The following is a 60948-nucleotide window of genomic DNA, read 5'->3' on the forward strand; positions in this document are numbered from 1 at the left end:
CGGGACCCGACTCCGCCGAGACCGTCGACGCCGCCGACGCCGCCTCACCGACGCCGTCGTACAGCAACAACAAACCGCCCTCCCGCCCGCAGTCTCCGGCTCCCTTGCCGACGTCGGCGCTGAGACGGCCGCCGCCCCCGCCGGCGCACCACCGTGAAGAGAACATGGCTCCGTTCAGAGCGCAGCCCCCGCCGCCGCCTCCGGGCTACATCGCGCCACCCGCGCCCGGCCTGTACAGGCTCGAGGTGCGTACACTAGCTACTCACACAGCCTGCATGCAATCATTCACCTGAACAACGTACACAACCAAAGGACTGTGCATGCACTACTGCAGTCGACGGAGTCGTCCTCGGTGCCGCTGCACAAGGTGGAGGGGCGAGCGGTGCACTACCAGATCGGGGACAGCGACGGGGAGGTGAGGCCGGACGAGGAGGCGCAGTACCTGACGTTCAACGGGACGAGCCTGGAGGAGCTGCTGGAGAGGCTCAAGGAGGAGACGGGGCTCCACGACGTCATCATGTGCTCGCGGAGCCCCATCAACGGGAAGCTCCTGCCGCTCCGACTGCAGCTGCCGCCCAACAACGCCGCCGTGCATATCGTGCTTGTGCACCAGTCGTCCAAAGGTACATATATACGGTTTTTTTTCTTCTTCTTCTTCGACATTATTACTACTAGGTTAGTAATTAATTGGTGTCTACGTACATACCATTGCATCGAATCGACATAACATGTACGCCAGTTTTTTTTTTGTCCTTCTTTTATTTACAAACTGAAACACACCATATTTGTATTTCATGCACTAAACCGAAGTGAACTGTTACTGATACCTCATATTGAAGGAAACTTCATCTGTAGTCATTCGTACTATTGATTTGCTCGCTTTCAAAAAAAAAATTAGGGAAAGAGGAGGGGTTGCCCCCTACTTGGATTTATTAAACAAAATATAAACAAAAGGTTACAAGTACAGGTTCATGAAACAATCAAACAATGACACAAAGAAAATGAGGAGAATTACACATAATTGTGTCTAGCCATGAACTAAGTGAAGGCCGAAGTCCTACAAACTCATCCTTGAAAATTTTCTTGCGTCGCCCAAGAGAAACATGTCTATGCTTGAAGATATGGTCATTGCGCACGAACAAAATTGCCCAGGACATGCCGATTAAGATTTTCAGGAAAAAAGGAACTGCAAGCTGCCTCCTTCTAAAACTGTCCAGAATATCAAACCAATCTATCAAACCTCTAGTTTGCAGATATAGTGTGTTCCAACATTGGGCAGCGAAAGGGGCTAGGAACAAATGAGGGAGACTTTCCTCGATGTTATGACTGCAAAGGATACAATTGTAGTCCTCTAGGGCCATATTTTTCCTTCGTAAAAGCCCACTGGTGTTTAATCTGTCCTTGAGAAGTAACCAAAAAAAGACTTTTCTTTTTTCTGATAGGAAGATTTTCAAAGCCACCTAATTAAAAACTGGATGAATTTGTCGGTGGCCTGTTAGATGCTTATAGGCCTTGCAGGAATAGAGAAGAGATGAGTTCTCTCAAAAAAAATAGAGAAGAGATGAACCCCATATAAGTCCAGATATCCACATTCCTATGTGTCCTCAACTGTATAACAGTAGAAGTTAAAGCTTGGTTTTGATCAAAAGCCTCCGCTGAAAGGGGTAGGTGGAAGAGAGATTGAAGCTGTACTGCTAATCTTGCACTTTGAACCGAGATGTTTGGATTCTGGCAAAGGAGAACACTCAGGGAAGATCTGTTGAAGAGAAGGTCCATGCATGCCAGGGATCCAGCCATAAGGAGGAGGGAATGGAGGATGAACCACTGTAGGAGTAACACTGGCTATGCTCTTATAAACTGGCAGGGGCTTAAGAAGGTATATCTCCACCAGAAAGAACCTCATTTTTCTTGGATAGGTAGATGACCATTGCAGTAATGCTTCTGCCAAATCAAATGCACCCAAGGGATATCAAGCTTATTAAAAAGTTTATGAAGGCTCTTGAGTAGTGCAAGGAGCTATTTTTGAATTCCCATTTGGCAGGGATCCTTGCGAGGAGCCGCAAGAAGCCACTGAACGAGGCCAAAAAATTTTAGCTCCACATGCTTCACTCTTTTCATAGTTTATTTGGTGCCTCAGGATCCTGAACATCTTTACGCTATAGTGCAAAACTGATGCTACAGTGACTTGTTGGAGCTTTAATTTTAGAATTCTAATTGCGGTTGTACGTAAGAATAGGGCCTAACCAGGATCCTGAATTCTATGAATTCAGGATCCTGAATTCTAATTGTTGGAGCTTTATTTGTTGGAGCTTTAATTCTAATTGCGGTTGACCTCTTGAGCTGCAGTCGAATGCACTATAGTGAGCTATGGACCCTTGCATGATTAAATCTGTTAGATATACTATATTTACACAATGTTTGTGTGAAGTTCTATCAACTACTACGAATGCTACTCTCTCAATTCTAAATTATAAGATGTTTTGGCATTTTAGATACACTATGTATCTAGACGTTTTGTCTCTAGACATTAATCATAGTGTATCTAAAAGCCATGATAATGATACGATGCATCTACACATAATTATAGTGTAAGACACATTACTATAATTATAGATGGAGTACAGTTACTACTATAATTATAGTGTAGGATAGTGTATTAAAAAAGCCAAAACGTCTAGATACACTATAATTATATAAGATGTTACTATGTATCTAGACGTTTTGCTATTCCAAATTTTTGCTATGCACTTAGACATACACTATGTCTAAATACATTGTAAAATCATTGTATCTAGATCAGAACGTCGTATAATTAGAAATAGAGGGAGTACAGTTACTACTAGCTCCACATAATAATTAGATGATGTTTTGGATAGTAAATTTGACTCATAAGTAGTTACTTTTGATGTTCAAAACATTTCTAATTATTGAACATCAGCATATAGTAGGTAGCAATCGATATATTCCTTTTGATGCAATTTTTTGGGGGGCTGAGGAAGATAATTAGCAGTAATTAATTTGATAGCAATAATATTCCTCCCAAAAATAACCTAACATTAGCATAGTACCAAATCAAACTATTTCAATTTTTTTCACATTTATATAATATCTACAAATCTTTATGGTACTAAATAAAGTATCATTAGATTTATCCTGAAATGTATCTTCATTTTATTTTTGATTAGGGTTAGGGACTTCTAGTTAGTCTCAGTCATGACTGTTTGTGCATATGCACAGCATGGTAATTTTGTTTGCATGTGAATCTCCCTGAATTTTTATTTTACTAGGATCTTGGTCTTGCTTCTAACCGGAATTTTTAACCATTCTGACTTTCAGTGGCAAAAAGTTTTGCTTGATCAATTGACCATCCCGTCACAAAATCATCTGATCGAAGATGGTGGAAGCAACGTCTTGTGTATGAAATGCAGAATTGGTCTCACCTAATGTGTATATATTAACTTTCTGATTAAACCGGTTCCAGTGGCTAACAAAACCAAGTGTACTTCTTCTGCCTCTAGCGGTTCTCATTCATCATCTCGTATTTTCTTTGTCTGTAGATGTGTGCTATCTAATTCTCAAGATTCATAGTGATGTTTGTAGCAAGACCCTTGAAATTTTCCATGCTATTTATTTTCTGAGTTCTTGAAAGGATTCTTGAAAGTTTCTATACATTGTTTCCCTGAAGGCGGTATTGCTGTTGAGAACTCAGATCCAGACAGTGTAGTAAGTGAGGGCTTCATGTAAATGATTGGGAATGAGCGCGGACAGTAAACACGACATGTGAATAGGAATATATATTGTTAAATCATCAATAAATTGATTTTATTCGACAAAATTTAGGCCTTATGTGGTATTTCAATAATAGTACTTTATGCCGAATTGCTTTATTCATCCTAGTTAGTCCATAGTTACATACAGAAATTTATTCTACACATTAATGTAAAGGTTAATATAACATGAAAAAATATAATTTAATCCTCATGTATAAAACATAAACATCATAATTTGTGCAACATTTGGAATAGTGAACATATATATTGGAAGGAAGTGAACACTAATCTGTTCCTTTCAAATTATAAATTTGTTTTAGTTTTGTCCTAAGTTAAAGTTAACTAAATGTGACCCATGTTTATAGAAATGAAAAAATATTAATATCTCTGATATGTAATAAATTCATACTATGCAAATAGTTTTCAATGTTATCTAATGAATGTTTGGTTTTGTGGTTATTTACGCATTTTTCCATTAACTTGACTTCAAACAAAACCAAATGATTTTGCTATATTATGCTTGGGTGAAATCCCTCTTCCACACCTGATTTTTTAGCTTTTCTTTTTTTTATTTCTTCTTAACTCATAGGAATAAAACAAAATTTGGATGAAACAACTCTCTCGCAGACCCAAATTTTAATTACTATGAATTTAAACCGGATTTAACTTATGTTGTACTAGAGTTATGGCGATTTTTTGGTGTGCACTCTAGGTGATTGGCGTAACTAAAAAAATTTAGGTAAGGGCAACCAATATTTCACGTGATTCAGAGTGGAACTACTCATCAATCTAGGTCTGGAACTACATTAAAATACCTGAATTGTTTCTTATCTGGGCGTGGAACTACTTTTTAAAATACCTAATTTTTTTTCTTATGTTCCGCTCTTATAAACTAAAATGATTCATAGTATATATAATGGAGTGAGTTCTGCAGTACTCTTAGTACTAAAGAGTTTGTACCATTGGTTTTGAAACCAGCAGTAACAAAGTGTATACATAAACTAACTGGTTTGGGTAGGAAAAACATGTGTTGCCTCTGTGAACTGCAAAACCAGGTATTCTTAGTCCGTTAACTAACAAAACATGGTCATGTTGAGTGTATGTGACATGAAAAAACACTTAAAAATAAAGAGAAGAGAAAAGAAACTCACTAGGTCAGTCTCACGCCATCTCCTCCTTCCTCGACTTATCTTCTTCCTCCTTCTGCCCACCTATCAACCATGGCTCATGGACATATAGGCTCCCATCCTTCTGCTTGTGCTTCCCCTCATACCTCCATTAGTGCACATCCACACATTGACAACCATCATTGTTCCTCGCCGCCATGCTGGTACTACAGCAATGGCAAGAAGCCACCTTTCTCACGCCCCTGGGCAAGATCTCCTCCTTCTCCTATGGGAGGTGGGGCCGCGCATGGAAGGGGTGGTTGGAGCCCTTGAGGAGACAGGAGCCAATGGTGGTGGAGGACGGTGCGATAATAAAGAGGCAAGGGTCATCAAATGTATTGGGGGACGAAGCTAGTGGGAGGCGGAGGATGTCAAGGGAGAGGGCAGCTTTGGTGTTAGGAGGAGATGAGAGCCAATGACGGTAGGATGAGACATGAGAAACATGACTCAAGTGAAAGGAGAAAAGAGAGAATGTGAGACCAGCTTGTATGCCTCATATTTTCTGCCCTTCTTTTTTTTATTATTTTTTGAGTGATTTGTCACGTCCACATCAACAGTCATATTTTAGGAATGACCATCCATATATACAAAAACAAAACTATTTTTGGACTGGGTCAGTATGGTACCCTATACATAGTTTTTTTTTTGTTGCGACCTCTATACATAGTTTTTTAGTTAATATATAGATAGAGTATATAAAGACTACTAAGAGGAATTTCAGACTTTTTTTAGAGAGAGAGAGAGAGAGGGAGGAATTTCAGACTCGGAAGCTTGAGAGTGGGCCTGGCGATTGACGACAGTGGGCTAGACCATACTAGTCGCCTCGACGCGAGCGATTCGAGCTCTGCGTGCGGCGGGGGACTCTCGCGGCGTACAAAAGCTGCGTGGTGAGCACACGCAAGGCCCACGAAAAAAGCTTGGCTACCTGCGTCCCGCCCTGCTTGCATGCATCCTTCTATCCCAGCCCACCGATCAGCCTATATGGTTATTGGGCTGCTTGGTTCAGCTACGAGTAAAAAAAAAAAGGTTACTATGGATTTGGCAAACCAAATGTGAGATGGTGGCAAGTTTTGATAGCAAACCAAATACTAATTGAAATCATAACATGCCAAAAAACAAAATCTTTGGTTTAGTATGTTTTGGAAGTCTATATATCATGGATCTTCTTGCTCCCAGCAATAGATTCCTTTTCGTTTGGTTTCGTCGTTTAACGATGCATGCGCGCATGCTCATTCTCTATGGAAACGTCGCGAAACAATTATGCATTAATGGTAATACATATAAATCATTCAATCAATGCTGAACCGGTTACGGTACGTCTAGCTTGCACAATATTATTACTATATATATATATACACTCCGTATATACTTCTAATAAAAATGGAGGGCATCACCTCTCAAAATATATATATATATATAGCTCACGCCCAACGCAGATTTCCTCTACATTATTTTGCTCGTGTTCGTAGCCAACCCCCCTACGCATAAAGTTTACTATATATACTGGCAAATTGAAGATCCAACAAACATGAAGCCGGAGGCCAGTAGCAACGTAGTGTTGTTCTTGCTGCTCGCTAGTAGTGCCGCAATGCTTTTTGGGTCTTTTGTGGATGCTGGCAGGAGCTCCATGTCCATCGCCGCCGCCGTCGCTCCTTCCAACGCCTCCATGGCGGCGGCGGCGGCGGCGCCATCAGAAGACACCGGCAAGTTCGAAGTTATTTTCTGCGCGCAGTCGAGGTGCGGCTACTTCGAGCATACCAACGATCCATACTGCTACTGCTGCCCCGACCAGAGCCGGGTCGAGTATTGCCACACCACCATGGCTGACTGTAGGGCACACTGTGCCGTCTGCAATCCCCGATGTCCGACCTAGCTAGCCATCTCTCTCTCTTGCTTCCCCTTTTTTCTCTCTCTTATATTCGATCGGTGATGGAAGGAAGGAGCAGGTTGCAGCAAATGATCCAACTGTTATGTATGCATGTGCGTACGCCGTGGCTTGTTTTCAATCAATTCCGATCCCTTGGAGACAATAATAATAATTTAATTAATTTCTTCGACCGTGCTCCATTGCGGCTTTTTTTTCTCTAATTTACTTATTTCATTCACCTGCGCTGCCTGGTTCATTCTGTCGATCTTGTACTCCGGGCTGATCGTTTGTGCGGTGATACTAATTTATTACGACAGAAAAACATTGTTCCGTGGTTGAAAAATAGTGACCGATAAGATCAAGACCCGTCCACACACCTCTCCAGTCCACACCCCACCTGTGACTCGCTCGCACACCACTCCTCTCTCCCCCTCTCTCTCTCTGGCGACAACCTCACCAGTGAGTCCCTGTGCCACATGCCTCCTCGAATCAGCCATGGCGGATGCAGCGGGGGTGGTGGATGTGCACCCTATTCTTCGTGGATCTACTTTCTAGGATTTCAGTGGGCTCTCCTCTTATCTTCTCTAAGTCTAGGGGGTATAGAAGGGGCTAGTCGGGGCAGGAACGTGGGCCAGACAATGGGAATGACCAGCTGACGATTTAGGGAAGCTAGCGGTGGCAACGGCGATTAGGCTAGGTCGGGGCGGAGGAGCTCCGCCTATGGCAGCGACGGTGGCGGCGTTGGAGCTCCTTCACCGCGGTGCTGGCCATGGACCTCGGATAAAACCCTAGTTTGCGATGGCAGGGTGGCGGCTGGAGCGGGGGCGTGGCTGCCCGAGTCAATGAAGAATAGTGTTGTTGTGGTTTTTTCGACTAAAAACTATGAACTCCAAATCCTGCACGCATATGCTGTAGTAAAGTCTGTTTTGTTTTTGTTTCAATTATTTTCATTTGTCAATTGTCATCCTAGAATGTCGCGTTCGAAAAAAAAAACATATATCATTTATGAGGTCGGTTGGACAGCACATTTCTATTTGTTTTTGCATTCCTTCTTGTTTTAAATTTGAGGACCGGGGCTAGCTGTTTGATATTGAAACAAATTCAAAGCAAATCGATCACTGAAATTTCCAAAAATTCTCCGCGGTAGCCAACTTAGTTCAAGGCAATTATTTGCAGTTTTCCGCGGCCTGATCTTGACTTATCTTTTTATTTATTTCAGTGAAGAGTGACCACCCACTTGTTTTTATATGGACTGCACAACCCACAACACGCAAAGTGCCTTCACCCCCTATGAAACACATCCACGCACCACCTATCCTTGCGAGCCAATCAGCCAATAGATCTTGAGATTAATAAAATCAATACTCGAGATTGATAAAGTCATCACTTCTGTATGAACGTTGCTTACTTAAAGAAAACGTTGTTAGATCCTACAATAATAATAATAGCAGCAAGGAAAAATGGCCATGTTCCAGTACAAAGGACGATATTTAAGAACCTTACACTATTTAAGAACTTTACACTCCGTTTGCAACCAGTACTTGTTCATCTCAACGGTTGGGGACCCTGGCGTGCCATACTAAGTCCTGAAATCTAGATCACCTGGCCACAACATATCTTTTTATTCCCTCTATCCCAAAATAAATAAATTCATAGCAAGTTTCCAACAAATTAGTTTAGCTACCATATGACCATATTACTCTTGATTAATTTAAGTTCCACCATTAAGGCCTTGTTTAGATCTAAAAATTTTTTGGATTTTGATACTGTAGCACTTTCGTTTTTATTTGACAAACATTATCCAATCATGGAGTAACTAGGCTTAAAAGATTCGCATCATGATTTATAGGTAAACTGTGCAATTACTTATTTTTTTTATCTATATTTAATGTTCTATGCAAGTGCCGCAAAATTTGATGTGATAGAGAATCTTGTAAAGTTTTGGGTTGTTTGGATGCATCTAAACAAGGCCTAAGTTACGCACTAATCAGTACTATTTGGTTTATGCGCTGGTCACATAATTAATGTACTACTCATCCGGCCAGCTACAGGGAAATTGGCCAATGAGAGGGGATGCAATAGTAAGGGTCTGTTTAGATTTGAAATTTTTTGGTCTAAAGAGAAAAATTTTTGTGGAATTGGAGCATAAGAACTAAACGGGCCCAACAAATTTTAGGGCCAAAATTTTAGGCTGCAACTGTGCACGTACTCCCATGAAAGCCCACCAATAACAACTAGCTCAAGTTGTTATTGGTGGGCTTCCATGGGAGTGCGTGCACAGTTGCAGCCCAAAATTTTGGCCCCAAAATTTTTTAGCCCCGTTTAGTTCTTAGGCCCCCGATTCCACAAAAAAAATTCTCTTTGGGCAAAAAAAATTGAAATCTAAACAGGCCCTAAATAGGATGGAAATACAAGGAGTATTAAATGGACTGGGTAAACCATGATCATCCAGGAATATAATCGACTTATCCGTGGATAAATTTTTGCTCCAGGAATTGATTCTTTTAGAGAGAGAATATCATTTTTCTTAGAGCAACTCCACTAGTGGCAGTAGCTTCTAAATATTAGAGGCTCAGGACCTGGGGCTCCACCTATTCTATAGGTCTTAAATCATTCTCTTAACTTCGGCAACTACATTTCTTTTTCTTCTATATTTCAATATATATGCTCTATCTTCCCTATTTTGTAGTGAGTCTATATTGTGCTGAGAGGCTAGCTCGGCATAGCCTAACCTTTGTAGGGCCATGCCTGAGCCGTAGGCAGAGCCAGTGGGTGCACGGCATAGCACGAAGAGGTCGACGGGCATGCTTGCCCGACCCTGTCAGGCCATGCCACCATCGGGATCGGGCTTAGAGCAACTCCAGCAGGGCCCCTACTCAAGCCCCAATAGCTAAATATGGGTGTCGAGGCTAAAAACATTACTCCAGCAGGGCCCCTACTCCAGACCCCATATTTGGCTGGGCACCCATATTTCTCCCCCAGACCCCATTCCTGTTGGCCCAACAGGACAGCCCCCATCCTCCATCGCGTGTCCTAGCCCCAGCGCATGCTCCCTCTCTCTCTTCCTTTACATGTGCATGACACCCTACGGTAGCCGGTTTGATGCTCTAATTGTGTCCCTGTCCAAAGGAAGAAGAAAGAGGAAGAAGAAAAAGACAATGACGAGTGGGTCCCTTCTGTCATTCTCTCTGGAATAGGTTTGGAGGCCCAAATTTGGATGCTACTATTGGAGTTGAAGCAAAAAAGTTGAGCCCCAAAAAGTAGGGAGAGCACCCAAATTAAAAATAGGAACCTAGTTTTGGAGGCTACTGCTGGAGTTGCTCTTAGGCCGGGGCGGCACGTTTGACCATCTATATATAGCTGTGCAGGATTTCTTTATGCCTGCACTTTGAATAGGGTTCTATTCTCTGCGCATGCACGCGCATTCAAAAGGGTATTATACAGTTTGTACGAGTTGTCACCGATCCCTACTTTTTTAATTTGCACTAAGAAATCTCCGTGACTTAGAAGTTGAAGCACAACACTTCACGGCACGCATGGACCCATAGACGATGAAGGTTGTTGGTGTGGCTTCGTTCATTCAGCTATGGGCGAGTGGTTTAGGTATATATCCGTCGTGCGTCACCTGCCCCCAAGGCTCCCAACTGCTTCACCATCGATGATGGATGATGGATCCGGCCTGTCAATCTGAAGATAACCAAGAATATCTGGCATCCGTGTAAACAGAACCAAAAATTGCAACTTTGTTCAATTGGCACCAGTGTGCCGATTCCCGGCCGGACGCAGCACACGCAGTTTTACTGAGAATTGATCGAAGAGCACGCGCTGCCACCCACCCATCCAAAGTTGCCAACTAATAACTGTGTGTGAGTGTGACTCTGCACCAGCACACAGCAGCAGCCAGGGCCGGGAATAATCCGTCGACCGTGTGTCGTCGTCCGCGCCGGCGCTGACGCGGCCGGGCGATTCGATCGGCGGTTTCCGCCTCATCGTACGTTCTCACTTTTGCATCGCTCCCGCTCCGTCCGTGTCCTCCTTATAAACGCGCGCAGTGCGATCGAGCATAAGGGCAACAACCAGCAGCAGCCACGCGCTGCGCTCCCGTCGATCGGCTGCCAACAAGTTTCGTCGTCGTTGCACACGTCGCCGTCGCCCGTCGCGGCCCTCCCTCGTCGTCCCTCCTCCTCTTCCTGCCCCAGCCAGCCCTCGAATTAACCAGTTCACCATATATAGCTCGATCGTCCTCTCTAGCTCCCGGCCGGCGGGGCGTCAGGAAGGCAGGCGTCTAGCCAACCAACCAATAATCCCACCAGCTAGCAAAGCAGAGAAGCCGGTTGAGAATATATATAATGAGTGATCCGAGGTACGCCGGCTACCCATATCCGGCGCAGCAAGGTACGCACGTTACGTGGCGCTTGGCTTACTTCCAGTGGTTCTAGGGTTCTATAGAAGCTGATGACGATGATGATATTCTGTCTGTTCTTGCCAAATTCAAGGATACTACAACCAGGGACCGTACCCGTACCAGGGCCCGCCGGTGATGGCGCCGCCACAGTACCAGTACGCGCAGCCGCCGCCGCCTCGGTCGCCTGGATTCCTCGAGGGCTGGTACGTAGCGTACACTACTGCCGGCCGGCCATTTTCACTCCTGACTTTCACCTCTGGGCTTAATTCTTGGACTAGCTAGTTTCCGCGACGGCAAACCATTTCAGCTGTTTTTTGATTTTGTTGTGTTGTGTCGGCTGTTGTTGATTTCGCAGCCTTGCGGCGCTGTGCTGCTGCTGCCTCCTCGACGAGTGCTGCTGCGACCCCTCCATCGTCTTCGTCTCCTGAGTCGACTCCTGAGACACCCTGCGCCAAAGCGCGCGTGCACGCGATTTGCTTTAGTTTTACTTTAATTTCGTCTGTTTATTTCCACGACCATGAGTATGTACGTACCAAACAGTGTGATTAATGTGTGAGAGATATGATTTAATTTGTACCAAACAGTGTTCTTACTGCTCCTGTATGGAAATCAAGTTTGATGAGCTCGTGTACCTGTTTTCTTTTTTTCAGGGAACTTTCCTGGCTAGGATATATCTCTTGTTAGCTTTTAATGAGAGGACTGATATTCGCTATGATTATTTAGAGAATGCCGCTTTAATTCTTTTGTTTTTGTTTTTTTATGTGACCACCAGTGGAACTGCACTGACGACGCTGACGGCTACAACTATTATCGCTTTCCTTTTTCTTTCTTTATTATTAGGAACTAACCATAGCTAGCTAGTTTATGCACTGCAATGAACTATCCCTTCTGAAACCGTGAACGAGCCCAAGATGTGGAATAATCTGTGTGAGAGAATCAAAAGACAGGAATAAAGCGAGTAATAGTGTATGTGTTTTCCATCCTCACCTTTTCCGGGCACTCTCAGAATCAGATTCCCGAATTCAATGATCAGGAATAAACTGTGTTGTCCCAGTACTTTCAGATCGAATCAGATTCCCGAATTCAATGATCGACATAACTGTTTTGGCAAAGCATTCCAAGACAATATCTTGTAAAAGGATCCTTGAAAATATTTGTTGACGTTGTAAGTAATCTGAATGACACACCAGCAGGGGCTGTGGTTCTGCCACCTGTGCTGGCGGGGTTATACGACCTGAGATGGCTTTGGTTCTGCCAGTGGAAGATTGCCTTACTGTTTTTTTTAGTAGTAAAGTTTCATGTTATGATTAGTTGAATATGCACCATGTACAGTTTAATTTGCCATATATTCATAGTTATCATTGACACATATTAATTCAATTGACCACCAGTGTTCATTTAGCATGTGTTTGGATAATGGGATGAATAGGAATAGGATGGGACAAACCCTTCTTTGTTGGTATTTTCATCAGGGTCCAGATTGAGGTGGAGCTCTCTGTTCTCCTTCCAAATTTGGCGAGCATGGCAAGATCCTACTTGAGGAGGTGTGGGCACGAGCTTGCAGCAGCGTAGGGCAACGATAGAGTGAGCACAAGCAGGCAGCAGCATGGGCGTGTAGACAAGTGTCACACAATGCAACTTGTCGCGTGATTTTTTTTCTAGAGAGCACCAGAACATTCTTTAACCAAGAAAGAAGATAAGACCGTGTGCTTGAAAATAGGGGGGGGGGGGGGGGTAAATCAACACCAGATGATAGCTAGGATCATGGCTGGCATGTGGGCTCGCATGGCACTTTCGCTAACAGTAAGAACAAACATCTCATCCATTCTAACTTTTTCGTCCCTCGTACAAAAAAGAAAACTGGAATATGGTTCCATCCCTCACATCCAAACAAGGAATGGGACAATCCCATCATCAGAAATAGTAACCATATCCCATCCCATCCCTTCTTATCTCCAAACTAAATACATGCATAATAGTTCAGTTCTAAAAGACTTCCCTTCGGCTAAGGCTCCTACATGCTCCCTTTTTATTCGGTAATGATACGTATAAGACGTCCGTCCGTCCGGACGTTGTTGTCCACTCATTTCGTTGTTTCTCCACGCCTTCTTATCCACTCATCTTTTTCATCTCCACTGTTCTCTCTCATCTCGCCGCCACTCCCACCGCTTCGCACCATGCGTCCGCACGTTCTGTCGCGCCATCGCCGAGCCACTCCTCCCTCCTTTTCTCCCTCCCTCCCCGCTGCAACCCATACGCCCTCCATGCCGCCGGAGTAGAGCGTGACGGTGGCAGCTTTCAGTGAGCGGCGCAACTCCCTTCCTCCCTGCTCTTTCTCCCCCGCTCTCGTGACCTCCATGCATCTGGAGATGGAGACAACGGCGCAGCTCTGATGAGGTAGGTGGGGAGGGATTTGGATCTGAAGCCTTCCTCTCCCTTTTCCCTCTCTCCTCTTGTGGTTCTGGATCTCAGCCCTCCACTGCTCCTCCTCCACCTCTTGCTTCTCCTCCTCTTTCTCTGGATCTAGATCTATAGGATATTGTGTTGGCTAGGGTTTTGGCGAGCTCTTGGGATTCAGTGCTCGCGCGTGTTGTAATGGTGTTCTCTGGTTTTTTTAAGTATGTTTTTCAGGTGATGTTACAGTAGGATAGGGTTCCGACGAGCTCTCGGGTTCAGATCTTGTCATTGTTGCAATGGTTCTCTCTAGATGTTGCAGCAGGTTTTAGTCGTTGTTGCAGTATTTGTGTTTTGAGATGTTGTTTCAGTTGCTTCAATCTGCATGTTGTAGTAGTTTGTTTTATGTTATTACAACAGTTGTTCGGTGTTGTTGTAGTACTATATCCATGGTATTTTAGTTGCTCCACCCAATGCTTCAATCTGCACTGTTGTATTAGTTGTTGCATGTTGTTGCAACAGTTGGTCGATGTTATTGTAATACTATGTCTATGGTGTTTTGATTGCTCCATCCAATGCTTCAACCTATGCTGTTGTATTAGTTGTTACATGTTATTGCAACAGCCATTCGTTGTTGTTGTAATACTATATTCATGGTGTTTCAGCTGTTCTATCCAATACTTCAATCTGTATGTTGCAGCAGTTGTTCGTTGTTTGTTGTAATACTATATTTATGATGTTTCAGCTACTTCAACTTGTTTGTTGTAGCAGTTTGTCAGTGTTTGTTGCACTATTATGGATATTATGTTGTAGCGTCAAGCATGGGGACAGGTTGTAGGGACGAGTTTGCGGCAGGCAGATCTGCTAGGGGCCGACAAAGCGAGGGCCGGGGCAGATCCCATGCTCATGGGGCGGAGGACGGGCTCCTTGCGCGGGGAACAGACGAAGGGCGGTCCTCTGTGCGGGGCGAGCGGGACAGGGATAAGTTGGTTGGGAGGAAGTGGACAAGTAACGGTCTTCCGTGCGGGGCGAGTGGGGCAGAGGTGAGTTGGTTAGAGACGGATAAGTTTTTCTTTTCTTTTTTTTCTTTTCTATGTGGCGTGGGTGGGGCGCTCGGCGTCCGGACGCGTTCCTGGCGTTGGACGTCCGGGCGCTAGCAGTTCTGCTTTTTATTCCAAGTTAAACCTTACAACATACTGCTCTTAGCTTTCACGAGGCAATGTCTCTCTTGCCTTGCATGACCATAATTTGGCAAACATGTAAACACATTAAATTGTGGCATGTTTTGAGTGAAAAGAAAAGAAAAGTTGGCCTTGCTATTGATAGATCTTGTTCCCTTTAAAATAAATTCTTCCTTAAAAAGCATAATGAGTAAGAGATGCTTACGTAGTGGTCTCCTCACTGCCACCAAGCACTGTAAACCTTCAGAATAAATTTTTGGTTGTGCAAACCAAAAGGAATGGTGATTTTGGGTTGTACCAAGTCTGAAACCGAGTGGATTTATTTTTTGTCCTATATTTTTCTATTATATTTATTTTTTACTGGGAATCAAAATTTTAGATGCCGACGCTTATGGACAACTTAGTGACCAGCTACTGAGTGAGATGGAGTTGAAGAAGACTGCATTTGTGTCGGATGAACATAATGTTACAATAGAGAGAGACTCAATCGATAATAGTATTGAGGCCCAGCGATAAGAGACACAAGGGGGAAACCCTAGACTTAGGAGATTATATTAATAGGTAACGTATCATATGCAACTCAGCTTCGTGTGTAACCTATGCAACCACCAATTATTATATCTTAACACCCCCCTCTCAAATGGAGAGTTGACTAATACCCTTGACTTGAAAAATAAAAAGAGACTAATTACATCCAAAATCAAAGATGTCATCGGCATGCATCTCTTGAACAATATCGATGTAGAAAATGTTCTGCTCCATAAAAGGGTACTACCTTCACAACGTGTACTTCAACAAATACCTCAAGTCTTCACAAAACAATACCTAAAATCTTCACAAAACTATGAACCTAACAATTAACTCAGACTCCTGGCTGCAGTACTTACTATACCTTTTACTTTTACAAATTACCAGTGGAGTTGTAATACATATGATGCAGTACATAGGCCTTGTTTACTTCTCAAAAAGTTTTGCCAAAAATTTTAGATTCCCCGTTATATCGAATCTTACGGCACATGCATGGAGTATTAAATGTAGACGAAAACAAAATACACAGATTACCTGTAATTTGTGAGACGAATATTTTGAGCCTAGTTAGCCCATGATTAGACAATATTTGTCAAATACAAACAAAAGTGCTGAAATCCCAAAAAAAATTACCAACTGAACAAGGCCTTACTACTACTTTTACAAGTGGACGCTTATTAGGCCCTTGATTCAAGATGGTACATCCAACATACGAATGGTTGCGCTGTTTAAAATGTCAGCAGCATAAGGTCTTTTTTTGGCCGGTATTTGAAGAGGATTGCTACGTGCAAATAGGGATGGTAATATTGGATTTGCGGGTGTCTACGGTAAGGGCCCACAATGGTGTCTGGTCGGGTGTGCGTGGGTGTCATGCATATTTCACCCACGGGTGACTCACGGACCCGAAACATATGTTTTTTTTCAAAAAAAGTTCCTCCTCTAATTTGATATCTAGAACTAATATTTGGTGTAAGCAAATGTGAAACTTAGTATGATTTGTATATATACTATGTTGTCTGCATAGTACTCCCTCCATCCCAAATTGTAAGTCGTTTGACTTTTTTTACCCCAAGTTTGACCACTCGTCTTATTCAAAAAATTTGTGCAAATATAGTCAAATTTTAAGTCATTCTTGAAAAACTTTTATTAATAAACCAATACACAACAAAAAAAGTGATATTTTATACAAAACTTTGAATAAGACGAGTGGTCAAACTTGATATTAAAAAAGTCAAACGACTTACAATTTGAGATGGATTGAGTATATATTATACTAGATCTCTGTTGTGAACTTCTGATTCATTGGGTATTAATAAATTGATAATTATGTTTATAGCTGTGACACACAACACAGGCTAAGACTACTGCTTCCACTCTGGCCTATCAAACGTGGGTTTGGCTTCCTAGGCCGATAGATCTTGAGGCCTTCTCCTGCAGTAAAGGCACGTACCTTAAGCATAAACTAGAGCCTCACCTATCACAATCATAAAGGCGTATGATAAACACGTGCTTGACTACTAGTGAGGAAAAAAATGTCCTATACTCTCTCAGTCCAAAAAAATAAAGGCAAATCTTATTTTTTTTAAATAGTTAAAGTTAACTAATAAATATATATAAATAGTTGTCAATATTCGTGATATTTATCACTAAATTAATAGCAGAATAAATTTTCATAATATATATATTTAGATTTAGATATACAAATATACTATTTTATACAAATCTAATCAAATTTAAGAATGTTTGATACTGTGAAACGAGATGTTTTTTTAACAAGGGAAGTACATTGTAGCTTACAACATGTAACTATGGCCTAGAGGTTACAAAAGCCTTAGTACCACCTTAGGTCCTCGGTTCAATTGTTCATGGAAGTGAATTTTCCTTGACTTTTTGGCATTATGCATTTAGTGGTAGGCGAAAATTCCGTTGATAACAAAATATCTATGATGCTTTCATTAATCTCGAAGATTTATTAGCGTAATCTTCGAAGATGCTCGTAGTGGTAGGATTTGCGTGTGTGCATTCATTACGATGAGTTTGGCTGCGTCGTAAAATGTAATTCTTAAAAAAATGACCAAAAGTTGCCAACCGTGATTTCTCTTTAGTTAGGACCTGTTTGCAACAACTTCATGAGCTGTTGTTATGAGCTGTTTTTTTTGCCAAACACTTATTTCTAAAACAACTTCAAATAACTTCATAGGTGAAGTTGTTTATCTTTTCTTGCTTACAAAGACATAAGTTGGGATGAAGCTACAAAATAGCTTACTATAGCTCTCTTCCCATTTTTCTCTCTCATATATGCATAAAGTAGTTGATGAAACTATTTTACCAAATATTCTTTTTCAAAATAGCTCAACTTCACAGGCCTTGTTTAGTTCCAAAAATTTTGCAAAATGGACACCGTAGCACTTTCGTTTGTATTTGACAAATTTTGTCCAATCATGACCTAAGTAGACTCAAAAAATTCGTCTCGCAAATTACAGGTAAACTATGTAATTAGTTATTATTTTAATCTATATCTAAAGCTTCATGCATGCGCTGCAAGATTCGATGTGACGGGAAATCTGAAAAATTTTGCAAATTTTTTTAGAAACTAAACAAGGCTCTAGTAAAGTTGACAAATGCTTCATGCATGCGCCACAAGATTCGATGTGACGGGAAATCTGAAAAATTTTGCAATTTTTTTAGAAACTAAACAAGGTCCTAGTAAAGTTGAGATGGGTCAAACAAGCCCTGAGACGGATGAAAACGGATCGGATACGGACGGATATCATCGATATCATATTTGTTTTCGTATTTCTGGTCGAATTCGGATTCGAATACGGATAATATCAACTATGTCGGATAAGATACGATTGAATATTGACATCATAAATATACGATTTAAGTACTCGGATACGAATACGGTATCGAATGTTGAACATTCGGACTCGGATACGGACTGATCTGAATCCCTCTAAACAAATTCGGTCTCGAATACGGTCAGAAAATATGCTTACCGTTTTCATCCCAGACTAAAATCTCACCCAAGTCCCGCTTGGTTAGCTAATTGTCGAACAGCAAGCTGCCTGGTTGAACCGGACCAGGTCACCTGGGTACATGGCAGACTACGCCGCTTCACTTTTCTCCTTCCTCATTCCTGAACAACACCCAGGTCACCAAACCCTCGCTCCTCCGCCGCCGGGGCCGGGGCCCCAAATCCGGCCCCGCCCGCAGCATGGCCGCGCGGCAGCCGCCGGCGCTGGTGGACGAGCTCGTGGAGGAGATCCTCCTCCACGTCCCGCCGGACGACCCCGCGCGGCTCATGCGCGCCGCCGTCGCGTGCAAGCCCTGGTGCCGCCTCGTCTGCGGACCGGGCTTCCGCCGTAGGTTCCGCGAGCACCACGGGTCGCCCCCCTTGCTGGGTGTCGTCTCGAACTGCATGAACGAAGACGGCGCAAAGCTCGCTCGCTTCGTCCCCACCGGCTCCTTCCGGCCGCGCCGCGCCGAGCTCATCAACTGGCTGGCGATCGACTCCCGCCACGGCCGCGTCCTTTTACGCAGCTCGTTTTCCGGTGACCACTTCAACGTCGCAGTCTGGGATCCTATCACGGACGAGCTTCTGGAACTGCCCGCGACGCCGTGGATGCCGCAGATCATGCACAATTACAAAGGAGCGGTGCTCTGCGCTGCCGATGGCTGTGACCACCTGGACTGCCACGGCAAACCCTTCCTCGTGGTCTTTGTGGGCGCGGCCTCTCAGTGTAGTAAGATGTCCTTGTCCCTCCATGATCCAAAACTTATGATGTCGTCCTATGTCTACTCGTCAGAAGCTAATGCGTGGAGTGGATCAGCTCATCATGGGTACTTAGGTAATCTTTTGCAGTCGGTACGCAGCACTCTTGTGGAGAATGCACTGTACTTTGTGGTCAATAAATCTCCAGGAATTCTCAAGTACAATTTGGGTACCCGGAAAATGACTACGATTAGACGGCCACCTATGAGCAATGCCCACAGTGCACTCATGATTGCAGAGGGTGGTGGGCTGGGATGCGCCGCATTGACATGGTCCAAAATCTGCCTATGGTCAGCAGAGGTTGGTCTTGACAGGGATATCAGATGGGTGCTAGGCAGAACCATTGAGTTAACCAGACCCGTCCCTGCTGGTCATTCCATATGCGGATTTGATGTAGCGGCCTTTGCGGATGGCAGTGGTATCGTTCATGTGGAGACAAATCAAGGGTCTTTTATTGCTAATTTGAAGTCTGGAGAGTTCAGTGAAGTAAGAGGGGTCAATGGTACCCTGGACATCTTTGTTCCATACATGAGCTTCTATACTCCAGGTATTGCTTTGCCAGTTTGTGGGTGGAAACATGCTTTAGATTAGATAGGTTGAACCAGCAGTGTGGTTAGTTAAATTTTACATTCTTATTTAAGTTGCCATAATGAATTGATGATGCAATGAATTCCTTTCTTTCTGTTGGTGGCAAAGACACAGGTTTGAGAATTTTCTGTATTACTTAGGCAGTGCCAACCATGTCTGGTTCTTGTTACATATATAGGACCAAGAGGTCTGCTTGCAACTGAAAGTAGAAAGACTAGCAACAACTAAAGTAGAGTGTAAGGTAGAAGATAAGATATGCTAAAGTAACGATAAGATGCCATGACATAGGCATTAACCACTACTACTTATGCTAGAGATGGAGCTCCAAAATATCAAGAACACAAGACTTATTCTCTCAATTTCCCCTGAAGTCTTTTGTGGCGCCTTCTGTGTGGGATTTGAACCATCCCAATTCTGGCACAAAGGTCGTGGAAGAATAGGATTCAATCATGTTCATGCATAAAACAATAGTTTGAGTGTTTTTTACATACTGTAATAGCCTTGCACAAAACAGAAGTTCCTGCAAGGAAACAAGAAACATATAAGGCATTTCCTCTCTTGAACTTGCATGCATAGATCTCTGAGATAGCGTGGTCATTGCATGGCGGCAAGTTGTTGGTCCATGTGGTTGTTCAGTAACCATGTTCACTGGGAGCATATTAGTTCCTTAGCTAACTGATGTTATGTTCTAAATTTCTGTAGCACTGCAAGTGGCCCCTATAGATGAGGATCCAAGAGCTGGTGAGTCACCAGCCCTATCTAGTGAAGTGATCAAGAATTTGGCACCTGAAGCGCTTTCTGATGAAGGCTTGCCAAGAAAGAAGAAACTTGTAGAGGCCATTGGGCAATCCAAGGCAACGCGGGAAGACAAGGACGCTAAGGAAAAGGCCAACAAGTCCAATAGTAAACAACAATGAATATCAATGAAGCATGAGAACTGAAAACTAGAGTAGCGCAAGTCCCTCTGCTAGCACATATTTCCATTTTTTTTGTTCTTCAGCAGGATCTATCTTTTGTATTTCAATATCGTTTTATATTTCTGGGTGTGGACCGAGTGTTTGTTTCCCTTGAGAGTACTCCGGGATACGAGGTGATTTCGTCAGTAATAACTCATTTTACAATACATGGGGAAAAAATGGACAACCATTCATTCATCTTGATCTCCGGGGGGGTTCTCCCGTTATCGAAGTTTTCTTAATTACTGAAGGTGGCATAGGTGTAATTAAATTTTGGGTCCAAAATGCAAGCTTAGTAGATTGAATATTCTTAAACTATTAGATGGTCTGAAGACAAAGTCCACCACAATTGTTCTCATTTGCCCTAAACAAGATACAATAACAAGATGTACAAAAGAATTGGATTCTTAACAATTACTCCTTCCATACCTATAAGAAAGTTGTTTAGAACGGCGACACGGTCTCCAAAACCTAACTTTGACTCCTTGTTTTAATAAAAATTTTATCAAAAAGTGGTATTTGTATATTATTATGAAAGTATTTTTCAAGACAAATCTATTCATATGGTTTTCATATTTTCAAATTCAACAACTTAAAAGTTATCCATGATTTATGTTCTCAATGTTTGACTCAAACCTTGTCCAAAACGAATTCCTTTATACGTATGGAGAGAGTAACCCATAGGGATCTAGCGCCTCCTAAAAGGGCTTTTGCTCTGGCTCCTCGTGTGTTGTCTATGTAATGACCTGAAGACCGACCTTTACTAATTTTTTGCTAAATCCTTGTTAAACCAAATCTACCTCCTATTTGAAGTCATCTTCAGAAACCTAAGCTTTTGACATGAATCTAAGATAATCTCCGGCAACTCCCAAATATCCCCCCCCCCAATAAGGTGATAATGGAGTTGTCCTAACATCTTTTTTTAGATTATTGTGAGATGTTTTAGCTGATTGCAAGCATCTAGGAACCTAATTTGGTTTTGGTGATTAATGACTACATAGTTATTGTGACTAATGTGTGTTTTGCAGAGGCCTTATAAGTTAGATCATAATAATGATTTATGAATGAGCAATCAATGGTTTTTGTGCCCCTAATTGATGGGGTCGGTTCGATTTTCAAAATTCATCAGCATCACGGGTGAATACCCCTCCTTGTGCTCTGTTGGTGCATTGTGTTTCACTATGTCATGTACAATCCGGTGACTAATGAATGGTTGTTACTTCCTATTCTTGTGGTCAGGCTCGCTTGGGGTTCGATCTAATGATAGTCTCCTCACGCTTCCATGTGTTTGAATATGGGAAGGTGACAGAGAGTGAGTCCGTAGGCGTGAGCACCTACTCATCTAACACTGCAACATGGGTCTTTAAAGAATTTGAATGGGGCAAGGGTATTTTAGTATCCACATATGCGAGAAGTGTGTGTTTTTTAATGGCTTTATGCACTAGCTGGAGTTATCGTAGATCATTGTTGTTGATGCAGAGGAAAGCATGGAGGAAAATTTGTATCCGTCGTGGTGTATATGCAATCTCCATCCATAAAGGTTAGGGTCAGTTTAATTGCTTTTCTTTGTGGACATGATGAATTGACATAATGATTATATATGTATGGTGTGTGTTTATTAAGATATTAAGGCCTAGCTGAATTATTAAATACATTGTGTGAAACCGGATGCAATTCTATCACTGTTGGTTGTTTTGTCATCACTGTCGATGCATACCACTTGTCGTTGGTGAAGCAGACATCCAACACCGCCGCTATTTATCTAATGTGGTAGGGATCAAAAGTGTATCACCTCCGAATAGTTTAGTAACCAGACACCGACTAAAGGTTCATATTACAAGGCGATGACGACCATGACCTTTGAATAGACTGTTCATACACCCAAGTGACAATGATATTGACCTTGACATGGTCGTGCCAGATGTCAAAGCAGTAGTGAACTCGTACTTCACACAGTTATGTCATTGTGCCATGTGGTGATGTTGACCTTGACATGGTCGTGCCAGATGTCAAAGCGGTAGTGAACCCGTACTTCACACAATTAGGTCGTTGTGCAATGTAGTGGTGATTATGACCATTTCATAGGCAGTTCAAACGCCCAAATGATGGTGTTGTTCACCTCAACATAGACAATCAGATGTCAAAGCGACGATGAACACACATTGCACACATTCAGTGGTGCAATTTGATAGTGATTATCATGATTACAATTAGATCATTGACCAATGCAGTGGAAGTTGAGGATCCATCACAGCCAGTTGTCAACCGTTTACTGTCGAGGCTGAAAATTAGCTACGATGGGGAGTTTGAAAATGATTATGATTGGTCTATTTTAGCAGTTAATGTACCATTGACTTTCTGTAATGCAGGGGCATCCACGATTAACCTAAGTCTAAGCACCACGCTTCCACTTATGGTTAATACTTTACTCTCTCTAGAACAAGAATAAAGTACTCAAAAAAGTCGTGATCTTGATTAACAATATAAACAATATGCTTACTTGAATCATAAGTTGATTATTAGAGAAATCTCAAAGGCAAGCTCAAGTAAAACTTGGATCCATCAAGGTACAAGCCGTAGAGAGAGCACTGACAGGCCAGAACTCTATCTCACTATTTCTAATTATAAGACTAGATCCTATAAAAGGCTAATCTTCTCTTAATTGCTGGCTATGATCCTAAAGATATAAATTAGGGTTTCAAGGATCTGCTAAGGGAGGGGTAGACTAGAGCATCAATTTTGAGCTCTCGGATCAAACCGACTCGAATAAATAACGTAGATTGGATCTCAATGGTAGTGTGGAACCGACATTTGAAGGGGAGGTTGACACCTTGGTCCAACAGGTTGGTCGGCCTAGGGGTGGGACTGACTAGGCCTTGTCAGCCCTTTAGGGTCCTCTTTGGTGAGTTGCCTTCTAGTGCCTTCTAGAGTTTTTCTACGTTGATGCCGCCGTGAATAAACGCAATTTGCTTTAACGAATAGGTCCCCCATGATGGTTTTGTGATTAAATCCTCCTACAATCATAAATTCACTAACACTTGTGGACTTTATTAGTTTAAACTCTTATTCCTATGTTTGGTGATGGAATTAAGTATAGGTGTAGGTTGCATTGACGGTTTATAATTATTATTAGTGATCGTCAACACACATTAATTTTTTTGTCGGCCTCAGCTATGACGCGCCGAGCAAGACCTCTTGTACCGACCATGTAGGTACAGAGAGGTAGCGGTCGGTCAACGCCTAGCACAAAGAGGCAGCACCAGAATAACACAAACCAAGCGATGCTTGCGGATGGCATGCTCAAGCAATGCCTCACAATGCTGGCGCCGGTGAGGAGTAGTACATGTATGAGTTCGATGATTGTGACGACATCACCAGTGAGGAGGATTACATCTATGAGTACGATGATTGTGATGGCGATGGTGAAGGAGGAGCTGAGTAGGCACAGGACAACACCCTAATGGCAAGGAGCAAAGGTACGTCATCATGGCAAGTCATCCAACTGGCGCTGCAATATCCTCCTCCTACGCTGCACCAATGATGGCCCGCATCGTGCGGTCGGTGCCACCACCAATAGTTGGCTATGATGTCTCCTTCCGACGGCCAGCGACAGCGAGCAAGTGGCCTCTGCATCCGCAACCACATGACCCGCAGGGCGCACGATGTCCGCATGAAGCCTACCCCATGCGCCATCATGAAAGCATCCGTGCCACAACCAGAGTGTATGAGGAGTTGTGGGAGGGCATCACTGCCATTCGAGAGAAGAACCCGTAGGAACATTTCGCAAGCAGGTCCGGCGGCTCAATGTAATACCCGATTTTAAGGACAAAACCAGATATGCACCATATGTGAGTTTTAGAAGGCAAATCTCACATATAGCTACAAATAAGGGGTAATATCAAAAGACAATGCATAAATATATGACGTACTTAATATAAAAGAGATAACCTTTGATAACAAACAGCGGATAGACAACTCCAACTTCGGGTATTAACTCCACTCTACAGGATCCAACTGACTGGTTGATCACAAGCCTAAACCATCTCCTGAGGTGTGGGGGAAACAGCAAGAGTGAGTCCATGTCGAACTCAACAAGTATAGCAACTAGATTGAATAGATCCCACAATCTCATGATCAATGTGACATAAATAATGTAAAGCATTAAATAATAAATAATGGACATATTTAACACACAAGAATCATCATCGTCGATGCAAGAATCCCCAAGGCCTCTCCTGACCGTGAGCTCGGCTAGTATACTAGTTTTTAACTCTCTGCAGAGGTTGCACATCTTTACCCATGAGTCATGATTTACCCTTTCGCTCGAGGTAGCTAGTCTCTTAACCCCCTTCCTAGGGAGGTCGACAGGGATCACTATGAAGTCTTTCAAAGGTTCGTCTAACAAGTTAGAGCCGCTTGGTTTCATTAGTCAGTCCGTATGATTCACCCGCAGGAATCCACGGTCTGCTATTCCCCAATTGCGCCACAACGGCTAACCGCTAACGAGCTAGAAAAGTTACTCATACTTAACTAAAGCCAGAGCCATTATAGCCCTCATGGTTGTATGAGTTGTCCCAGCTTTTGCCAAGGGATAAGTCCTTATGGAGGGTCAACATCAATCCAGCAAAAGCCAAAGTTCTTTCCACCCTTTATATTCAAGTTGCTAGAAAGCTTATTTTATTGTTTATTGTATATTTAAATATTCAAGTTACAAGATCATGGATTAATAATCAAGCACTAGCAAGAACTACCCAAATGCATATCCAAATAGGTAACAAGGAATTCAGGATAACAATCATCTATGATTTTGCTAAGGTCATCAAGGTGGACACATGCATATGATCAATATTGTATTAATTGTGTATAGGTAACAAGGATAGTCCCAAGTTATACTTGCCTTAATCCAAATGCTCTTGTTGATCCCGCTAGTCTTACTAGTTGTCCAAGGCTCTCATCTTGATCACTGAAGTACTCTTGTTCACCACGAGTTGCTCACCGACTAAACTCGATCATCGATCATCAACACACAAACAAACGGAGACAACATACACGAAGCAAACAAGGCTACAATTAGAACAGTACACCAATCATATAAAAGCAGTATGAAAAGTTTATAAAATGATTCTACTCATCGCTACGATCTCACAGACGTAAAGATCACGAAAATCGGAGTTAAAACGAAAAAGATATGAATTTTCTAAGATTTTATGTAGAAAAGAAATTAATTACTTAAAGTCACGAAAATAAAAAGTTTCAAACTGAGTAAACAATTTTACTAACATGTAGAGCTCATGATTATGAACCTAAGCAATTTGAATGGAATAAAACGGAATTAAAATGAAGATTTTATGAGCTAAACAAATTCAGTGTATTTTCTTTGTATTTTTAGATTTGTTCTTCAACAGAAAACGGCACCTAAACTTATATGATGTCATCATGAACTCATCAATCCAGTAACAAGCCAGAGCACACCCACGACGCACAGCAGCCAGCCATTGTCAACGATTAGATACCCGCTGGTGATTGTCCAGATGATGACTCCGAGCGCCGTTAACCAAAAAACAAAAATAATAAGATAGAGTCGACGATCGCGAGCTCACCTAGGGTTCTCGTCGACACAGAAAGGACAACGAGGTCGTGCGGCTCATTGCGGCGGCGGAGCTCCAGCTTCGAAGTCTTAATATGAAGAGCAGAAAGCGGAGCTTGACGACAGAGATATGTTCAGCGTCGGCGTTCGGCAGCGGCTACCTCGTCGTGAAAAGCTGTATGGAGTTCTGGACAGCAGCAGGGCCACAAACGCGAACATGCGGCGGCGGCGGTAGCTGGTGTCTCGACGAGATCAAAAGGCGGCGGCAAAGGCAAGGCTAGGCGCTTCTAGGGCGGCGTAGATGGGGAATATGGACGCAGCTGGGGCTTTGCTCCCTTTTATAGAGGTGCTTACGTGTGATATTTCTTTTAATGAAGATAGAAAACGATTTGTAGAGACGTGTCCAACAACAAGACTCTCCACATAACCGGAAACAGCGATGAGGGAAAACCATGCTTGTGTTGCTTTATCGGTGATATAAGGGTGTGATGCTGAATCAAGGAGCTTGGACATCCATATCAATTGAGCATTGGATGCAGCCAGCGATCGTGTGGCAACCACGAGTAAGAAAATAGAAATCGAGAAAGATGCATATATCAGCGCTATTCTACACTCTAGGTGTAGAATAATATTCTACACCACAAGTCAAAACTGAGCAGAAAAAATACTGAACAACGTTCAGTATCATCCAGTCGTACACCCAGGACCACGAAATACTGAATAATACTGAAACACGGGTACTGAAAAATACTGAATTATTCAGTATAACACTTTGGTGTAGAATAGTATTCTACACCCTAGGTGTAGAACACAAGTGCTATATATATACTCCTAGGGTTTGGACTGAGTTGGAATAGATCAAAGATTTATTATTTTCGAAATTAATTAATTTCATGCATAAAAATAATTCCAAAAAAGTCCAGAATTATTGTTTAAGCCGCAAAAGTACCCCTAAAGCTCTAAAAATTCAGGGAAAATTATCAGAGACATTATGGAATATGAAGAACCCAAATAAAATATTTGGAGCTCATGATGAGATAATTTGGGGCATCTAAAAATTAGATCATGCTCACAGAAAAAGGCCGAAAAAAAATTCACAAGAACTTTTGTAGAGATCTCCTGATGGACGAGAAACTAGGAGGAGTGACTTAGGTTTGAAAGAAAAGATTCTGAGAGACTCTGGATGAAATATTGAGCTGAGAGACAAGGAATTTGATTGTGGAAAAAAATAAATATATGCTGAAGGAGGAAGATCGATCTAATAAACGTATTTTAAATATTTTTCTCACTATCAACACACAAAGGAGCAATAACCAAACATCACCTGAAATCCTATGCACCAGCATGTATGCACAAGAATGTTGCTAAATATTATGATAAATTTTAGTTTAATAAAAAATATTATTTTACTACGTTTTGGTGAGCACAAAAATACAAAATTAAATCAATTTACATCTATTTCAAAAGGAGCAATTTTTAGGGTGTTACACTCAATTGCGCATAACTTTAGGAGGATGGGTTAAGAGTCTTCTAAACGACAAGGATTAGGATTATGTTTAGAGAACTCATGGAGATGCTCTAAGATATATGTCTTGGACCTCCTAATAGTAAGACTAAAGAAAAATATAAAGCTCTAGTACACGCTAGGTTAGGTGTCTGTGAGCACCAAGCTACACTTAACCTTATAGCCTCCTTATACGCCACTTTATCAACCTAGACATTTTCTAAATCATAGTCACATTCTTCTGACTTAACCAATGTGTTGATCCACTGCAAAAATACACATTAATCATAAATACTTGTACTCATCAATCATCAAAACCGTTGAAGTCAGGGCATAAATGAGATCACCCACCAAATCAATTTGAGCATTCCGAGGATATATATAGCCTTTTTCCCCCTTCGGAGACATGGGTTCAAAAGTATGTGATGGTTCCCTTATATTCCTTTCTCTAGCTGAATCTTTGACTTATATCTTTATTTTATTCATTTTCTCAAACATAATTGGCCAAATATTTATTCTACAAAAATACAATCCTTTGTCCAACTGAAATAGCAAAATTAAATTTCACTAGTTCAAACATCAAGATTTAAACCTCGTTGTTTTGAATGAAACATATCCCTTTTCTAGAAACTTATATTAAAATAAAAGTTCACAGGTTTTCCATATGAGTTTGTATAGAGACAAAATTCATATGAAAATAATAAAACTCGAGTAGATGTATAAGTTTGCAATTCACTATATTTTCATTTGATGCCATTTTAATTTGATACCAAAATAACTGATACAATGTTTTTATATATTTTATATGGATTTAAATATATTGAATCATTTCAGCACCAAGATGACTTCAACTGAAAAGATAAGAAACTACAAATTTATAAGTCTTAGAGCTCTATGATTTTCATATAAGCTAATATGGAAAACTTCTGATTTTTAAAGACATGCCACATATAAAAAGAGATTTTGCGTCCTTCAGAATCGAAATGACTAAATTTAAGGGGTTTTTAGTTCCCCTTTCATCCCATTTTTTGATTTTGGTCCATTATTTTGCATAACGGAAGAACATCTTGCAATTTTTTTGGCAAAAAATAGTTATTCTTTATTTTGGATTTTGGCCTCAAGAGGCCTTCATGAGGGTAATATATTCTGTATTTTGGATAAAACTAAACATAACCCTGAAATTTTGGTATTTTGCATTCCCTCGTTCTAATGTAGTTATCATTTTGCATTTTATGGGGAACTAAACACCCCCTCATTCCACCTTTCCAAACTCTGAGATCTCTCCACAAGGGGAATATGAGTACATTTGTGCAATTTTATTTAGGAAATTATTTAATAAGAAATAATAAATAATAAAAAACAATGATTTTGTATGCTTCTCCTTGTAGGTGTATTCAAGAGATCATTTATTTTAATAGAAATAATAAAAGTGACGATTTTTTATGCTTGTTGGGCAGGTTTGGGCCTGGGCCGAAGCGCAGCCCACGTTTACAAGCTGCCCTGGCATGTGACCCAGTCACGCGCTCCAGACGGCGCTGCTTCCACGTCACACAAGGCAGAAACCGCCGCGGGTCGTCGGCGCCACCGACCCACCATTCCGCCGCCGCCGCGCGCCACCTCGCCTCGCCCGCCCTTATATGTCGCCCGCCTGCTCCCTCCTCTCACCGCACGCCCCCCGGCGCATCCTCCCGCTCCTCCTTCCCCTCCCCCTCCGCCTCTCCTCCTCCGCCGTCTCCGCGCCCGCGCTCGCAATGCCTCGACGCGACGGCGTACGCTTCTTACTCCTCCCCTCCTCTCCCCTCAATTCGATAAACCCTCTAAACCCTAACCCCACCTCTCTCTCTCTCTCTCTATTTCGTGCAGACGAAGCCGCCTCCACGTCAATGGAAGCCGAAGGCCACCGACGTCTCCTACTCGTCCTCTTCCTCCGCCGCGGCCGAGATCACGGAGCCCGTCCGTAAGATGACCCTCGCCTCGCAGGCTCCACCGGCGGGGGCGGGGCCCGGGCCCGGGCCGGCGCAGCTGTGGGTGCCCAGGGGCTACACGACCTCCGCGGGGGACGGCCCTGGTGTCGCTTCAGCGTCCACCTCGACTTCCGTGAGTGTGACAGAGGAGCGGGACGGTGTTGCGACTGAGAAGCTCTCGAGACTCTTCAAGTCTGCCCCGGGCTTTGAGGTGGACAACAGCACCTTCACCGAGGCCCAAATCAGGGCCACATTCTACCCCAAGTTCGAAAATGAAAAATCCGATCAGGAGGTGAGAGCTTGCCGGCAGCTCCTTGTTGTTCAATTTTGTCATTGTCTCATTCCTTCATGTTGTGCCTTCTGACTGACATGACAATGCCAATAGTTTGACTGAGAAATCGTTAAGGATTCGCCCTATGGTAATTAATGATTATTCTGTAGTTTTTGTGAGGCATGATTTTGTCCAAGCAAATGCCATATCCTGGTTTATCAACATTGCCTGTTTCCATAGCATTGTGGCAATGTTGAGTATTGGTAGAGTACTTTGAATGAAATTAGCGCCCATGCATCCTGTGATGATTTGAACTCTTGTTGGGTTTCGGCTCTAGCCTACCCCAACTTGCTTGGGACTAAAAGGCTTTGTTGTTGTTGTTGCATCCTGTGATGATTTGAGTAGTGACACTCTTGACCATTGTATTGTAGCTTTAAGTCTTGTTGCAGGACTTGATGGAAGTTATGCTGATTTTCATGAAGTGAAGGATATCATGCATATAACCTTTATACCCTAAGAAATATTTAATTTGCACTCCGCGGGCAACGAAGGAATGTTTAATGAACCCACTGTGCAGTAAATCCTTGTGGTTGTAGATTGTTCTGGCTTCTTTGGGTTTCTGTTATTGCAGTTTAGTAAGTGGCGTAACATTTTGAGTTTTTATTGAGAAGCTTACCCTTGATTTTGTGATGACAGACAAGGACCAGAATGATTGAGATGGTGTCTCATGGGCTAGCAAACTTGGAGGTATATCTCACATTTTGGTTTTGCTTTAAAATAAAAAAATGGCCGTTTCTTTGTGTGTAGTAACCAGTGATTATGATGCTCATTCCCCTCAGGTTACACTCAAGCATTCTGGTTCCCTCTTCATGTATGCCGGTCACCATGGCGGTGCATATGCGAAGAACAGCTTCGGGAATGTGTATGTGTGCATGTTGCATTAATCTGTGCTGATTATATGATAAGTGTTTGCTGTGTCTGAAGTTTCAATGTTTTCTTGTAGTTACACTGCAGTAGGCGTTTTTGTTCTGGGGCGTCTGTTTCGTGAAGCTTGGGGAAGGGAGGCTCCTAAAATGCAAGCAGAATTCAATGATTTTCTTGAGGTATTCCATGTTCTGTGAAGATTATATCAAAATTAAGTAATTCAAATAGAAGTGGCATACAGCCTGGAACAAAGGATGATTAATTTTGTTTACTTTTTGTTGTGGTTTCAGTATAGAACTACTCCCCCCATCCCAATTAATAAGTCATTCCAAGCATCTTGGAGAGTCAAAATATCTCAAGTTTGACCAACATTATAGAAAAAATTAGAAAGATTTATGATATCAAATAGATATTACTATGAAAATATAACTAATGAAGAACCTAATGATACTTAGTTGGTATCATAAATATTATTATGTTATGATATAAATTTGGTTAAACGTGAGATGCTTTGACTCTCTAAGATTCTTGGAATGACTTATAATTTGGGATGGAGGGAGTATAATTTAGGAAAATATGTAGTGCAAATCACATCTTAGATAGAAACATGAAAACCAATTAGAAACCATACTTCAATCACTTTTAAGAAAAATTGACACGAAGGTGAGAAAATCAAGGTCCACACCTGCACGGGCACCTTAATTTTTGTCATTTCCATATGGGTTTTTCAAAAGTGAGTTTGCATTCCTACTTTCAAACAAAGCACTTCCATGGATGTGCCAAGTTTCAATTTTTTTTGAGCGATGAATACGGTTTTGAATTGGTTTCCATGTTTCCACCTTAGCTGTGCTTTGCAAATCAACTTTGCATATTTCATAAGTAGCATAGGAACAAAGGAGCAATTCTAGGTTTGCTAAGCTTTTCCGCAATGTGGGATTTAGCTAGTTGTTAGAACTTTTGCTGGTTACAGTAAGATTTTACTGTTGCAGCTCTGAATGGTGTTAGGGAACAAGTAGATCAAAAAGCAGAAATCTTATGTGCTTTTAATAATCAGTTCCAGTGCTAGTAATTACTCAAATTAAGAATCATCATTGTAGCTGTAGTACATATTTACTTTCTGACTCATGGAGGTTTTTTGGCTCTGTAGTTTTTGTTATGGTTCCTAATTTTTCGTTGTTTCATGCTTCTAGAAAAACCGTGTTAGCATTTCAATGGAACTTGTGACAGCTGTGTTAGGAGATCATGGGCAAAGGCCCAAGGATGATTATGGTACGCCTTCTTCTTCTGTCTAAAGAAATTAGTAATCTTTGTGTAGTTTGTTATACATCATTACTGGTAGTGCATTCCATCCTAACATATGATGCCATTGTTTTGACAATGGATTATATTCAATTGGATTTTTTTTGAAAAAAATAAGAAAAAAGGGTCAGATTTTGGTTTCAACTGACTTTCATTTACACAGAAAGAATTAACCATTTTATTGGATTACAGCTGTTGATATCTTTGCCGGGTAAATGTCTTGTATGTCACCAATAATTTGTTATGTTTGTGTCGCTGGATTGATTTCTTCTTTGCCATTGTTGACTGCTAAAAGCTAGTAAAATGTTATGTCACCCCTAGTTTACATGGATACTTAAATTTTAATTGTTTATTTTTCTGCATTGGCGCATTTCAAAAGTTTTTAGTTGTTTTTGGTAGAATAAAATCTGTGTCAGCCAGTTTATCTTGTTCCTTCTATTTATTAGTACTTATATGATTGATAATTCTGGGCAGCCACTTCTGCCGCACATTTACTTTACTACTAAGTTTCTTGCTGCCTTTGTTTAGTTCATTAATTTCATCATTATTGGTATTTGCATATTTATTCATCTTGTTTTGGGCATTATGCAGCTGTTGTTACAGCTGTGACTGAGTTGGGCAATGGCAAGCCAAAATTCTATTCTACTCCAGAGGTGATTGCATTTTGTCGGAAGTGGCGCCTACCTACCAACCATGTGTGGTTATTTTCAACAAGGTGCCAATAACTTTGTGCTCAGGAGCATTGAATCGTGAAGAATTTGGGCTGCTTTGTTTCATGTGTGATACCGTACATGTACATTGTTAATCTAAAAAATAGAGGGTGAAATGATGATAGAAACATTTACAGTTGGTTTAAAGATGGCTAGAATACCTTCTAATAATACAATTGTCAATTACTCAATTTCGACATCTTTCGTATTTTCCAATCTTGTAGTGTTTCAGAAACTTCCATTACTATGCTTGTCCTCTGGCAACATTTTCTTTTGCTTATTTCTCATTACTATGCTGGTTGTCCTCTGCCAGCATTTTCTTTGCTTATTTTTACATGAATGCTTTGTGTGGCTAACTAGCCATGTTGCATGTTTCTATTCATCCATTGGATGGCCTGCAACCCTGTATGCATGCCTTTTGCGTGCAATTGTAGAATTACCCTCACAACATATGTGTTTATTCTGGTTATAATATTACAATGCTTTCTGTTTTCATCTTTCATCAGGAAATCTGCCACCTCATTTTTTGCTGCTTATGATGCATTATGTGAAGAAGGAACTGCAACACCTGTTTGCAAAGCCCTTGATGAAATAGCTGATATAGCTGTACCAGGTTGTCATCTTACTGACTTCTAAACCACTGGTTTTCACCACATTTGTGTGTGACTGGCTAACTGCCATCTCTGCTGGGAATTGACAATAGGTTAATTTTGTTATAGGGTCAAAAGATCATGTAAAAGTGCAGGGTGAGATTCTTGAAGGTCTGGTTGCCCGTATTGTGCCTCGTCAAAGTTCAGCGCAAATGGAAGAAGTTTTGAAAACCTTTCCTCAGGCTCCATTAGATGGCGGTAAGGTGCTGGAACTAAAGTTATATGCGTTGCTGAGTTTGTTCTTCCAATATGAGTTTTTTATTTTTATTTTTATTTTTATTTTTTATCTATCTTTACCATTTGTAAGTATTTTTTTTTTCTCGAACACGCAGGAGAGCTGCGTATCATTGTATTAATAGAAGGGAAAAAAGAGTCTTACATAGACCTAGAAACACACACACACACACCCTCACACTTTCTCTGTTTTCTAAGACATTAACACTTAGAACAAAGTGAACAACGACCGAGCAGAGAAGAAACTAAGTCCCCCCAGCAATAAGCAAGGACAGACCCTTAGCTCCTGCCATTTGTAAGTATTAGTCCTGCTTATTGGCAATGGTAAATGAATCATATGATCAGCCTAGTATTATTCTTAGAATGGAGACAATTGATAATAAATCAGACATGTGAAATAATGCCAATAAAAGCATTTCAACTTTTGAGAGGCAAAAACTAGAGTTTTCCTATAATGCGTTGGTCTGTTGCATATAGTATGTCAGACAGGTTTAATGTTTTCTCATAATGTTTCCCATGATGCCAAGAACTGCAAATTGGTGGCTTATTTAGAAATGTCCAGTTTGCAGGATTGATTCTTGGTAGGTTCTGTGGACATGAACTGAATCTGAGGTTCAGGGAAACACACTGAATAGAATCATCTTCCCTTTTGAAAATATACTTGTACCCTAGAAATGCTTTCTGATGCATTTTTTTTGGGGTGGGGGGGGGGGGGGGTGCAATTGTTTTATGAGCTACTCCCTCCATACCAAATTGTAAGTCATTCCAAGAATCTTGGAGAGTCAAAACATTTTCACGTTTGACCAAAATTATAGAGTGAAATACTAAGATTTGTAACGTAAAGTGAGTATATGAAAATATAATTAATGAAGAATCTAATGATATTTAATTGGTATCATAATAATTATTATTTTATCATATAAATTTGGTCAAACTTTGAAAAGTTTGACTCTCCAAGATTCTTGGAATGACTTACAATTTGGGATGGAGGGAGTATTAATCATTTTAGCTTTTTATTAATCATTTATTATTTATTTGCTGTTGCAGGTGACTCAGATTTAGGACCAAGTTTACGAGAAATTTGTGCTTCTAATAGGTCAGATGAAAAGCAGGTATGAATGCCGTAAATTGGTATTTGCTCCCCATGAGGTATCATACTTTGTGTTTGTTCAACCTTTCTATAACTTTATAATGGTACATGACCAGCAAATCAAGGCACTGCTTGAAAATGTTGGAGCTTCAATGTGTCCGGACCATTCGGATTGGTTTGGAAATGGTGGACTTGATGCTCAGTCACGACTTGCTGATAAATCCGTTGTCACGAAGTTTTTGCAAGCTCATCCTGCAGACTATGCAACTAAGAAACTGCAGGTAAGCTCATTGGTATCTGACTATCTGGCCGAGGATAGATATTTCCTGACTGTAATGGGTATGATTTCACTATTGATAAAATTACTGCAACAATAAACCAATAACTATGCAGATGTGATATATTGCCTTTGTTGGTTGTTACAGGAGATGATTCGCTTGATGAAACAGAGGCACTTCTCAGCAGCTTTCAAATGCTACTGGAACTACCACAAGATCGATTCACTTTCAAATGACAACTTGTATTACAAAATGGTTATCCATGTGCACAATGATTCTGTTTTTAGACGATACCAGCAAGAGATGAGGTGAGCTTGTGAAGTCAGCCTTGTAGATTACATTACCCTTTATATCATTAACTCTGAAACCTATGCTGCTGTCTTCAGGAAAAACCAAGGGCTGTGGCCTCTATATAGAGGTAAGCTTGAGGCCTTCACATTTCTAGTATGAACGGAGGTGTGTTTTACTGAGATGTATTCCATGGTTAGGTTTCTTCGTTGATGTGAATTTGTTCAAGGCGAACAATAAGAAAGCGGCTGAACTAGCCAAAGATGGTGACACTTTACTGAAAAATATCAGTGGTGCCTTGGACTCAAATTCCTCAGCTGTGGATGGTCTGGCTGATGAGGATTCAAATCTAATGGTTAAACTAAAATTCTTGACATATAAGGTACTTCTTTATCAATATTTTCAGCTTTCTTGTAGGTATTATTGGTTGCTTCTTGAGGTACCACACCAGTATTTGTTACTTTGGATTGTTCAGGTTCATTTTGGTGTGCTTCTAAAAATAAGTTTGGAAATGTTATTACTTAGTGTTTCCTAGTTCCTGTTCCTGTCATTGTGATCTTATCTACTACTGTTATTTATATGTATGTCTTCCTTTCGCTTCAAAGCTATTTTGTTTTCGAATGTGGAAGAGGACTAAAACCATTGAAGTTAACCTTTGTTTTATTTTGAATATGCATCCTCTAACAATTAGTTATTTTATTTGTTGACAGTTGCGAACATTTTTAATTCGTAATGGATTGTCTACCCTTTTCAAAGATGGACCATCTGCTTATAGAGCTTATTACCTAAGGTATGCTATGTATGCAAATTTTAAGTTTCACTAGTATATTTTCTGCAACAGATTGGGTTATCAATGAAGAATCAAAATGAGAGCATAGTTTGCTACTTTATCATGATAGTGCTCTAGTTAAGATGTCTCCACAATTTATGTAGTGTTAGAAAAACAGGTCTAATGCATCCTCTAGAGCTCTGCCTATTTAATAATGCTAATATCTCTAAAGTATAACTTATAAATTCAGGATATAGCCTTTTCTGATATATTCAACTTGTTTTCTTCATCACATGACAATTGATGCTTGATTACTTCAATCTTATAGGCAAATGAAGAACTGGGGAACATCAGCAAACAAACAGAGAGAGCTCAGCAAAATGTTGGATGAATGGTATTTTATTGCTACATTCTCTCTTATGGAACTGTGAATGTTCCTTCATCTAATATGATTAGTTCCCTCATTTCAGGGCTGTCTACATTAGAAGGAAGTACGGGAATAAGCCACTCTCATCCTCAACGTATCTTAGTGAAGCAGAGCCTTTCCTTGAACAATATGCCAAACGCAGCCCTGCAAACCAGGCTTTGATTGGGGCTGCTGGTAACCTTGTTCAAACCGGAAATTTCTTGGCCGTTCTTGATGCAGAGAGGGATGAAGAGGGTGATCTCCGGGCAGATCATGGGGCAGCACCTTCCAGTCCTGTATCAACATCTGTTGATGTTGTTCCCAAAACAGAGGGCCTTATAGTATTCTTTCCGGGTAATTACTGCTGATATATGTTTAATAAGTTTTTGTGTCATTTTCATTAGTTAGAGTAACTGAGACAGGTATATTTTCACTGATCAACATTAAAAAGAACGAAAAGAGTTCTATTTTACTGGTTTGTGGGTATCAGCCCTTGGCCTTCAGCCACAATACTGATGTGCCATCCAATAATAGCTGATATCAAATTTTGTAAGAAACCATTAGTTAATCTCAAATAAAATCTAGATCTTAAGCTTACTGGTTTAGGTTTTCTTAAGACCTCTGAATACCCATAAGTTCTAGTGTCCATTTTGTTTCGCTTGGACTTGTCTGATGTCTCAATGCTTGCACATTAGCTTGTTGAATAATATGGACTGTATATACCTAGTAATTGTCAAAAAGTTGTAGCGTCCATTTTGTTTCGTTTGGACTTATCTCAATGCTCGCACATTAGCATGTTGAATAGTGCGGACTATATAAACCAAGCAATTGTCAAAAAACTATGTCACTACAGTGTTACTATTGTTTCTGTTGTACTTATAACTTATCTTAATGTTCGCATATTAGCCTGTTGAATAGCTTATGGACTAGATAAACTAAGTAATCGTCAAAACTATGTGCTGCGCTGTCAGTAGATTAAATTAGTTTTTTACCAATCTTCATCCTGCAACTAGTAAAATACTTACCTTATCGTACAATGTTGTTTAATATTAAAAATGGTTTTTTCAATTCTTGATTCTGATTTAGCATTTTCCTTTCAGGTATACCTGGTTGTGCAAAGTCAGCTCTGTGCAAGGAAATATTAAACACACCTGGTGGCCTTGGAGATGATCGCCCTCTTCATAGCTTGATGGGGGATCTTATTAAAGGTATGGAGCATTTGAGACGTTATTTAGGGTTATATGGTCGCTTTGTTTATTGGAGTAAAACGTGGCTTCAGTTAGTGGTGAGCAGTATTGTTCTTAGTTCTGAACATAATGAACCGTGCACAGTGTCTGTGAACACAATGAACTGTTGGTTAGTGAGGTGAGAATTGGGGTCGCGAGTTGGTAATTGGGTTTGTGATTTCTGAATACGAAGAAAAGAGATTATAGTAGTTAATATATTGGCCCAGCCCAATCTGGGCCGCCATTTTCTTGGTGGCCCATTTAGTCCATACCTGCCATGCACTGCCCTAGCACACCCAGTTCAACTTCACGTCCAAAATATCTCAACCCTCGGGCATGCCACTTGTTCCTTTTGCCATTCTCCTTTTTTTCTTCAGCGAAAGCAGCTCTGCCACTGTCCACAGCATGAATCCCTTACTGGCAGCCATCATCTCTCACCAGCAAATAGCAAAATGGATTTTTTTAGACCATAGCCATGGCCCGGCTTTATAGAAAGCTTACGAAGTGATGGTTGGGATTACCAGCTTACAGAACAAGGGTACTAAGTTACTCAAATAAACACACTCCACTACCAAAAGCTAAACACAAAGAAACATAAATCCTGCCGTAACTAACAAGCGAAGTAGGACAGAGATCCCACAGCCTTGTCTTTTGGCACTAGAACCTCCAGTACTTCAGCCATCACCAGCTTTGTCAGTGTGTGCTTCAGATGTTGCAGCAGCGCTTCTCCACTTGTGGTACTTCCTCCTTCCTTGCCATCCTGCTCCAATGCTGTAAAAAAACCCAGAATCCTATAAGCTACGCATTTAGGTGAAGATACTAAAACATTAGAAAAAAAACCCAGAATCCTATAAGGTACACATTTAGGTGAAGATACTAAAACATTAGAAAGACCCATTCATTTTTAGTTTCCACAGACTCCAGCACACCCCAGCTAGTATGAAACACCTCCAATTTGATCTGTTTGGTTCCTCCCTCAGAATACAATCCTCATATTGTCGTGATGTTGGTATAATTGGCCACTGTAAGCTTTTCCTAATCCAGCAACAGACCAGCACTGCTAAAGAGCATCTGAAAGAAAGTTGATCTGTGCTAATTCTTCTTTCCCACAAAGTTTACAGAGGTTCGATCCATCCCACTTCATGATCCTCAACTGATATGCCGTCTGCAATCTGTTATGCCATAGTATACACAAGAAAATCTGGATTTTTAGGGGAACTTTGGTTGGCCACAGTTTTTGCGTCCTAAAGTCTATCATCCGCCAAAGGTAATAAATCTGTAGAGTGATCTGGTAGTGAACTTCCTGATGATTTACAATATCCACATTACTCTGTCCTGTGTCCCTGATAAAGTTACTGACTAATCGCTCTATCAGCTCAAGCCATTCACCTCCTTCTATCGGACCAAAATTCCAGTTGTTTCTCCTGGCTTCAGCTATAGTAATCTGTTGGTTATTACAAATGCGATAGATGTTTGGGTATGCAGTTTTCAGAGGGCAGTCCATGATCCATGGTGGCTTGCCTGACAACATGTCTTGCGTCTCAGCCCTTGGTGCTGCCATTTCCGGCACTGGCCACATCCCCTGCCCTCCGTCTTCCATCCTCAACTCTTGTGCCCATGGTGCAGCATCTCTTGCATCTCAGCTTTGGTGCTGCTGCCATCAGTTAAATTCTCAACCTCTGATGGTTAATGCTCCTCACTTTTTGTCAGTTTGAGTTGCCCAAGCCCTGTGTACCCTCTGTCATTTCAGGACTATTCAGTTCGATTGTGAACCGCTAATAGGTTGGCACAAACTGAATCGGATCTGCTGCCAGCCGTAGGCTCCACTATGATAAGAAGTACATGCTGGCCTAACTAAATCACAGACCATGACACTGAAATATACTAGGAGGCAGCTTTATTAATCTAATTATACTAGGAACAGTAATAGCAATTTCTCAGACCACCGCAGGCTCAGCTGAATCCTATTTGGTTGATGACCCAGGTACATTCTATTTGGCTAGGCTTCTAGAATGAGTCTAATTGCGCTATTTGTTAACTGATTACAGGAAGATACTGGCAAAAGGTCGCTGATGAAAGAAGAAAGAAACCAGCTAGAATAACCCTTGCTGACAAAAATGCACCAAATGAAGAAGTTTGGAAGCAGGCAAGATTGACATCATAAATCATAACAATTTTTTTTGCATGTTTTCTGGTTTGATTTTTTAGGCTACTTAACTGTAGAGATAGAACTGATAAATCATTGTTTCCAGATTGAGGATATGTGTGGGTCCACAAAGGCAGCTGCTGTCCCTGTGGTTCCTGATTCAGAAGGTATCCTATGCACTTAATAATTACTTTTCATTCCCTTGTCTCTTGTTCTTTTTTTCTTTTACTCCATGTGAACATTAAGGCCTTGTTCGGTTATTCCCCATTCCGTGGGGGTTGGAGGGGATTGGGAGGGAATAGGAGGGATTTTGACTTGCTAGGGATTTAATCCCCCTCAATCCCCTCTAACCCCCTTGGATTGTGGGCTGCAGTTTGGATTTGTGACAGATACAACATCACAACTTAGCTTGAGCTTCCAAATTACAGCTATTAACTTATTATGGGGCTTGAGAGCCCTTGAGCAGTGATTAATTTGAAGAGTATACTGTAAAAAGAACTATTTTGGTGTAAGCCTTTGACTTTGTATATAACCAAAGATGATTTTTCAGATTTTAGAAGAATAATACTATTGTTGGCTCATTTTCTTGCATCATTATGTTTGATCATGTAGCTTTTGTTCTGGTTTCTTGATTTGCCAGGCACGGATTCAAATCCATTTTCTCTTGATGCTCTTGCTGTTTTCATGTTTCGTGTCCTCCAGCGGGTCAATCATCCGGTTAGTAGTCTATATTTACTCATGCAAATTTGTTAGTTGTTTTTATGTATTGTGAAATGGCTGATTTTATATTAATTTGTAATTTGAAAGGGAAATCTGGACAAGGCCTCACCTAATGCAGGCTATGTTTTGCTAATGTTCTACCACCTGTATGATGGCAAGGTATGTATATATCATGGAAAAATGTATTTAGCTACTGAAATATGCCAAATCACCAATGCTGTCAATTTCAGAGTCGAAGAGAATTTGAAAACGAACTGTATGAACGTTTTGGCTATCTTGTTAAGATGCCACTCCTGAAGCCGGATAGGTAGGAGGTTATTTCATTGTATTGTATTTTATTTTATTTTATTTTATTTTATTTTATTTTATTTTATTTTATTTTATTTTATTTTATTTTATTTTATTTTATTTTATTTTATTTTATTTTATTTTATTTTATTTTATTTTATTTTATTGTTTTACTCTGCTTGTTTTTTTTAATTCAACGATGAGCTATGCTATGCAGTTACAGAAAATATGGAGATGTTCATTACACTTACTTTCCAAGAAAAATGACCGCCTTCAATATTGTGTGCAAGAAAAATAAAATCATGATGATGTGACTAATACTGTTTTCTTCTGATTTCAGAGCTCCATTGCCTGGTGCAGTCAAAACCATCTTAGATGAGGGGGTTAGCTTGTTCAGGATGCATCAGAGCAGGCATGGAAGGTATGAAACTGATAGCCATATTAATATTAATTACAACCCCTTTTTTCAGCACATTGTGAACAATAAACAGCACTTTGGTTGTGTAGTGCAGAATGCCTTTGTACAATAGCAGACTAGCATCCCTAAAATAGCAGACTAGCAGTATAACTTTTTTTGTTTTTTGAGGGATCCGCAGTATAACACTTCTTGCATACATAGTACTACTTCATGGTTCATTTGTAGGGGGAATGCCTTTTTTCAATCTCAATAAGATTTCTTGGTAGGGGGGAATGGTTCTTCAAAGCACTTTTTCTCCAAAAAACAATTAATCACATTTGTAGTAGTGTTACTTCATATGATGATATTGACAGAACTAGTGCTTCATTTCTGAATTCACATGTCTATATACACTGCCTGATGTTTTGCAAAAAATGTGAAATCAGAGCAGAGCCATCGAAAGGTTCATACGCTAAAGAATGGGCACAGTGGGAACAAAGGTTGCGTGTGACCTTGTTTGGGAATGCTGATTATCTTAACTCAATTCAGGTAACGATATTTCATTTATTTACCATTCAAGATCATAATGTTAGCTGAATGTTTATACACATTTTAACATGTGGGGCTACTACAAATCTACGACGACTACGTAGTTTGCAGGAGTCATTTCTTTTACACTTTATATGTGAGGACTCCAATAAAGACTGGGAGGTTACTAAATTATGACATTCAAGTCCTCCATCCACCTCTTTTGCGTGTTCATGAAATAAAAAGCCCTCCATCCACCAATGTTATGAATTAAAATCATTAGAAGAATTGTTTGCTTAGGCCAAAACAAGTTACTGGTAGATCAGTACTCTAAATTGGCTCAACCTTATGTGGGAATGGGAGCATAGTGTTTTTCATTTTCATGCGATGTGCTTTAATCAGGGATTTTGTTGGTCTACTATGCACTGATCCTAATCCTTCTTACACCACAAGAGTCTGTTAAGCACACAGAAATCATGGTGCGGTTCTGATGTTACCTATACTTTTTTTTCTAGGTTCCTTTTGACTATGCTGTGAAAGAAGTACTGGAACAGTTAAAAACTGTTGCCAAAGGTGATCTCAAAACACCTGATACTGGGAAGCGGAAGTTTGGCAATATCATGTTTGCTGCTGTTCGATTAAGCCCACCCGATATATTGGGCCTTCTCCACAAGGTAAGAACCGTATGCTCAGCTATGTTTGAGAAAAGATAGTTTCTGTATTTTGCCGCGAAGGACTCATGCTAGAGTGTTTGCTGGAATCCTTCTCAGCTGTGGCCTTGTGCCGTGCCACTAGGTTGTCTTTGCAGTGACGATGTTGCAATCTGACACTTGTTCTACGCTGCATTACTGTAACAGGTGGCAGAGAAGGACACAGCTGTCAACAGTTTCCTCAACAAGATAAGACTGGAGGACAACCTAAAGAAGGCTCACGTCACCCTTGCCCACAAACGAGGCCATGGTGTGGCTGCTGTCGCAAGCTATGGCATCTACCAGCACCAGGAAGTCCCTGTCTCATTCAGCGCATTGTACTACACTGACAAGATGGCCGCACTTGAGGCACAGCTCGGAGCAGTACACGATGAGCAGATCAATTCCAGGAACGAGTGGCCACATGCTACTCTGTGGACAGCTCCAGGCGTCGCAGCAAAGGAGGCAAACGTGCTGCCGCAGCTGGCTTCGGAAGGAAAAGCAGAACGGGTGCCGATTGATCCTCCCATCACCATATCTGGGGTGGTGGACTTCTACTGATTTGTTACTACCTTGGTTTTAGGATACGAATGTGCAGAAGTGAATATAGAATAAATAGTAGTTTGCTGCTGGGGGACTTAACGTTAACAGCTCATCCTGGCCAAGCCAAGACAGCTAATCATCGAGCCTCAGGCCACAAAATTTTGACACGATAGGACTGACCTAGACTACTGCATTTCTACTTCGATATGTTCCAAAAAGTGCAAGATGCCATCGAGTTTAATTCAGCACTAGAGAGAGAGAGAGAGAGAGAGAGAGAGAGAGAGAGAGAGAGAGAGAGAGAGAGAGTTGTCTGTAGAGCACATCATTCTACTTCTAGTGTATTTTGAATATTCAGAGGCCGTTGGACACGACAGTTGACCAGAAGTAAAATTCATGTTGGCGGTATGTTACCTCAAATTGCAACATTAGCTAGATGGAATGCTTCGTTGACTGGCTAACATAATGCTGGTGTTAATGTCAGTGGAAAGCAGAATCACTTTTGAGCGATGGCAGTAACACTGAAGCTGAAGGACTAGAAGTCTAGAACAGGGCTGAACACGTATCCGGGCACTTTTTTTTTCCGTGCCTCTTGCTCCTGCTCATTTTGTCCCCTTCTCATTCTTGAACCTGCATCCTTCATCTCCAGCTGATTTCCACCCTGGGTGGCTGGCTGCTCCATCTCTGATCAAGGGGATTGGAAATTCGGAGAAGTTTCTTTGGCGACTCTTTTTCTCCAATTCTTGCGACTTCCACGGTTCTACCTCGCTACTAGGAGGCCTGCTTTTTGGGCATTGGGACCTTAAGGTGGACTATAGGCATCTTGCAGTTGAACATGCCCAGTAAGGCAGCAAATAGACGTGTAAATTGTGTAAAATAGGTTTCAGGTGAACAAGAAGGTAAGTAAAAAAATCATTTGAGCACTCTTCTCTCACTCGTCACTTTGTCCTCTCGTGCTCTCATAGAGTCATAAGTCGATTGCTCCAGCCAAAGGAGGAAGCTGATTATTTTATTGAAACATGGGCCAAGCTTAATGCCACTTTGAGCTACATAAGCATCGGCAAAAATCTCACAACAAACTGCTAACTTTGTTCAGGGCCCACCTTAAGATCAAATTGGACAATAGTCACAATGGCTGCAGAGAAGCGTCACTGCGTCAGGACTCAGGATGAACGAACGAAAGAAATGTACTCAATCCATCCCATAAAACGTTTGTCGTAGCTTGCTTTATTAATAAAAACTCTTTAAAAATAATTTAAATTTGACTATATTTGTCTATTTTTTTTTAATAAAACAAATGATCAAACTTACAGTCAATAAAGTCAAACGCCGATGGAGGGAGTAGAATAGAAAAGACAGACCACCTTATCCCTTATACCCTCAGGTCTTGTTTGGATGTAGTCGGATTCGTATCAATCCACATGTATTGGGGTGGATTGGAGTGGAACTTGAACTAAATTCCACCCCAATCCACTCCAACACATGTGGATTGAGGTGAATCCGACAACATCCAAACAAGGCCTCAATCTTTATTTTTTCCGGCGCCACTCATAGTGCCAAGTGAAATTAAGGGGGATGTGACATGTACTTACGACTTCTAACCTTATGATTAGACATGGCAGTCTTGTTGACCTTTTGGCTAACTCCTATAAATGGATGGAGAGAGCAGCATCGGTGAGGACTGAGGAGTCCGCCGTCCACAATGAAAGAAAATATAAGGTTGCAAGCTAGATTTTTTTTATATATCTCAAACCAGATTGCATAGAGAATAATAGGAGCCACTGGTGCAAATACAACATGATCGATGCTAAACATTTCCGATTACCCAAGAAATGGAACTTAATCATGTAACATTATTGCACGTTGGTTTTGAGAAATGAAAAATGAATTGGTCATTAGGTACGACCCCCTGGGGCGGAGCTAGGAAGTTATTTTTTTTAATGTTAGACGAGGCCAACGGTATTTATTTTTCAAATTATAAAGATTTAATGCAAAATTCACGTTCATATAGGGGGAATAGGCCTTACTCCCGTGTCTCCGCCCATGCAACCACCATGCAAGACGTCTAACTCAGCAGTCTATTATCAACCTCACTATCTATTTCTCTTAAAATGTAAAATGTCCACCTTAGCGGTCCATTTTCATTTGTCACTATCAATTTTTTTTTGACATACAAGATGTCCACCTCACCAATCTATTATCATTTGTATTAAAGTTCACTAGCACAAGAATTATGATATCCACATCAGCGAGACACATCATCCACTATGGATACAATCTCCACGATTATGTTAATACTAGGTAGCATGCCCGTGCGTTGCTATGGGATAGCTAATAATTTATACTAAAAACACACGAATCGCATGATAAGATAATAATATTATAAAAATTAAATATCAAAGTTAAAATAACATTTAAACTAAAAAATAAAGTTTTTGAAATTAGCATAGTCACAGAACGAAGCAGAGTGGGTCATAGGCTTACAAACTCTACTGTACAAACTTTTTCATGATGCGGCTAAGCTGATGTCTTATATCAGCCAGAGAAATCTTTATGCTAATGATAACAACAAAACAATCTTGACAATATCAAAAACATGATCTAAGTCATCAGTCGGTGGTCCAATAAATAATTGATATACAATAAACAATCATTCAATCTAAAAAAAGTAAAGAGTCACGTCTACTCCGTAGTAAAAATAAAGTAAACTTTGTTGCTCAAATTAACAGAAGCAAGTTCATGATACAATTATATGTTTGTTGGTTTCTCCTACAACACCTCCAAAGTCCTCTTCCTCCAAAGCTCAATACTTTTAGTTAAAAAAAAGTAATTATAATTTGGGCTTCTGTCAGTCAGCGACTCAATCACTGCCCGTACATTACTTGCCCCGTTGACCTTAAAATTTGCAGTCCAACAAAAACAATTAAGAAAAAATATGATTATTTGGTATACATTGGTAGTTTAAACAACTCGATATTTACAACATTTATCCATAACTTGCTAAATCCATTTTCACTCACGCACTAACCATCCAAAGAGAATCAAGCTATAATGGATGGAAATGTGACATCAACAGTCCCAAAGACAACTGGCAACCTAGTGTAATGCCTCGGGTACCCAAATGTGCACTATGCATACCTCCACCCTCTAATAAGACTGCAAGAAAAAAAAATTTGTTTATTTTGCAACCAGTATATATTAGGGGACTTACATCATAGCATACAAGTGCAAAGCATGGAATCTAACAAATACCTTCAAGAACATTTTGAGCAGAGCATAACGATAGCAAGGGAAAGAGATCACCACTGCGGCTGTAACAATGACATGAGAAGATAATCGAAGTATCATGAACCTTCTTTAAGCCATTGTATTAGGGCTTGCCAGGCATGAAAGATATTTTAGGAAATAACCCCAACATATCTTGTGAACAAGTTTTTTCAATAGTTCATATTTTTCATCACACTGGATACCATATTCTAAATAACTGAAATCACCGTGCCTCCAATTGCTTCTCCTAGCAGAGCAGCAATTCAATGGTTCTTCATGTAGTATTCAATATTTTTAATGAAAATACAAAACAATAGAATCAGAGAGCACCATTTTGTAAAATAAACCTTTCACAAAAAAATATAAATTAAACATGTGGCTCTTGTCTAGCCAACTAAGAAGGATTCCAAGAAGCACCAATTTCACAAAACAAAAGTGCAGTTTCTACTTGCTAATTGCTAGCACCTACCAAGGAAACTACTTTCAAAGCTCATAACGCCATTGAGTTGTGCCTCATCAACCTGGTGTGAAATTTTGGCTCTCAAGGAATTTTAGGAAGCTTCACTGACCTGCATTTTTCACATAAAAAAATTCAGCTTATAGGTAACTGCATTTAGATATATATAGAAATGTACATGAAACTATGGTTTGAGTTGACTAAGACCTTCTTAGGTGTTGAGATTGTGAGACTGAATGATTGATTGTCCAAAAATTGTGGAGAGATCATCAGCAAAGGCAAAAGAATGGAGATTGAGTACCTTTTTGGCACAAAGTGCCTAGAGAAGTCCTACATTGAATGTGCTCTTGGAACCTGCTCATTACTTTATTGTTTGATCTCAATCTCCTCATTCACCTGCATAGGAACACATTATACCATGCACGGGCTTATTGCGCTTGTACAAGATGACTCGTACCATGCTACAAATTTTAGTTTCAGAAGATGGATATAGACAACAAACCTTTTTGCTGCCTTTCCCTCTCCAGTTTCATGAAGCTATTGCACTCAGCAACCTGCAGGACGGAAAAACAACCTATGCATAGCAGTCCTCAGGAATAAGCGACTGCGAGCAAGCATCACAATGGACAACTTATTTGGCTATCGAACTTGACGCATTTGACCACACACACTTCGTTGTGCAGCACATGATTGATTGGTTTCGTGAGTTCTGTTGTATAGAAGCATAGAATCAATATAATATTTGTATAGCAACTATCACATGAATTTGAATAAAAACAACAATGCAAACAACTGAAGCATGCCCCTAAAAACAACTGAAGCATATGCCAAAAAATAAATTAACTTTTTAGTTCAAGTAGCATGGCCTGGCAAAACAATAATGGGCCACAACAAATGTAATGAATACCACATCATATATGGAGAATTCACTTAAATGTAACTCACTTAAAGTAGCAAACTGATATAACGGAAACCCAAACATCTATCTGGCAAACTCACTTAAAGGTTACATGCGAAAGAGAAGGTGCTTTATATGCAATCCAAAATTGTATATATTCCTAACAAATAGGGAATGAAACCTAAGCATTGACAGCTAATGTTCATGATTTTTTAATGTATAAATTTCAAAAGGATAACTCCACCTTCCTCTCTCAGAGAAAACTGCAATATAGGACTGAAAATGATACATTGTGTAATTAAATGTGAATGGTGTGGTATTCACTAATTGACCAAAGATTCACAAATAATCACACAAGATTATCAGACATGGCACAAGAACATAGGAGGATCAGAAGACCTGCATATGCAATCCGAACTATGAAGTAACATCGGCGAAAAGGATGAAATTGTCACAACTATGTATGGAGGAATATCATATTCTTGAATTTCTGACATACTTATTTGAACATGTGTGTTTCTGAATTCATGCCTAACAACAAAAGTTTAAACAAGACACATCTGCATACCCTTGGAAGGAATGCAATCGATCAATGCAATAATCCAGAAAGATCAATAGCAGCGTAGATGAATGTCGGAGAACTTGCAGGACAGAGAGGAGGACGGAAAGCTACCTGGAGATGTGGTTCAGGGGGCTTGCAGATCAAATTCTCATGCAAAGGAGGCTCCTGGCGCTGCTTCTGCCACTGAGCCAGTGATGGACCTTAGGTGACAGAACCAAGCTGTAGTCCATCTCCACCAGTTCAGTTCTAGAAAAGCTTAGTTTTTGAAGGTGTAAAATCTAGTCTATATTTAAACAAGAAAAGAAAAATGAGAATACATTAGAGCAAAATATAAGTATATACTCGTTTCTAGCGAAACAACCCAAAATACAGACCTTTAGAGTGGCAAAACCATAAATAAACGCTACAAATTCAAGGTAGCATGGCCATGGCCTAGAGATACATCATTCCTTCAAACCGCATATTGTAGAGTGTAAACATGAAAGACAAAAGAAAGATGCATGGCCCAAAGAGACATACATGTCAACGATCCCATAAGAAACATCCAAATATCTTTTCAGTTGAAGATACGGGGTGGGGCTAGGAGACTATTTGCACATTATGTGTCATTGTAGCAAAGTTGTACATTGTGACCATGGTAGCAAAATATTAATGACCAAATCATAAAGCAAAAGCAAAAACATGGCCCATTGACAGCAGGATAAGAAGATAAGACTGGAAACAATGGAAGCACAGTAACCATATGCACAAACATGCCGCAGGTGATGTGTGAAATAAAATAAGCAAACCCGTAAACCCCACGAGCACAGGAGCAGCATCTCACCGCCACATAAACCAAACCATAATGCAGACAAGACAAAAATCAAGCGGCTACGAGAATCCAATTCTCCAGGATTGATGGCAACTTGAATTAACGAGATCAAACAAGCCAAGCGCTCCTAGTCAATCTAATGGAGGGGCGTAGCCAAGAGCATAGTAGTACCTGTTGTTGGCGTTGAGTTTGGCGGCGAAGAAGAACGCAACGGATATGACCCAAGCGTCGGAGTATACGGCGATGAGCGAGAGCCAGTCGCGGCGCTTCATGCCGTCCCTGGCAAAGTTGATCTTGAGCGCCGGCTCGGGCATCTCCGACAGCACCTCCTCCACCGGGAGCGACACCTCCCATCCACCGTTCGGGTGACCGTACAGGCACAGGTTCTCCTTCTCTACACGCACCCTGAGAAACCAGTCAAACCCCCAAATCCCAAACAAAGAGAGGCAGGAGCGAGCGCAACCAAAGCGCCGCGGCGGCTCGGATCGGATCCGATATTTACCTAGGTCCTCAGCTGCAGCCGCTTAGTTCCACCGGGATCCGCAGCAAAGGAAGGTCGTAGAATTTGGACCTAGGCGAGAGTGCCGCGGCGGCAGGCGCCCACGGCGAGGCTGGCGCGTGTGAGGCCTGCGGGGACGTGCGGTTCGTGCTCTGCGAGGTCTGCTCGGGCAGCTGCAAGGTGTGCGTGGACGACGAAGACGAGGCGGAGGAGGAAGGCAACGAATGCAACAACGAAATCCCAGAGCCTATACAACAACGAAATCCCAGAGCCGAACCCAATCAGGGAAACCCACACCTAGAACAACCGAATCGCCTGGAACAACCGAATCGGAGCAGGGGAGAAGGCGAGTGAAGGGAAGGGGACTCACACTCCTCCCGCGACGCCACCGGCGACGAGCGAGCGACGGCACCGGCGACGAGCAACTTGCAGATCACAGAGGGGATGGGGGGGCCTGCCGTTGCGGATCACGGAGGGGAACGACAACGAGTCGATGCGGATCACGGAGGGTGCCGCAGCTTCTCCGAGTCGCAGCCAGGCGAGTCGATGCGGATCACGGAGCCACCGGTGATGCGGGAAGGGGATCGGTGGTCTTCGGTCTCTGCGAACGGTGGAAAGGAGAAGGGGGATCGGGTTTTCTCTGGCGCTCACGGTGAAGTAGGAAAGGGGGAGGGGATCACGGAGGGGGGGGGGGGGGATGAGAGTTTCCAAGCGGACGCATGACCGAATACGGCAGGCGGACGAAACCAAAACCGCATCCTGTTTTAGTCTTTTTAGTGGTAGGAGAAAAGAGTTATATATTTATATTCCTCCTTCATACTCGCGGCAACGTGTGGAGAATCCTTCTAGTATATACCGTGTAATAATTATAGGTTTGGTGTGAACTCGAAGAAACTCATGGATCGGATCCTAAGTCCTGTAGGTGATAACTTTCGGATGTCACAAAATTGAATGGAACTGCCTACTTTGAGAAGTGGGATGGTGACGCCGTGACAGAATCATCACAACCAAGATCTGATCCCCTTGGTTTTGTGATCAAACGAACATAGCCTGAATTGGCGCAATGGTGCATCACCAGCCTAGCTAACCACCCATACCAAGGAATTAGTACCGTATATATAACATGAAGTGATGACTGATGAAGATACGGTGTGATTCTATCTAAATCCATCCCAACGGTACACAATGAAACGTTCCATGCATCCTAGCTAGCTAGATGAGATGAGATTTTTCTCGTCTCAAAAAACACCGATTCTGATTGCGGTCGTCTATACCGGTGGTGTTATTAATTAGGTTGTCCAAAACACGAGATGGGCAAAATGACAGTCCCAACCTAATGCGTCTTGGCCCCTTTCCACGCCATCAACATAAAAATGATAAAATCCTCTTGTCCGTGTTTTCCACTTTGCTTGTCTCGAATGGGAGCCCTGCATACGTACTTACTACGTTAAACTTTGTGAGGGGCCACGTGCGTCTCAAACAAAACAAACAAACAAAATCTTGTATGGTTCGTCGTTGCCGCCCAAGAAAAAACTGAATAAAGGCATTGCCTTTCCACGTCACTTGCATCCTGTCGTATATATGTTGACGCCATATATGGGCTACGGCGTATACATGCATTTATATAACTGGAATTTTAGATTTCTTCTAGTGAGGTAGGTTTCTTCTAATATTTTAGCATTCAAAATTGAATATAAATTTTTCTAATAAAAATACTAAGAGAATTCTACCATTTTAGTAGTGATTACACGTGTCACGCCTCTTAATAAAACACGGGTGTAATCCCACTTGCAATATATATATATATATATGTCACGGGGTCATATAGTACACAGTAGTATTGCAATACAAATAGGAATGTACTCCCAAGATGATTACACATCTCAAGGAGTATTTTTTAAGTTTAACTCAGTTTATAAAAAATATTGTCAATATTTTTTTTGTTATGTTCATTATTATATTATGAAAGCTTGTTCTATTATTAATGCAATAATACTTATTACACACCATAATATCAGTATATTTTTATGTATGTTTGATTAAATTAAAAAGGTTTGACTTTCAAATTCATAGAGTAATGTACTCCCTCTGTACCTGAAAAATACAATTACCACTTTTTTGAAAATCAAATAAATTTAAGTCTAACTAAATTATATAAGAAAACTCAAATATTTATAAAGCCAAATAAATACCATTAGGTTAATTGTGAAATATATTTTTATAGTAAATCTATTTAGGAATATAAATATTATTTTTTGTAGACTTAGTTGAACTTAAAAGTCATTTACACAAAATCACAAATGTATAATTGTATTTTTTTTGGACGAAGAGAGTACCTAGTACTGCTGTCTGTCATCAACATCACTTCATTTATTTAATTTACTGATTTATACTTACCTAAAGATCCATGCGATACATGTCTCGATCGGTGTCTCTATCCAATGGAATCTGACTCTGACCAGTGGCCGGTACCGTAGCTCAAATTTAAAATAACTTGGCTGACAAGGAAATGCTCTCTCTGCTATCACGTTTATGTTTTTTTTTGGAGCAATGCTATCACCTTTATGTAAATTTCCACTCCACCTTTATGGGCCTTTGGCATCATCTTCCGGTCAATTTAGAAACGTGACAGACCACCATGTTGATGTGTGCGATGGATTATACGTATTGGACAAGTTATTATTTGTTTGTTTCACTTTCACCCACGCCTGTTTACTCTTATGATATATACAGTAGATCTTTTAGACAAGAGACGTTACAATGCAAAGGCTGCTGTGAAGGCAAAACGCCTGTTTGAAAGCGAGTTTACTTTACGACCAGAAATCCAATGCAAAAGGCTGTGAAGAGTAAACATCACGGCCGGATTACAGGGACCACTCTGAAAGACTAAACACGGACACCGATTCAGACAAAAAGCTTACGAGTAAGCATCACGGAGTATAGTTGCATTATTGCTGGTAACACTTGTCAATTAATAATTTGATGAAAAGTTTTAAAGAACACGTAGGCTAATACAATTCACCAACTTTCCTACATCAATATACAAAGATGATCAATATTGCCATGGTCTTGATAAGCTTATGAGTTTCTTGCAGATTCAGAGTAGGACGAAGATATCTTATTTGTGCTTTATCGAGTAGTCCACTAAAAAGCTAGATCATCGTTGCTCCTAATGCCATGATGTTCTACAAAAGTAAAAACTGCATATTTATTGAGTAATCTACACACTTTTTTCCCCAAAAAATGTCTGATTGTTAAACATGATTATAATTCAAACTTCACAAACTAAAACTATAATACCATGCTTTGGAAGGAAAAAAGAGTTTAAATATCTATCTTTTATAACTTCTGTCATTTTTATTTTGTACTTGCGCTACGTGCTTTGGTTTATTTTTGCTTCCGAGGCTTGAGAAAGAAGAGTGCTAAGGGTTGTAGGTTGTTTGCTCAGTTGCTCTCTCAGATGAGGACTTAAATTAACTTAAGAGATTGTTATTTGCTAAAGTATTCTAAATATATATAATATAATACTATAAAAGTATACATACCAAGTATATATTTCTATAAAAAAATTTGGGGGTACAACTGTACCCCATGCACCTACACTACGTCCGCCCCTAATCTCTCTCTCTCCCCTAACAAACACCTATATATGGCCACAGCCATTGGGGTGGGCTTAAGGTCTTCAATTTGTTTGTTAAGAAGGCAAAAAAAAAAAACACAACAAACACATTATTTTTGTCGTGCTGATCTCTTTCTTCGCTCATATCCATATTGAATTAATGAATTAGATGTATTACAATCTTGGGTATGTACTTACCACATTCCACATTATAGGCAACTAACACCACTAAACTAAAACAAAAGTGGTTATAATACTATCAATTAAGCCTTTGTAAAGTGTGGTTACTGGCTACTTATACTAGTTGATACATGCATGAAAAAACAGGCTAGTTGATGATGAACTAAGAAGGGGCCGGGTGGTAAAGACTGGAAAATGCATGCATGGGCTAAAGTTGATCAGAAGTTGTCAAAGGACACATGTGTTCTGAAGATCGTATTACAAGATGCTAACACGTACGATGCTAGTATCTATTTCCAACTGAAGAAAGTAGACCACCATCAGGTTCTGGTCCTGTACTACTGTTGTATTACGTCCAAAAAAAAAGTCTCCATATGCCGTCCGTTCTACCAACCCATCATGATGCATATATGTTCACCCCTGACACATGCAATGTACTAGCTTGCTAATTATCTTGCATCTGTCCGTTTTGGCGGCGGCTACGCAAGTGTGTGGTACTTTCACCTACCATAACCTACTACCATCAAAGTACAATAGTGCACTCCGACGACATTGATGCGATCCGTTGCTTTTGTCCTTTTCATAGTAGGGTCTTGTTTAGTTCACCCCAAAATTTAAAAACTTTTCAAGATTTCTCGTCACATCAAATCTTATGGCACATGCATGAAGTACTAAATATAGAAGAAAACAAAAACTAATTACACAGTTTGTCTGCACGTAATTTACGAGACGAATCTTTTGAGTCTAGTTAGTTTATGATTGGACAATATTTACCACAAACAAATGAAAATGCTACAGTATCAAAATCCGAAATCTTTTCGGAACTAAACAAGCCCTAGTACTCCGTATGACCTTGGCACAAATCGCTAGACAATAATGGCAATTGGCATGAATATTCTGTTGGCTCAAATGCTACTCCCTCCGTCTCTGTTCTGGCCTAAAATTTTGTCTCCAAATAAATCAATTTCTAGGATATATGGTCCCCACTGCTCGCCTCGTATTTATTGTGGCATCCAAGGCGCACACGCCTCGTCTCTCTCTCTCTCTCCTTCATTTAGTGGTGGACAGTTGGCTGGATGAGTAAATGACGTGAACAGCTCGTAGCCCAAAGCAGTGATTTCTGTGCATCTTAATGGTGAAACTCATATTAATTAAGGGTAACTTGGTCATTTGGCAGCTATGCTAATCTGTCTGAAACTTGCTAGAAATCTATTCTTTCAGGGACGGAGGGAGTACATCAACAGGACTGAACAGGGCATGTTGATAGAGGAAGCAAGAAGCGTTTCTTGGCTAACCACGACTTCTAGTTCATCTGACGTCCAAACACAACTGCATGTAGTAGGATGAGTCAGAGGCAAAACAAATTGCATTTTCGTTAAGACTAGTGGACCTGATGAATTTACTGACGAATTTACTCTACGTAATTTTATCCTCTACATAACAAACCATAGCTCAAGACATTTGTTGCAGATAGACGACTGTAACTACTGCATGAAGATTGATGTCCTTTATATATCCATGTCTAGTCAGCAATTGCTTCCTTGACTGTCCTGGTGACGGCAAAAGGGGCAGGACCATGACCAATAGCCCAATATCCTTAAGCCGCCGACCTAACAGGACACAAATTATTGACATGCAACATTGCAACGACTCGATCACACAACTTTTTCGATCGTTGAACTTAGCAATGCCCCTGACTAATAAACTAGCTAATAGCACTTAATATTAGTTGTATGATCTATTAGCGACTAATGAATAATCCAAACAGGGTCTATGTGGGTCTATTTGTATTGCTTCAAATTAAGTAGCTATTAGTTCAAACTGAATATTTGTTATTTAAAGTTTGGCCAGAGAAAGTGATGATCCAAAAAGGCTCTAATTAAGTAGCCTCGAAGTATAATATAATAGCAGTCTGTGACAACATAATAATCATAGCAAGCTCAGATACCAAATCATCATCTAGTTAATTAGCATGCATTATTCTCAGCTCAGGAGATCAACAATCAGATCAGGTCCTCCGGCTCACTAGCTACATCTGTAGCTCTAGCTAGCAACTAACAAGTGTCAACACCCACCAGCCTACTCCTCCTCCTCCTCCTCCTCCTCCTCGTCCTCATCGTCGGCGGCGCCGGCGTCCTCCTTGTTCCCCTTGGCCTTCTTCTTCTTCGCCAGCGCGGCGTCCACCTTGGCCTTCTCCAGCGCCTCCACCAGCGCGGCGAGGCACGAGTCGGCGTTCTCGCCGGGCGCCTTGGGGGTCATGTTCTCGGCGACGTCGGCGGGCGTCATGTCCACCTCCCGCAGCAGCGCCGCCACGGCGTCGAAGCGCGGGTGGTCGTCCACGTCGAGGTAGACCTTGGCCAGGAACTTGAAGGACTCCACGCAGCAGTAGGACATCTCGATGTGCTTGTCCATGCGGCCGCGCCGGATCAGCGCCGGGTCCAGCTTCTCGACGTGGTTGGTGGTGAACACGATGATGCGCTCGCCGCCGCACGCCGACCACAGCCCGTCGATGAAGTTGAGCACGCCGGAGAGCGTCACCTTGCTGCTGCCCGCCTTGTTGCTGTCGTCCTCCTTCTCCTTGTCACCGTCCTTCTTGCCCTCCTCCTCCTCCTCCTCCTTCTTCTTCTTCTTCCGCTTGCGCTTGCCGGTGAGGTCGAGCGAGCAGTCGATGTCCTCGATGACGATGATGGACTTGCTGGTGGTCTCGATGAAGAGCTTACGGAGGTCGGTGTTGGTGCGCACGGACGTGAGCTCGATGTCGTACACGTCGTAGTCGAGGTGGTTGGCCATGGCGGCGATCATGGTGGACTTGCCGGTGCCCGGCGGGCCATACAGGAGGTACCCTCTCTTCCACGCCTTGCCGACGCGCGCGTAGTAGTCCTTGCCGTTCCGGAACGCGTCCAGGTCGTCCATCACCTCCTTCTTCTTCGCCGGGTCCATCGCCAGCGTCGCGAACGTCTTGGGGTGCTCGAACACCACGTGGCTCCACACACTGTCGGACCAAAAGCTGCCGCATCAAAATCAGCTTCGAAATCGATCAAGCTGCCTCGATCATCAGCCTAGAGTAGAGTAGACGACGCTTTATTACCCGTCGGAGTCCCAGGAGCCGTCGCCGGAGATGTTGGTGAAGAGCTTGCGCTGGCGGTTCTTGACCATGACGGCGCGCCCCTCGCGTCGGACATGGGTGAGGTACTCACCCAGGACGAGGTCGCGGTGGCGCTCGGAGAACAGGAGCTTGTACGACCTGCGCTCGGCGCGCTGGCCGGCGCCGCCCCGCCAGAAGTACGCCGGCCCGGTGTCCTCGCGCTGCGGCGCGGTGCAGGCGCGCCACGTGACGACGGCGCCGCGGAACTCGTCGGTGATCTCCTCGTCGTCGTCCATGCTGAGCAGGACGCGGTCGGGGTCCTTGTCGGGCTCCGCCCTGAGGTGGCGCACCCCGCCGCCGGCGCCGCCGCCGCGGGCCTCCCGCGTGGCGCGCTCCAGGTACGCCTTGGCCTCCTTGTACGCGTCGCTGCGGCGCATGCGCCCGCCGTTGTACTCGGCGATGGTCACCGTGAGGTCCGGGTCCAGGATGGCGGCGAGGCGGCGCGACAGGCGGCGGGAGTGGCGATCGAAGAAGTGGTGCAGCTGGAGGCCCTGCAGCGCCTGCCATAGCATGGTCCATGCCACGGCCAGCAGGCTCAGCACGATGCCGGAGTTGAGGCCGCCCCACAGAGACGACGACGACGACGCCTCCATGATGGACGATCGCCTTCTTCCCCGGCCGACGAGCGAGGAGAGTTTCTCGGAACGGATGCTAGCTGTGAACCTTTGCTTGCAGCGGCCACTGGACCAAGGCCAGCCGCCGCCCTGCTACGGTGCCGATGGCTTTGGCGTCTATTTATATGTAGGAGAAGAGAAGGGGCAAGCAGAGAGCAAGAGAGGTTTGGCTTCGTTTTGTGGGGGAGAAATTGCTGGGAAGCTTGGAACTGTTCAAATTGCCACTTCTTGGAATGTGCCGTGCAATATATATATCTGGTCATTGCAATATTCCATCGAAATTTAGGAAGCATTTCCTCCTACATTTTTTAAAAAAAGCTAGAGTTCTGCGAGCAGTGAAGCATCAACACTTATTCCCTCCGTACCAAAATAGATGTTATTTTCGTTTTCTGAGAAGTCAAAAACTAGTGGTAATTTTCGAGTCGAGCTGACTCACACCCTAGCACCGCCGCCGCAGCCTCCGTCGTCCACCACCACTGGTCCCCCGCTCTTTCCCTCCGATATCTCGTCGGGGGCTGAAAAGAGTAGAGATCCATTGTTTTTTATAAATTTTCTCTAGTTGAGTTTAGAATTAGTGTTTCTCCATGTTGAATGGTAATAGAGTTTTATCTTCTTCTTCTCTCCGATGACGGTAAAGGGGAGAGGTGGAATCGTCTTCTTTATGACGGCTCCGTTGAAGACGAGGGCGACAACTTCGGCGTCAACATCTTCATCAATATAGCGACATAGAGACTTTTGTTTCCAGACGGCGGCATCAAGGTGGAGATGATGTCGTGGCTAGGGAAAATTTTTTCTCTAGCCTCTTTTGCATTTTGTTGTGGTTAGATCTAACCACGATAAAAGACCAGGAAGAATAATTTTTAGATTAGTCTTTCTCACTCTTCGGTGGTTGAAAGAAGAAATTCCTCAAATCTGCCTACATTGTTTGTTTGGCTAATAAGCCATGACAGAAAGTATTGTTGGCTGATTTATTGTGAGAGAAAAATACTGCTGAATGACTGGCAGATTCGGCTGATAAGCCCAAACAAACAAAAATGACCGTCAATCGTTGGGCATTTGTTCTTAGTCCTTTTGCCGAGTGTTTGCTTTTGCGGTCATCTATACTGCAAAACATCTAACATGTTAGCTTTTGAGTTATGTTTTTCACTGTGGATACTTTTTTTTTCATCGAAAAAAAGATAAGTAATTTTTTTTAACTTTGACCAAATATATCTAAAATATTATCAATATTTATAATACATAATTAATATCATTAAATAGATCCATGAATATATTTTCATAATAAACTTATTTAGAGATATAAATATTGCACATATTTTTTATAAACCTAGTCAAAGTTGAAAAAACTTAACTCACACACATCCCATAGCGACCTCTATTTTGGGATAGAGGGAGTAGCTGCATTTTTCTACTATAAGTACACATCAGCACTACTCTCGAAACATGTCCTCACTATAAGCTAAAGAAATATAATTTTGTTCACCTTTCCTGAACAAAAAATCAGACGACTAAACGTCTCGACCTCTACAGGCGATGCTCTCTCTCTCTCATGACGCTCCTTTCCCCTTCCTCTCTCATGTGATGCTCATTCCCAATGCGCCTCCGTGAGCAGATGTCTGCACCCTGCTTTGGCGAGCTCCTCCCCATGGCTTCGCCTGTGCGCCCACGGCCCACCCATGCTCTAGCTCTTCCCCCACTCCAGCGAGCGAATCCGGCAACCTCCCAAACCTTGGCGAGCTGATCCAGCGGTGGCCACGACAGATCTGACAAGGTTGGCCCTCCTCCTTCTTCTCCTCTGGATCTGCCAATTAAGGTTCTAGCGAGCCTCTTTCCTCTTTCTTATCCAACTCCGATAGGTATAGAAGGGGTAAGCCAAGGGAGGTAGGCAGGCCAAGCTGTAGGTATAGTGGTCGAGCAATTTAGGGCAGCTAGCGGTGCTAGGGGCGGTCGTGACATGTCAGGGCAAGGGAGGCTCGTCGGAGTTAGAGAAGATGGCAGCAGACGAGCTCACCGGAGACGGAGAAGATGGCGGTGGGCGGAAGGGGAAGCAAAAGGACGCAATCGGTGCTAGGGGTTCACTGGAGCTTCGGCGAGCTAGGACCTAGCTCATCAGAGCTCTGGCGAACCCAAGTGCTCGTGACAGGGTGGGGCCCAACAGCGGGGATGGAGACGAGTGCTGGAGGAGAAAGACGAATAGTGACTGAAGGAGAAAGATGAACAGTGAATACCTGAGATTCATCGGATGTTGATCTAACGACAGAAATCCGTCATTTGAAAGGAATCCCAATTTCAGGGGCCTCAAGAATTGCAATTCCCAATTTTGTTGGATCAGTTTTCAAAAAAATGTTTGATCTATGTAGGACATTTGTACTTGGGACTATATTGGATGTATGCAAAATTAAGTTTAGATAACCTATATAAAAAATTTTGGAGAGATAAACAATCGATTGAATGGTCTGCAGCAGTCGCGCAATTGTTCAATCCTTCATCGCCCGGAGTAGGTCTTTTGTCAAGCACGCGTCGCCGGCCTGCCGCACCCGCGCCGCGACGCCGGCCCGCCCCGCTCGCTGCGACGCCTGCCTGTCCTACGCGGGAGGAGGATCCTGGCGGAGTACCAGAGCGGCATCTCCGATACGACCATTCCTTGTGCCGGCAGGCGAGCAGGCCAGGCCACCGACGAACGCGTCCGCGCCGTACGCGCTGCCGCCGTGCACACTCTCCATACTGGCTCCCGTATCACTTGCGCCATCGGTACGGAGAGCGTTTCGGCAAATCACGGCGAAGGAGCCTCGTCCTCCCGATCATGGAGGATTTGGAAAATTCTGGGACCAGGGTTCCGATTCGGAGTGCGATGATCTTGGTGCTGTTGAAGAACCGGCGCGCGGCGGCTCGCCGAAGCCCTCCTCGACAATTCTAATTGCAGCACCGTCCCCTTCGATCCGTCGGGAGGAGATTGCGTACACGATGCAGCACCAAGCACCTCGACCGGCTACGACACCAACGCTGGCGGTCGTCCGACCTCCGTGGATGAACATGTGGAAAGGACCACTTCCGCCGCGACGCATCACCCCGCCAGCAACAATTGGTGACTTCATCGCCCCGCAGCTCGTGCGTCGTGGACGGGAACGCTGCAGCGCCGGCCGGGATCTCCACTCCGCCGGCTGGGATCGGCATGGATGTGTCCGAGGTGTCAGGGATCCTATAATGACGGAACCAGAGGAGGCCGTCGTTAGTGGACCGGACCCTACCCGATTGGGCCTTGCGTCCGAACCGTACTACACCAGGGGCTTCTGTGCGACACCGAGCCACAACTCCGACGCCGCCGCCACACCAGCATCAACAAACAACACCAAACCTCCAGAGATTCGAAGACCTTATCGACGGATCAACGTTAGCACCCTCACCGACGCCTCCCCCGTGCTCTCCTACTCCTACCGCGATGCTCTCATGGCCGGTAACCGTGGCCACTCGCGCGGAGGAGTCGTCGCAGGGCGGGGCGCGCCGGATCACCGTCGGGGGTGGGGTCGCGCCTTCCCTCCTGAAGCCCACAACCGTGATTGCGATGGAGGACAGAGTCGTGGTCACGCTGACGATGCCCGTGGACAAGGCCGCGAGGGGGCACACGCCCGTGGCCATCGTGACCGTGGAGGAGCACACCTGGCCGCTGGTCACGGACGCCCACTAGCAGGCGCCGGTGCTGTAGCCAGGGGCCGTGGTCATCAACCTAGGCCGGGCCAGGGGTTAGCCGATGACAAGGC

At 42.2% G+C, this 60948-nt stretch overlaps 5 protein-coding genes and 1 long non-coding RNA gene across 11 annotated transcripts in view; 4 read left to right on the plus strand and 2 right to left on the minus strand.

The window, feature by feature from the left end:
* Nucleotides 1-3684, plus strand: part of LOC8075073 (wiskott-Aldrich syndrome protein homolog 1) — a 4273-nt gene extending 589 nt beyond the window's left edge. Inside the window, exons 1-3 of the mRNA XM_021454655.1 lie at nucleotides 1-245; nucleotides 335-623; nucleotides 3337-3684. The exon at nucleotides 1-245 is cut by the window's left edge and continues 589 nt beyond it. Of these exons, the coding sequence (XP_021310330.1) occupies nucleotides 1-245; nucleotides 335-623; nucleotides 3337-3356 (554 nt within the window). The 3' untranslated portion in view covers nucleotides 3357-3684. The remainder of the gene's footprint in view (nucleotides 246-334; nucleotides 624-3336) is intronic.
* LOC8063660 (cysteine-rich and transmembrane domain-containing protein A) lies at nucleotides 10745-11855 on the plus strand. Its single transcript, XM_002459449.2, has 3 exons — nucleotides 10745-11198; nucleotides 11300-11411; nucleotides 11564-11855. The coding sequence occupies exons 1-3, from the start codon at nucleotides 11153-11155 to the stop codon at nucleotides 11634-11636; spliced, it is 231 nt and encodes a 76-aa protein (XP_002459494.1). The 5' UTR covers nucleotides 10745-11152; the 3' UTR covers nucleotides 11637-11855.
* Nucleotides 18449-20780, plus strand: LOC8063661. Its single transcript, XM_002459450.2, has 2 exons — nucleotides 18449-19633; nucleotides 20377-20780. Exons 1-2 carry the CDS (start codon nucleotides 18529-18531, stop codon nucleotides 20589-20591), a joined length of 1320 nt encoding a protein of 439 aa, XP_002459495.1. The 5' UTR covers nucleotides 18449-18528; the 3' UTR covers nucleotides 20592-20780.
* On the plus strand, nucleotides 29266-43628 carry LOC8063662 (tRNA ligase 1). The gene is made up of 27 exons (XM_021454203.1): nucleotides 29266-29490; nucleotides 29585-29977; nucleotides 30653-30703; nucleotides 30796-30878; nucleotides 30960-31059; nucleotides 32071-32149; nucleotides 32771-32894; nucleotides 33396-33502; nucleotides 33609-33737; nucleotides 34821-34885; nucleotides 34980-35144; nucleotides 35289-35449; nucleotides 35528-35559; nucleotides 35630-35811; nucleotides 36140-36219; nucleotides 36527-36592; nucleotides 36669-36958; nucleotides 37705-37812; nucleotides 39879-39976; nucleotides 40083-40143; nucleotides 40617-40693; nucleotides 40784-40855; nucleotides 40927-41003; nucleotides 41325-41405; nucleotides 41828-41930; nucleotides 42425-42583; nucleotides 42767-43628. The coding sequence occupies exons 1-27, from the start codon at nucleotides 29359-29361 to the stop codon at nucleotides 43157-43159; spliced, it is 3468 nt and encodes a 1155-aa protein (XP_021309878.1). The 5' UTR covers nucleotides 29266-29358; the 3' UTR covers nucleotides 43160-43628.
* On the minus strand, nucleotides 45895-50409 carry LOC8063663. Of its 6 annotated transcripts, none has more exons than XR_002449563.1 (8): nucleotides 50003-50409; nucleotides 49636-49879; nucleotides 49305-49538; nucleotides 48434-48541; nucleotides 47365-47571; nucleotides 47164-47258; nucleotides 46391-46974; nucleotides 45895-46294 (listed from the first exon to the last, which is right to left on the minus strand). It is a non-coding gene; the product is annotated as an uncharacterized LOC8063663 (long non-coding RNA). The 6 variants fall into 6 exon arrangements; XR_002449559.1 differs by having other exon boundaries at nucleotides 48434-48605; XR_002449561.1 differs by having other exon boundaries at nucleotides 48434-48605; nucleotides 48697-49538.
* On the minus strand, nucleotides 55292-57303 carry LOC110433085 (AAA-ATPase At3g28580-like). Its single transcript, XM_021454708.1, has 2 exons — nucleotides 56520-57303; nucleotides 55292-56438 (listed from the first exon to the last, which is right to left on the minus strand). Exons 1-2 carry the CDS (start codon nucleotides 57167-57169, stop codon nucleotides 55511-55513), a joined length of 1578 nt encoding a protein of 525 aa, XP_021310383.1. The 5' UTR covers nucleotides 57170-57303; the 3' UTR covers nucleotides 55292-55510.

This window comes from Sorghum bicolor, chromosome 2 (genome assembly GCF_000003195.3).
Source record: "Sorghum bicolor cultivar BTx623 chromosome 2, Sorghum_bicolor_NCBIv3, whole genome shotgun sequence".
NCBI classification, from domain to species: Eukaryota; Viridiplantae; Streptophyta; class Magnoliopsida; order Poales; family Poaceae; genus Sorghum; species Sorghum bicolor.

Coding starts and splice junctions, on each gene's coding strand:
- LOC8063660 (XM_002459449.2), top strand. CDS start 11,153: ATGAGTGATCCGAGGTACGCCGGCTACCCATATCCGGCGCAGCAAG. Junction 11,199..11,299: donor CCCATATCCGGCGCAGCAAG/GTACGCACGTTA, acceptor GCCAAATTCAAG/GATACTACAACCAGGGACCG. Junction 11,412..11,563: donor CCTGGATTCCTCGAGGGCTG/GTACGTAGCGTA, acceptor TTGATTTCGCAG/CCTTGCGGCGCTGTGCTGCT.
- LOC110433085 (XM_021454708.1), bottom strand. CDS start 57,169: ATGGAGGCGTCGTCGTCGTCGTCTCTGTGGGGCGGCCTCAACTCCGGC. Junction 56,439..56,519: donor GGCTCCTGGGACTCCGACGG/GTAATAAAGCGT, acceptor TTGATGCGGCAG/CTTTTGGTCCGACAGTGTGT.
- LOC8063661 (XM_002459450.2), top strand. CDS start 18,529: ATGGCCGCGCGGCAGCCGCCGGCGCTGGTGGACGAGCTCGTGGAGGAG. Junction 19,634..20,376: donor CATGAGCTTCTATACTCCAG/GTATTGCTTTGC, acceptor AAATTTCTGTAG/CACTGCAAGTGGCCCCTATA.
- LOC8063662 (XM_021454203.1), top strand. CDS start 29,359: ATGTCGCCCGCCTGCTCCCTCCTCTCACCGCACGCCCCCCGGCGCATC. Junction 35,812..36,139: donor TAAAATTCTTGACATATAAG/GTACTTCTTTAT, acceptor ATTTGTTGACAG/TTGCGAACATTTTTAATTCG. Junction 37,813..39,878: donor GATGGGGGATCTTATTAAAG/GTATGGAGCATT, acceptor AACTGATTACAG/GAAGATACTGGCAAAAGGTC.